Here is a 72089-nt window from a genome sequence, read left to right as displayed (position 1 = left end):
TAACGGTAGTTATATTTTGTTCACTTATGTACACATGTGATCGTGTGCATATGTTTGTTTGTTCCACGAAACCGAAAAAGAAGATCCCTGGGATGTTTTATAAGTCTTCTCTGAATCATTCATCCATTATATTTGAGGATGTGAGTCAATTTGCTTTGCCCTTGGTTGAAAAAAAAACCCGGCATTTCCAGCTTCTGTGCACCCACGATAACGATGCAACTGAAAATCTATCTTCTAGAGACTACATCTGTAAGTTCTGCATTAGGTCATCATAGATGTCTTTTGTTTTTTGTTTTTGTCCCCCAGTTTTAGACGAGACATTGACATCTGCTGGGCAGCTGACCTCTATAGCAGTGCATTACTTCAGGTTTCTGCACCATAGAACAACAGCGTGAATATTGTGTTTGTACCGGTGTGCTGTTTTTATTGGAATATTCCGCAAGTATTCCTAACTTTCAAAGGTGTGGATACTTCTGATTCTAGAGTGCTTTGGGTATGACAGTCATTGCAATCTTTCTTGCAAAGAGCATTGTAAATAGGTTTGGCAACAATCTCATATAACACATGAAGGCAGTACTTTGCGGTGATTTTGCTGATGCAAGTGATATCTACCACACAGTTATGGCGCAATAGACATATTCTATCGCAATCTGTCAGCTTGTATAAGTATTTAGCAGTTGTCTCCTGTTCCTGAATTTGCGAAGGCGTACTCTTCTGAGTGGAATGTGATATTTCTATCAGAGCGCCTACAGAGGCTACACTTCTTGTTAATGTTATTGGTATCCTCTAGTTTATGGGATAGGAACTGAAGCATAACTTTGTTTATATAATAAGAGTTTTACCTCTAATTTATGCTGAACTAGGCTGGTTTTGCTAACCTTGGATCACATCGAACAGCTATATATTCAACGTACCTATTCAAGAGTTCTTCACCTAGTCTCAGGAGTACTGTTTTTATTCTGAGGATATTATTTTTACTGTTTTTACTGTGATGTACTCATTTCTTTTTTTAATGTTCAATAGGTATTGTGTGAATAATATGATGGGACTGCCATTGCGTACCTTTTACAATGGGAGGTAGTAATCCCGTTACTCGTCCATGATAGACTGCTTTGATGTTACTATCATCTCTGACCGTTTAACGAAGACCCTGTCAATCTTACTGCTGATGCTGAAGATACCAGTGATGGTTAGTATCTTCCTGGTCTTGATGTTCAAGTTACAGTTTTTCAAGCGAGAAATATAGTATAGCCAATGTTGGTACTAAACTGAGAATGCAAAAGTGTTCCGGGATATGGTTTTATAGAATGTAGTTATCTCTGACTTCCATACCTTCCAAAGTCTACTGAAGACATTCTATCTTTATTCTCTGCACTAATGTATGCAATATTCTCGTCAATTCCGAAGTACTTATAGCATTTCTCATTGTAAATAGAGAAGATAGACAGGCCATTAATTTTCATATTCCTCGTCTGATCAACAATATCTCCTCGATTGATTTCCAAATATTATCTGTCATTTATTCTGAATAAATTCCCTCCCATGGGAATATGGGTCTTTTTCTCGTCAAGAAGGATAAGGAGTTCACCAGAATGTATGTATGTTTGTATATACGTATGTATGTATGTTTTCACCTCCTGACTTCAGAATTTATTTTGATCAGTCACCTGCTTTGGTGTTTGGTTGTAGAAGAAAGTTCTTTTTAAAGAGGGTTTGTTATTTTCGTTGTCATTCGTGCAACCACTCTGCATAAACCTCTGTAGGTTGATGCCTGTAGGAAAAATATGGTTTGAGAGAAAATTCCAGGGTGTTGAAGTTCCAAAGAAGTATGATTGGGAAAATATATATTGCAGAATTCTTGTGGATAAAATTCAGCAGGAGTGACGAGAGAACAAAAGACAGAAGACTCGGATAGGCTTCAATGGAGATAATATTCAATTTACTAGTTCAGAATAGAGGCGATAACAGCAATAAGGCATTAGAAATAATGCCGCAGCTAACATTTGTTGCGTTCTGCTAAAATAAATTTCTTGAATCAACTTACGAACTTGTAGGACAAGCGAATGTATAACTGCAGCACTGACCTAGATATGTGAATGTTACATCAATGTGGGCCGTACTCGAGTTATGTAGAAAGATAACAATAAATCAAAGCTGGGATATTTTCAAACACTGAAGAGTCTAGCCTTTGGCGTAATATTTTGGCAATGTTATATGCGAGAGGTTACTGTGAAAAATTATCATATTGTGAGGTGCGGCGCTAGTAATGGCTTTATTTAGTTGTGAGTTGTTCATGCATAGATGATATGGTGAGCATATGAAATGTATAGACAATAAATTTTGATAGTTGTCGTGTAGTGCTGTCTATTAACCTGCAATTGTGGTTACACGTAATACTTTCTTTCGCAGATTTATTATTCAGCTGAAGAGCCAAACTGTTCCAGCGAACTTGTAGTCACCTTAAATAGTTAAATGCTAGCAAGCAAAATACATATATTAGTATAAGAATGATATAACTTCCGGAAACAAATCGCTTTAAGTCCTTTCGTTATTCGAGATTGCATTTGACATAATTTGCAATATTTGTTGCTATGTCAGTGAATAAATTGCAGTATTAATGGTTTCTGGAATATCATTGAAAGTCAGAAGAACTGATTCAGCATTTTATTCGCTATCAATATTTTTGTCGTTTATTTGATCTGCATGAGCTAATATACCCTGTTTACACTTAAGAAACAGCTGAACCGTAAATCTAGCTCGATGTAGTTCGTTATTTCTTCTACATCAATACCAAACTGGAACTGCAGTCTGTTAATCAAAGTGCATGGACAAAGAAGTCTACCTGTATGAAGTATTGTCCGATAACTCAAAAGCCAGCGGCATAAGTATACAACGATCGGACTTTTAGTTGAGGAATGTACTTCCAAATCCATTCAGCACTTGCAGCCATTTTTTAAGCAATCCTATTCAATTTTGGATGATATGGAGGCATTTTCTTACGTTTGCATCCAATCTTATCAAGCCATGCACTCAAATCATTTTCACGAAATTCACAGACTTTCAAGCTTTGATATTCGGAAACACCATTTCTGGCAAATATAGTTCTTAAAACCTACTTCTGTACTTCTTAACTCTTATTATTTCTGGTCATTCAACAAGTATTAAGAATAGGTCTAAATTTTTGACATCAGTGTGTTCCACGTGTACACATTTGCAGCTTTAATTTCTTTAAGCTATGTATGCGTGTTTGACGTCTTACATATCACAATAGATTGGCCACATATTTCTGATTTCAACTGATTCCTTGTTGCTATTGATCCTCAATATACACGGCCAGGCACAATACTTATAATTGATACCCTCAGACAGATTGATGAAGTAATTGTTTCTCAGTCCATTTTGTCACTGTTACCATTATCAACAGTGAGTGATTTTTACATATCAATCCCGATCTATCGTTTGTGAATTCACTTTCACGAATGCAGTAAATGGAAGAAAGGCTCCCTCCACTCCCATTGATCTTCTCACTCGCACAATTTCCCCTAAGGTTAAAAAAAAAAAGGTTTCCACCCCACCCACCCCGTTTTTCGGACCCCAAAAAGGGTTTTGTAGCATATTAGGAGGTCGCAGGAATCCATTCTACGAAAAAAAAAAAATTTCCAATGATTCCGGGATGGAGGGGGGCTCCCCACACCTTTTTTTTTCCGAACCAAAATAAAGGATTTGCAGCATATTAGGAGGTCAGGGTACTTGATTCCACGCAAAAAATCCAAGTTTTTTTTTTTTTTTTCTTAGTGAAAATCGTGCAGTGTTAATATAGAAATTTACCATAATTTTGTTGCTATTTAGCCTCAAATCAACCCTGATACAGCAAACCTATCATCAAAGACATTCCAACCTTCAGCAAACCGTCTTTTTAGGGACAATCTAGGGCATTATGTAGAATGGGCGTGTGATTTAGGTAGGGGGATACTTTGGCTGCTAATTTTAGCGTGTCGAGGTAGAGGCTCTTTGATTAGTTCGATTGCATGATGAGATTTTTTTACACATATATGTATGTACATCATCGGCAGAAGTTAGAGAGTAAGTCAAAAGCTGAGAGTTTTGTGTATTGACACTTATCAAACACGAATTTGGTCATTGTCACTCTGTAACTTCTGTCTATTATTAATGTGTGTGTGTGTGTGTGTGTGTGTGTGTGTGTGTGTGTGTGTGTGTGTGTGTGTGTGTGTGTGTGTGTGTGTGTGTGTGTGTAGATAGATAGATAGATAGATAGATAGATAGATAGATAGATAGACAGACACATTCTCATATATGTTGCTATAAAAACATCTCTAGTTATTAAAGAAGGGTTTTGTTAGGGGAGATTTTCAGTTTAAATTTTTCTGTTGACGAAGATTCATCGTTTTGTCAATGAACCCGGAAGTTGTTGTTCGCAAACAGCAACAGTAATTTTCTTCAGCTGAATACACGTCATTGATTGGTTAAAATTACCCAAATACGACAACTTTACCGCGAAATAACTTCTAAAATACAAAATTTTGTCAAAAACGTTAAGAGTAAACCCTGTTCTATGTGACACATTCTACCAGTATCCGAAGTTTCAAAGTGTTTAGTTAAAAAAGAATAATTTTAAAAATCTGTCCGTCAAATTGAATAGATCCATTTTACGATGTTATTATATGGAGAGTTAGTGTACGATTGAATGATATGAGTTTAAGAGTAGTCCAAGGTAGATTTAAGAAGCAATACAATGTTATAATCCCTGATGCTGGTTCTTTGTCAAAGCGACAACATATTTATCAACCAAACTACTTCAACATTGTCGGCATTTACTTTCAACCACTTCTTTATCTTTCAACCATTATTCAAATGCATTCCGATCACTTGTACAGGAATTGCGTACTTAGTCGTAAGCTAAGAATGTTATTAATTACAATGTTTTCATAGAGTTGCATTCATACTTCCAGTTTTTCGTCTTAATCACCAAAATATCTGTAATGTGTCTGTAAATCAGTGAACTGAATGACTCGTAGGGATTTCAATACCAATCAAATTATATGAAGAAAACTATTTTGGCTCGTGTATTTAAACTTTTATTGATATTTCATGAGGTATTCTGAAGAACTGAATATCTAAAACGAAAATTATTGGATGAACTGTCGTTGTTGTTGTTGTTTAGTTTCAGGTCAGTGCTGACTGAGAGCAAAACTTTGATAAAAGGCATTTAAGCCGTCTGTCTTTTTTTTTTACTTGTGTGCAATGTCGCCTTGCCATTTTTTTTTTTTTTTCAAGACAGTAGTAGCTGTCATTTGAGGCTATTTCTAGCAGATCGAGCTACCGCGTAGAGAGAGACTTCGTCGGAACGTTAATGGGCATGTATATATATCATTTGTGTAAACCTACCTACAGCTCACATTCCACATTCCATATATTTAAAGTGGATTGTTGCATCTGTCCTAACCACTTCATATGCGTATGCACCGCATCCGTGCGCACACATAACTGATCTGGTTTTTGTCTTCTTTTTTCTTTTCTCTTTACATTGGTAATCTATCATGATTTTAACCTTGATACTCAAAACAAATCAAGGAAGTAAATAATATGAGAGACAAAACTTGTAAATGCTGGCTTCTTATTTGTTAAGTAGCTTGCTTACCAACCATATGGTTCCGGGTTCATTACCACTGCGTGGCATCTTGGGCAAGTGCCTTCTACTATAGCCTCGGGTCGACCAAAACCTTGTGAGTGGATTTGGCAGATGGAAACTGAAAGAAGCCTGTCATATATATGTATATATATGTGTATGTGTGTGTATATGTTTGTGTGTCTGTGTTTGTCCCCCCAACATCGCTTGACAACCGATGGTTCGGCAAAAGACCGATGGAATAAGTACTAGGCTTACAAAGAATAAGTCCTGGGGTCGATTTGCTCGACTAAAGGTGGTGCTCCAGCATGGTCACAGTCAAATGACTGAAACAAGTAAAAGAGTAAAAGATTAAAAGAGTAAGACAAAAATAAAGTGAAAAAAGTCAAATACATTCTTATATAAGCATCCTGTTTAATGCATTGAGAAGGAGAAACAGTATTTTAAACTACAATGGATCATTGTAGTTCCTGGTGTGGGATGTCCCATCACGGACGGAAATACCAGAATCGGAAAAGTAGCACATGGAATGGACAGATGTTTTGAAATGGTAGTTCACGGGTTAGCTCGGTGTGTGAGCGTATTATGTGGTATGACGTCAGTGTCTGGGGAGGCTGACCCGAAGGGCGAGTTGACCGGAAGGGCGAGTTGACCGGAAGGGCGAGTTGACCGGAAGGGCGAGTTGACTGGAAGGGCGAGTTGACCGGAAGGGCGAGTTGACCGGAAGAGGAAAAAAGGGCAGAGGGAGCCTCGATCGGGATTCGTGCCCTTTTCGAACGGGGTCGCGGACAGGACAAGACGTGTCTAGTGACGGTCTAGGTTTGAGAGAAGCAGCTGCTATTCCTGGTGTTCTTTGAGTCGGGGCAAGCTTCAAGGATTGGATACCGCAAGACAGACTCGCAGTCGACGAAAGGAAAACCGAGGTAAGGCGATTACATCTACTCGTACGCACACACCACAAGCTATTTCGGCCCCACGTGTAGAAATTCGCCGCGATGGCAGCCAAGATTAGGATCGCCAGCGATGTGATCAGGCCTTTTAATGGCGAAGGAGATGTCATGGCTTGGATGCAAAAAATTAGGCTCGTTGCCAAGCTGCAAGGAATAAGTGATGTGGCGAGTCTCATGGCTCTATACTTGGAAGGGAGCGCCCTGACCCTGTACTTAGAAATGGACGAGGAAGAGAGATTAAGTGCGGAGAACGTCGAACGGAGGTTGAGAGAAGCGTATACGGAGAGCGATTACGCTGCCTTCGTAAAACTAGGAACAATTAGATGGGGAGGAGAACAGGTGGATGAGTATGCGGCGGAAGTGCGTAGACTGGCCACGCTTGCTGGGTTTACGGGAGAAGGCCTGGACAGAGTGGCGCGGCTGGCGTTTGTAAATGGATTCCCCGACGACGTAGGGATCCGATTGCAGCAGTTGCCTGGCGGGAGAAAGATGGCGCTCAGCGAGCTAGTAGCACAAGCTCGCGTGTTGACACAGCACGTCGGACGGAAGCCGATAGCGATGGCGGCGACGGAGGCGCATTCCGACAGACGACAGCCTGAGAAAGGCGTGAGGAAGCCTACCGAGCAACGACAGCGGCCGTTTTCGGGCCGGTGTTTCAAATGTCAGGGGCCGCACATGGCGAGGGAATGCGCCGAATCGGGGCCCGTCTGCTATCGATGCAGGAAAACTGGGCACATCGCCCGTGATTGCGACCAGGGAAACGACCGTGGGGAAGTTGCTGCCTCTCAAACTTTCCCCGCAACCAAGTAGAGGCGCTTGTGGAGGCGCTGCCCGTGGTCGAAGTCGAGGCCGAGGGGAAGAAGTTCAAGGCCCTCGTGGACACGGGTTGCACGACTACCCTCGTGACGCCAAGGGTGGCGAAGAAATGGGATGGGACGAGTAGCGTCCGGGTGGTCGACAGTAGAGATCCGTTGCAGGGGCAGCTCCAGTCTGGAGATTGCGTTACCGAGCGCGGCGCTGAGGCTACGGGTGATCGTGATCGACTATGTGATAGACGGGATTGATGTCGTGTTGGGGATGGACGCCATCAACCGTCTTGGTGGCGTTAGGATTGCGGGAGATGAGGTCACGTTCGGAAGCGTGGGGGCATCGTGCGCCGTGAGTCGGGACCGCCAGGGAGAGCAGAGCCCCGTCGGGGACAGCGCCGCTTACACCATCGAAGACAAAGATTTTCAGGCGGCGTTTGATGGTCGGAGGTGGACGATAGAGTGGCGATGGAAGGACGAGCTCCCACTACTGAAGAACAGGGTGAGCTGCTACCAGCATACGTTGAAAGGTCACGCCGGTATCGAGTTCGACGAGGAGGTAGAGAGGTGGATCAAGGAAGGAGTCCTTGTCCCGTGGAAAGAGGAGGTGGTGAGTGGAGTGCTGCCTCTGATGGCGGTGGTGTAGCCGACGAAAGGAAAAGTCAGACCGGTGCTGGACTTTAGGGAGTTGAACGACCATATATCGTGCCACACGGGAGGCGAGGCAACGGACGTTTGCGGTGAGACGTTACGTGTGTGGAGACAGTCGACCGGGGCAGCGACGATCGTCGACTTGAAGTCGGCATATTTGCAGCTCCGTGTGAGTGACAAGCTGTGGCGATACCAGCTGGTGCGGTACAAGGGCCGGACGTACTGTTTAACCAGGCTAGGTTTCAGGCTGAATTCCGCTCCGAAAATTATGGCGATGGTGCTCAAGTCCATCCTAGGGAAAGAGAAGAGGATAAGGAAGGCCACCAGTTCCTACATCGACGACATTTTGGTTGACGAGACTGTAGTACCAGCCACCGAGTTAGTGAGACACCTGGAGAAGTTCGGGCTGATTGCGAAGCCGCCTGAGTCGATGGTGGGGGGAGCTGCGCTGGGGCTGAAACTACAAAAAGACAGATCGGGCGAGCTGGTGTTCCGGAGAGGAAACGAGATCCCAGAGCTGAGTTCCAGCGTCAGCAGGAGAGAGTTGTTCTCGGTTTGTGGGAAGTTGATCGGACACTATCCGATCGCTGGTTGGTTGCGCATTGCATGCAGTTACACCAAGAGACGAGCAGAGGGGGAGAGTTGGAGTGACAAGGTGGGAGAGGCGATGATGCGGGAAATCCTGGAGAGAACGAGAGCGGAAGACCCGGTCAGAGGAAATTGGTATGTGCCCAAGACGGAGTCCGGGACGGTTTGGTGTGATGCTAGCAGTATAGCGATAGGGGTTGTGTTGGAGATCGAAGGTGCTGAGGTGGAGGATGCGGCCTGGCTACGGAAAGCGGACGATTTCAACCACATCAATGTCGCCGAACTAGATGCGGTGCTGAAAGGGGTGAACTTGGCCCTGAGATGGGGGCTGCGCTCGATCGAGATCCGGACGGATTCGGCCACCGTGGTCGGCTGGATAGGAACAGTAATTACCAGCGAGAAGAGAGTCCGGACGAAAGGTGCCGCGGAGATGTTGGTGAAACGCCGCCTAGGAGTTCTGGGAGAGCTGATCACCGAGTTCGGACTGAAGCTGAACGTGGTTTTCGTGCCTTCGGAAAAAAACAGGGCGGACACACTGACCAGGGTGAAAAGGGCGTGGCTGGAGGAACCGGAGGAAGCAAGGAAAGGGATAGCGGCAGCGTGTCGGCTGGGTGACTCCGAACTGAAGGAGCTACATGCTATGCGCCACTTGGGGGTGGATAGGACCCTGTATCTGGCGAAAATGATTGATGCTGACGTCACTAGGAGAAACGTCAAGAAAGTGGTCGCGAAATGTGACAGATGCCAGTCCATTGACCCCGCCCCGGGTGGGCATGAGCAGGGGAACCTCTCAGTAGAGCGCAACTGGAGGAGACTGGTTGTGGATGTGACGCACTACCGTCAAGAAATGTATCTCAGTATGGACGACTGCGGGCCGGGCCGGCTGGCCATTTGGAGGGAGCTGAGGACAGGCATTGCCGATGAGATTGCCCGCATTCTGAACGGGATATTCTTGGAGAGGGGTCCCGTGGAAGAACTGCTAATGGACAACGGGGCGGCGTTTCGTTCGGAAGCGTTGGGAGAGATGCTTGACCGGTGGAAGGTGCGACGATTATTTAGAGCGGCGTATAGGCCGAGTGGCAACGGAATCGTTGAGAGGCACCATCGGACGATCAAGGCCATGGCTGAAAGGGGGCACATTTCGCCCCTGGAAGCGGTCTACTGGTACAACATGTCTCCCCGATCCGGACAAGCGGAAGAGTCTGTGCCGCACATAGCGGTGTTCAAATATGAATGGAGGCATCCCAGTAAGACGCCGGAGTTCTGCGAGGAAGAGAAAGGACCCGCCGGCGTGAAAGTAGGGGAGGAAGTTTGAGTCAAGCCGCCGAAGGCACGCTGCACATCACAATGGGGCAGGGGAACAGTGACAGCGGTCAATTCCAGAAACAATGTATCTGTGGATGGAATGCCGCGTCACGTGCTGGACCTGCGCAGGATAGCCACTTCGTCGGATGAAGAGCGCGATGGAAACGAGCCACCTGGCTTGAGAAGATCTCGACGTGTAAGGCGCCCGCCCGGTTGGATGGCGGACTTCGAATTGGAGTACGGGTGAACGTGATCATTAAGATCAGGGTGGCGTTTGGTATGACGTCAGTGTCTGGGGAGGCTGACCGGAAGGGCGAGTTGACCGGAAGAGGAAAAAGGGCAGAGGGAGCCTCGATCGGGATTCGTGCCCTTTTCGAACGGGGTCGCGGACAGGACAAGACGTGTCTAGTGATGGTCTAGGTTTGGGAGAAGCAGCTGCTATTTCTGGTGTTCTTTGGGTCAGGGCAAGCTTCAAGGATTGGATACCGCAAGACAGACTCGCAGTCGACGAAAGGAAAACCGAGCTAAGGCGATTACATCTACTCGTACGCACACACCACAATTGTTAGTAAGGATCACTCAGACGACAGCTTGTGTATAAAACATCGCTGTGTTTGCATCTGTATTTCAGTATTGGCCTCTCAGAAAACTTTTGAGAACATAAAAATAATATTTATAAATAAAGCGTAGGAGTGGCTGTGTGGTAAGTAGCTTGCTTACCAACCACATGGTTCCGGGTTCAGTCCCACTGCGTGGCACCTTGGGCAAGTGTCTTCTACTATAGCCTCGGGCCGACCAAAGCCTTGTGAGTGGATTTGGAAGACGGAAACTGAAAGAAGCCTGTCGTATATATGTATATATGTATATACGTATGTATGTGTGTATATGCTTGCGTGTCTGTGTTTGTCCCCCCAGCATCACCTCACAACCGATGGTGGTGTGTTTACGTCCCCGTAACATAGCGGTTCGGCAAAAGAGCCCGATAAAATAAGTACTAGGCTTACAAAGAATAAGTCCTGGGGTCGATTAGCTCGACTAAAAGGCGGTGCTCCAGCATGGCCACAGTCAAATGACTGAAACAAGTAAAGGAGTAATATTAAGTATATAACTGAGTTGGTTTGCTGTTCCAGTTTGCGTGCGTGCGTGCGTGCGTGCGTGCGTGCGTGCGTGCGTGCGTGCGTGCGTGCGTGCGTGCGTGCGTGCGTGCGTGCGTGCGTGTGTGTTCGCGTACGCACGTATGTATTATTTGTGGTATATTCCTTTGATGGCTTGTTTCGTGGTTTCTCAAATAACTTATATAACCGACTTCTTGTCTGACAGAATTCAAAAATTTAGCGCTCAAAGCTACTTCATACACACACACACACACACATACATGCACTCAAAGAGAGAGGGGAGGGGGAGGGAGAGAAGAGACGGTGAAAGAGGGTGGAGAGAGAGAGAGGATAAAGATATGTCTTTATCCACTGCTTAATTATATCTAACTTCATCAGAAATCACATCTGTCAGTGCTTCTTACAAGTAATTACTTGTAAGCTCGGATTTTAAAAATGTTTATTGGACGAGAACATTCATAAACAAACAGTGGTGGAAAAGACGAGAGAGATTGGTGGGAAACAGTGGCGGCTCGTAGATAAAAGTAGTGGGCGTGCTACTTCGGAAAATTTTTAGCCGTTATTTTAATGTTGTGTAAAAGGAAACAAAGATATAAAAAGAAAGTTTATACATATACTTGATCGGTTCGCGTTTTAGCCACTGCCGGGTGGTGTGTTTAATTTGTTCACTGAACACCGCCGCGAATTCCCCTTTGCTTTTCAACTCACTATAAACAAACAACAAAAAAAGTCACACGATATAGTCGGCGAAATACTGCACACGTGAAGTTCCTGGTTTAAGTGCGTAATGATTGAAAAGCGTGGAGGCGCAATGGCCCAGTCGTTAGAGCAGCGGACTCGCGGTCATAGGATCGCGGTTTCGATTCCCAGACCGGTTTCGATTCCCACACCTAAAGCTCCAGGGGATGGTGGCGAACCCTGCTGTACTCTTTCACCACAACTTTCTCTCACTCTTACTTCCTGTTTCTGTTGTGCTTGTAATTCAAAGGGTCAACTGTGTCACGCTGAATATCCCCGAGAACTACGTTAAGGGTACACGTGTCTGTGGAGTGCTCAGCCACTTGCACGTTAATTTCACGAGCAGGCTGTTCCGTTGATCGGATCAGCTGGAACCCTCGACGTCGTAAGCGACGGAGTGCCAACAACAACGATTGAAAAGAACGAACTGCTGGGTGCCATTTACTGAGCATTGTTATTGTCAATTTGGAAACTGTTAAATTAATTTTCCGATGATATTTCACTAGTGACATATGCACTAAACCCGGCAATATCAAAGATTCTGAAAAAAGTAAAGTCCTAGGCAAATTGAGAGGTCTGAGATTTGTATCGTGTTACTGGAAATTTAATTTTGCTATGGATTGGTCTGGAGAAAGAGTGTGTCCGTTGTCATCGCAAGCCTTCTGGCTTTAGTGAGACCGACGTAACCAGTTGAATTTGTGGTCAAATGTCCGAATCATTCTAGCTATAAATGAATATTAAAATCAGGAATAACCTATTACACTATTAAAATAACTCCTGGTTCGTTTTGTAGTACTGAGTTCGATTTCCACTGTTTTGTAGTACTGAGTTCGATTTCCACTGTTGTGATATGAAAGTCATTAACGGTGAACTGACAGAAGTAAGGTATTTTGTTGTGACTTTTTGTCTTGAGGACAATTTTGACTTTCATCTTTCATGTACTGAGATCGATGCAATCAATCATACACCTTCTCCCAAGTTTCTGACGTTGTGCATATGGTGGAAATGAATATTGAATACAATGTATTTCCTGTCATCACCAACAGATGTTTTACTCGCCTTGACCGAAGTAATAATTGTTATTATTTAGTCCTAAGTAGGATACGTTTAAGTAGAACAATGACCAAAGGCTTTCCAACCATAGCTATAATATTTTTTCTACGGGGAGAACGTTCCTCGTATACAATATCCATTGTATCTAGATAATAAGGCATGGTTTTAGGGAGATTTGGCTGCTATTTGCTGCAGGTCGAGCAACCACGCAATTGTTTCTTGCTGGCTAATAATGGTTTCTTACAAAGAAGACGTAACACGAAATCTTTAAATGGGAACAGAATATTGTGATATTCATGCCTTTCCGAAGAGGAAATCATGGAACAGGGAAAAAAAAGATAACACTTCTCATGCACACCAAACGAACTTAAATGTAAGGTGTTTATTCTCCCACTGAGGCACCACGTTGATAAGAACCGAAAATATGAAACCATTTGTGGTGTGAAAGGGATCAGGTAACGGCAAAACAAAATCGGCAGAGCACTACATCACTTAGTTCTATTTTAGAAAGATAAATAGAATTGAAAGCGACCGAAATTACATTCAGCGGGAGTTCAAAACCATACAAAAGGAATCAGTGTGTGTATTCTGTGCATATAACATATTGAGCGTGTGCGCACACACTTACACACACACACACACACACACGCATACACACACACACAAAACTCTTCAGCCCAATTGATGCATATCTATACACACACGTATAGATAAGTAGAAAGAACAGTGGCGAAAGAGAAGTGTTGTTGTTGAGAATGATGAAAATTATATAGCTGGGTGTCAGGTTGTCGAAAATTTTAGGCGTCGTCTCCTGCAGATAGGAAGGTAGAATAGGAGAAAAACAGCAATATCAATGTTACTCACAGTAATTAATATGACGGTGTAAGAAGACACGGGGGAGGAAGAAGAAGAAGAAGAAACAGAGTGAAAAGAAAAATGGGTGTGGAATAGTGAAAGTGAAACATATATACCTGTATTTTACATGGCTAAATATATACAGCGTCAAATATTACTGTTCCCACTCTTTCCCCACAGAATCGTTTTTAACCCTCCCAACCAACCACTTTTCTTTCAGCTTCTCATCTCATTTTCTGCTTTTTTTCCTTTTCTTCTCTTTCCTTTTAATTTATTTGTTTTTCTTTTCTTTTTTATCATTTTCTTACTCGTCATATCCCTTTCTCATTTCTTTCTTTCTCACTATTTCTCACACTCTCTAACTCCGTCTTTTATCTTGTTCTATTCTCCCAACTTCGCTCATTCTTTCCCACCTGCTTCTCCATTTGGTTGCAATTTTCGCATAACGTCAACTTCATCAGAAACGTTCGCATTATCGGAGAGTCGGTCAAAAAACAGGGTCAAGTTTTTCGGAAAGGTTCTTCAACCAAGGTAAATGCTTTTATTTATACGTTGATATACACACACATTGACTTTCATACTCAGTGATACATAGTTTCTAGTGACGGAATTCTTTTTATTAAAATTACTACATAATGGGCCAGTGAGTTGTAGAACTGATAGTCCATCGAGCAGTATATCGTGTAGTGTTTGATTACGTTCTGAGTTCTGAGTTCAAATCCCACCGAGACCGTTAAAAATTTTGTCCTTCTCATTTTTGCAAAAGTGAAATCATTATACCTTTATGGCTATGGAGATTCTTGTAGTAACGTTAAATTTAGAATAATCTTGAGCGTTTTATTTAATTAGACTTTCCATTTAAGTCAAACCGTTCAGTTGTCTTTACAGTATCCACTTTGTTTAATACAACAATGTGCAAACTCTAAACCGCATCGAAGTCCAACCGACTTCAATAAAATAGCCGTAAAATGTTAGGATGACAATTATTGGTGGCATCACTTCTTCTGTAAAAAAATAAATGAATAAATAAATAAATAAATAAATAATAAACCATGAAGGAGGCCTCTAAGTGGACGGTCGATTTGCTTTGCAGTCAAATGTCTGTAAAACGAAACCCTACAACATTAACCCATTTGGTACCATATTTCTATTAAAATACACTGCCTTTGTATCAGTTTTGAAATTAATGAAGAATTTAGTAAAATAACTTTGTCATTATTAAGCTGAGGTTTTGAATATAAATTAACACGTCATTTTGACGGAAGGTTGTAAACTTAGAGTGCTTTAAAACAGGAAATTTGATTTATGGAACCAAGGGCGGTTTGGATGCTTTGAGACAGGTTGGTAACAAAAGGGCAATTAAGAAAAGGACACATAAAATAATCTAGCCCCTCAACACTCTTGCAAAGACTGATAAACATGGCTGGAATGCCTTTAATTATATATCTGCACGAGAAGCGCTGGCCGAAGGTTAAACAAGTGGCTTAGTCAGTAGGCAGTTTCTTTTCCCGCCTCTCTCCACTTCTTTCCGCCGTCCCATTACTCTGTTGTTTTTGCGGTTGATACTGAAGTTGTTGTTTAGTCCTATTCAAGCAAGATCGATGTTTGCTTACCTTGATATTGTTGTATTACCCCTAGTCAGTCCAGATCGAACAGATCTATCGATTAAAGCCCTTCTAACCGTGTCTAACAATTTTCTTTTCTTTTATATCTAAATCTTCATCATCTGGTGTTTTAAGACAGGAAAGTGGATTTTGCATGAGATTTAGCTGCTGTTTCTAATTGATTGAGCGACCACCTGGAGTTTTTGCTTCTATGTTTATGCTAATATTGTTGTTTACCAAACCTCACCCACCCTAAACCCCACCACCACCACCACCACCAAATCGAGCAGACTTATGATTAAATGCGCTCTAGTTGTGACTTGTGATTTTTTTTTTTTTTCAGACCATAATATTCAATACGCTTATTGTTTTTGAAGACGGCAACGAAATTTGAAGAAAGTTTGGCTACTATTTCTAGCAAATCGAACAACCACATAAAACCCCCTTGTTGGCTCATATCATTGACTCTGCTGTTGTTAATCTCTGGCTAACCCTCATCAAGCAGACCTATGATTGGGGGGGGAGGGGTCCACGTAACAAACTAGTGAATTGGGGATTCACCATAGTATTTTAAGGGCACTGAAAAAAATGCTACATTAGATGCTATGTATGTATTGCAAGAAACAGGTTTCTTTCATTAACATTTTACATAGTTCAACCTACACAAGTTTTTGTGTGAAAATCAAAATAGGAATTTTGGAAGAAGTTTCCAGAAAACTAAATTCTAAATATCGAATGGCTATGGGGGTTCAGAATAAGACCCCCATAGACCCTCAGAATAAGATAGTAATCAAAGGGGTCCATAGATAAAAGAATGGTTGAGAACACCTGTTTTGGCGGATGAAATAAGTACCAGTTACGCACTGGGGGTCGATGTAATCGATTAGCCCTCTTCCCCAAACTTTCAGGTCTTGTGCTTATATTAGAAATGCGTATTCGTTTTTTTTTGTCTCTTTCGTTTGACTGCGGCCATTCTAGGGCATCGCCTTAAAGGGTTTTAGTCGAACAAATCGACTCCAGGACTTATTCTTTGTAAGCCTAGTACTTATTCTATCGGTCTTTTGCCGAACCGCTAAGTTACGGGGACATAAACGCACCAGCATCGATTGTCAAGCGATGGTAAGAGGACACACACATAAATACACACACACACACGTATATATATATATATATATATATATAATACAAAGAATATATATGCATGTATACACACATATATGTACATACTTACATCTACATGTGTATATAGATGCATATCAGGGTACAGGACGTTAGAACAATGAACTACAGACAACGGAACGAACACATAGGAAAACGGAAAGCCACTTGGAATATTCCTTCATCAGCTGCCTCTATTCTAATGTACATATATGTGTGTATACATGCATATATATTCTTTGTATTATTACATTATTGAACGCATACGTCCTTTTTGCATGTATATATATATATATATATATATATACACATATACGACGGGCTTCTTTCAGTTTCCGTCTACTACCAAATCCACTCACAAGATTTTGGTCGGCCCGAGGCTATAGTAGAAGACACTTGCCCAAGGTGCCATGCAGTGGGACTGAACCCGGAACCATGTGGATGGGAAGCAAACTTCTTACAACACAGCCACGCCTACGCCAAGGTTTTTTTTTTTTTTTTTAAGAGGTTATGGAATAATAGATTTGGTACAGCGTTAGATTCAGGAAATTTAGATATAATGCTGCCCTGGCCCGACTTTGTCTTTTATTCATGAGAGTTGGATTTATTGAGTACCAAAAGATTACTGGTCAGTCGATCCGTTCGGCTGTTCAATTCTCCCCAATTACTGACTTTAGGAAATCGATATTATATGTATAATCTCGTGTTCTACTGACGCATTGATCTTACCCATCCATCTATGACAGATAGGTAGATGAACAGAGAAGAAGAAGAAGAAGAAGAAGAAGAAGAAGAAGAAGAAGAAGAAGAAGAAGAAGAAGAAGAAGAAGAAGAAGAAGAAGAAGAAGAACAACAACAACAACAACAACAACAACAACAACAACAACAACAACAACAACAACAACAGCAACGAGACAAACATAAATAATTTAGGGTTCTCGTTTTTTCTAAGACATGCTATATACTTTATAGATTCAGCGCGTCTAATAACAGTATCTTAAAATAGTTGTTTTTTAATTGATAACTTCAGCAAGGCAATGGGTTGGTATATTGTCCGCCTCACTCACTATTCATCTGTCTTATTCTTACCACCAGCTGCTTCCTTTACTAACAGATGTCACGCCTGAGCACTCAACACTCTCATACATATATAGCTGACGGTGAGGAGGTTAAGAAATCTAAAACTACCTGAACTTCAGTCAGTTTAGTGTTGGCAGATGGATATCAGTTAACGACTAGATACATCTGCGACGTTGGAACATTTATTTATCTACTCATCTTACATGTTTTCAAGATTTGCTGCAAAGAATTTGGTGTGTTGAGAGTGTAAAAAGAGTAAAGTGGAAGGTAGCTAATGCAGACAAATGCAGGAGATAGATAGATAGATAGATAGATAGATAGATAGATAGATAGATAGATAGATAGATAGATAACTTTCTTTGTTAGCCACACAGGGTTGAACACAGATGGGACAAATACAATGTAGAGATCTTCTTTTTTTCGAGGGGGATGGGGGGCGAAAACAAAGTAAAAAAAAACAAAAGTAGGGACAACGATCAAAAGGAATCGAAATTGTTTGGGGTATATACAAAAGAATAAAATATATACAAAAAGTTCCCAAGAAATGGGGAGGTTTATCCGTGGAAAGAAAAATCTACGAAAAGACCACGGTAACCTCGGGCAATAATGTTACATGTTAATAGATTTATTTACAAAAGATAAGTAACTCTCTGCTTACCTTTTGTAAATAAATCTATTAACATGTAACATTATTGCCCGAAGTTAAAGATAGATTAACTGAGATTTATCGAAATACAGGCATAGACATGACAAAATTATTTACGTTTAACAGATCAGATGCAAACATGTAAATAGAAAGAAACAGGAAAGGAGACAGATATAATAATGGGAGGAGGCGGGGTAAAGTAGCGAAAGATGGAGGGAGAGTAGGCGATGGACCACATATTCCACAACAAATGGTGTACTCTGCAGCGTCCCCGGTAATGACTGTAATGGTGTTGTCGCGGATAATGGCCAGCGACACACGCTATGGTAGCCACTCCACCTCGCAGGGCTCATTTCTTCGACGGGCCGCCGTTATCCCTTTTTAGCGAAAGAAATCGGTAGTACGGAGAGAAAAAGAGATTGGAGTATGCTGGTGATCGACTTCATGACAATCAATCTTGTGGCCTTTCTCTGGATGTTTGTTAGAAATTGCTAAAACAGTTGAAGAAATATATCTTTATTTGAAATAATTAAGATTCTAAAATACTCAGACATTCGTATACACTCTCAGACACATATTCAGAAAGACTCGAGCGAGAGCGCATATACGCACATACATGCTGTAATAGAAATATTGCAACAAAAACCTAAGAAAATATAAAGTACTAAAAATATCGTTTTTTTCTTCAGTGAGAGGATCCATCAAGACTGTGGTCAGTGGAAATTTGTGCGGCGAAGAATAAAGTAAACCCGTAGATTAACTAGGATTAACCATGAGTTGGCATCATCTCAAATCACTCAACGAAGACAAAGAAATGTAAGTAACGCATTTTTTGGTAGATTCTTTACTTGATAATCTTTGTTCACTAGAGAAACGTCAGCAGCATAATGGAGTGTTTCAACAAGCGATTCACCAGGCAAATTGACGTATTTCCAGATAATGAGTATTGCAATAGCAAGAACCCAACTGCGTGGTACATTGAGTATGTAGGTGTCTAACACGGTCTAAGATTGAACGTGATCTTGTGAGTGAAATACATACAGTGCAGACAGGGCTGGATTAAGACCCACAGAGACCCAAAACGTTTAAAAGATTTTGGTGCCTCAATATTTCCTTTTGGCGGTAAAAATTCGTTTCGTTGCCCTTGACAATAAACTTTCTATTTTCTATTTTATGTCAGTTGCCATAACAACATTTCTCTTCCAGATGTAGCTCTGTCACCAATGGTAATGTATTGCTGTTGTTGTTGTTTAGATCAATACTAAATCTGTCTTCGATCTGTCTTCTATCATTCATAACAAGCCAACCTTTTAAAATTGGTTTGGTTTTCCAGGAGACGTTAGATATGTTATATATTCTGTGAGGGTGTATATATATGTATATATTCTGCTATGAATAGTATTTTGTGGACACGAAGAAACTGTATATATTGTGTCATGTATGTAGAAGCTAAAACACAAGATGGCCTTAATTAAAACAATATAGTTTTCAAAGTGATCCAACATAATATACACTCTATAAATGTGTAGATTCTAACAACAAGCAATTTTTCCAATTGTGTACCCCGTGTATTTCTGTGTTGACCCACTTTCCTCAATGCCCTACTCATGTACTTATTTTGCTTAATGGTTAGTGCAGGGCATAGGGTTGATGGTACTAGGGGACAATATAAATTTCGACTCCCTTATAATTTTTTTTTAATGTTGACATGGAGAGAAAACTTCAGAAATGAAAAAAAGAGAACAGCTCAAAAGCAGCATCAAATCTTCAAATCGTTTCATCAATATAACACTGGGTACACAACCGGCAAGAATCTCAGCGTATTTGCACACAAATACTAAATGGAAGGTGAATGGGTGTAGAGTGCTGTCGATCTGTAAATATAGTCCGTCATTGACGAAATCAAGAAAGGTCGAAATCATAAGATCTGGTGGTCTCGGCGCTAGAGGTGGCGGGGATTTATCTCCTTGCTGGCTATATAATCAAGAGGGCATTTTGCACCAAAAGCCAATATCAGAACTTCTCTCGTGGTATCTACCGCAGTATAGTTTGTTCTAAAAGAACATCTATGTTTAAGTGGGCATAAATATTATCTCTTGGCATTAATACTGCCTCTGTCGCTAATATATAGTATTTTTTAAATCAAATTTTCACCTAATAAATAAAATATGACTCAAAGAATACGTACGCTTGGAGGCATACATTATCCTTACCAAAACAGCTTTTTTAGACTTTAAATCAACAAACATTCCCTCAGAACTTCTGTATCCAATTTGTTTTTATGACATTTTTTATGACAGAATTGTCAAAGAATTTAATCTGTTTGTGTATTTCGAAGAACATAAAGACATGCTGTAGTGCTTCCTGGCATGTCACGCACCAGGTGACTTCTTGACTTACTGGTACTTTCAGCCAACACTGGATAAACATACGACGGACTTCCGCACAATTTCTAGCTTAGAAATTTAACAAACAAGGCATTGGTCAACCTACGGCAATGGTGGAAGACGTTAATCATGTAGATATATATCTGGAAATAGCCAATTTATTAGATGAGCTCTTTGTTAAACATATCTTCGAATCCCACCATATATATCTATATATATATATATATATATATATATATATATATATATAGAGAGAGAGAGAGAGAGAGAGAGAGAGAGAGAGAGAGAGAGTAGTATGTGCGCGCGCGTGTGTGTATGTATGCATGTGTGTGCGTGTGCATGTACGTGTATGCGCGCGTGTGCATATGTATGTATGTATTATGTTAGTACAACGAAAATGAGTCAAGAGAAATAACTCAGAATGGCCAGTGAAATGAATGTGAAACGATAAAGATGAAGTTGTACTAATTGCCATATAAGATAAATTATTGATTTATTGTGATACTGAAGTTATCTTCGTTTCGAGAGAAGATGAACAAACACCTAGCGATAACTGCAACCGACTCCGAATGAGAAGCGGTTATAATCTCAAGAAATCAACAATTCACCGGAATATGGAGATAACGTGTTTGCAGATAGATTCTGAATAAGTTTACATGTATACTTTCAATCAGCATACAATTGACCATGCTTCATAAAGAGAGCTGGTGGTAAACCAAATAAGCTTCTACAGGACGATCCAAAGCATCACTTAATTGGTTTCGCCTGGTTATTGCTGGTTCATCATGAGTGTCTACTTCGTTGTTCAACAGAAAACGACATTAACTTACAACTAATGAAGAATGCTAAGTGTAGCTGGCACTGATTTTCATAGAGGTACATTTATTAAGACGGCGAACTAGTAGAATCGTTAGCACATTGGACAAAATGCTTTTGGGAGGAGCTTCTCATTAAACTCCTGAATTCATTTCCTACATACTGGAGTATTCATTGGTTACGACATTGAGTGTTCCAGTTGATTCGATTAACGGAACAGCCTGCTCGTGAAATTAACGCGCAAGTGGTTCAGCACTTAACAGAGTTCTCAAGGGGACACACTGAATGTCAAGGCTGGCCCATTGAAATACAGATACAACTTATTTTTGCCAGTTGAGTGGGGTGGAGCAACGCGAAATAAAGTGTCTTGCCCAAAGACACAAACAACGCACCGCTAGGAGTCGAACTCACGACCTTTCAATCATGGGTCGAATACACTAAGCCACTCGTCTTCTTGCAACGCTTGATCCATACAAGAAATATGTTTTGAGTACGTCCTAAGGTTTTTATCCAGTTTAGCTGTAGCTCAGTTTTGAAACTGAAGTAGTGGGGGGAAAATCGAATATAACAATTAACATTGTCTCTGAAAATGCAAGCCGACACACCATCGGAATGAAAGACATTGTAGGTTGTGCCCCAACTCCATCTCTTTAAAAGATATTACCTCTTTTTTTTTTTTTTCATTTAGGATGCAGAGTTCACTGAACAAAAGCAGAATGAAGAATGCAAAATTATTTGATGAAATATCTGACTTAAGCAAAGAAATATATAGATACAAAAGACGTCTTGAAAGAGCATACAGACCAATTGATACTACTTATGAGGCAAAACCGAGGCGCCCAGTTTACGATAGTTATTCAACACTAAGATGCCCTGAAATATATTATCATGCACCTTCTTACGGTTTTTACGATGGAGACTGGGAAGTAAGTTAATTTTAAATAAGTTATTTTTTCATCACTTTATTCATCACAAATTGGTTTTAATGTCGTTTAATTTTTGCAAAAAAAGATACCTAAATGTTCCATCTTCTGTTGAAATTTGCCCTTTTATATGGTACTACTATTCATTTACCGTTGAAAGTACTCTGTATCGGAACATGATTTTTGCATTTTCTTATAATACACCTCGATACATCACGTCAATGCAGACTTTCACTATTATAATCGCATTTTAGTAATTATAGTAATTATTCTTTTAATAAGTAATTGATTATCTGCGAATAATATTTTGAAAGATAGTCCAGTTCTGTATGGTATTTCGAAGCTCAGTCATGAATTTCTAATGTTAGATCGGGCACTGCTACTGACACATAGTATTGGTAATTCCATTTACGAAACGTCCAAGAACTTGCTAAAGTTCTTCTCTTCCATTCCTTTAGTTTTCTTTAATGCAACAATACATGTGGCTTCTTAAACATGTTTGTAGCAATTACATGGAGGACATTTGCCGAGTATATCTGACAATTATAGTCTATAATATACATGGAGTGCATTTTGTTCTTGTTCGAAAATACGCGCGCGCGCGCGAACGTTAAGCTGGATTGAATGAATGAGAGAAGAGCACTCAATATGTTGTATAGAATATAAGGTTTTACTGAACTGAATGTTATCTCGCGATTTGAGTTTCAAATCACTGCGATCTTCAGGTAAGAACTGTTACAAATAGGTTTGATAGTATATTCGTATTCGTTGGTATCCCTGTGATCACATCTTGTATTTCTTCATGGGTTTGCGTAAGGATTTGCTTTTATTTTTCTGCCTTATCAGAGAGTAATTTTTTTTTTTTTCTGATGGATTGATTGTTTGTTGCTGATAAAGGGTCTGCTTTTCATTTGTTATCTGTATATTCTGCTATTTTAGTTAAAGCTGTATTTTGAACTATCAAGTTACTTAAATGTCTAGATGTCCACTTCGTGGAATATTTCAAAGAGATGAACCTTTGATTTGTCACACTGAGCTATTAATTGTACTCTAGCGAAATGAATGTATTATATCATCAAATCGAATTTATCAAACACATGAGCGCTGTCCTCGGTATCCAAGGACGAGATAAGCTTTTAATGCAGAAATTCTTCACTTAACAAAAATTCGTTGAGTGGAAACCCTTCTTAATCTGCGTTTTATGGTGAATTAAATACAAATACTGGTGGTAGTAATCATTACAGACAACGTTTAAAGAACTGTATCAAACGCCTTAAAAACATAAAGCTATCAATTCTGATACTGGGATAGAAATTTGACTGACTGTTTGGATAGAATAGCTTCCTCTAAGCTTACGTTCATTCTCTGGCACTTGAAGCTAGAGGAATTAGTTTACAATAAAGAGTTGTGTTAAAATACAAACATTCATGATAATGAATTTATATATGTATATATGTATGTACGCATGTATATATGCATACATATATGCATACATACATACATACATACATACATACATACATACATACATACATACATACATACATGCATACATGTGTGAGTGTTTGCCTATGCAAACATATGTATGATTAAATATGTATTAAAGTTTTTCATGAATGGGAATCTATTTACTTTGAATCTCACTTTTTTGTGTATTATATAAATGATTTCAAAGAAATCGCATTTACTCTCTATTTTTCCATAGATAAAAAGAGCTCCAGCCCCTGCAGACCCTATTGTCCAGAAGTCGTACCGAACTAAAGACGGAGTTTTACACCATATTTATACAGTAAAATCTGCACTTAAGTATTAAAATACTTAAAGAATATAAACTATTCTGTCCAGAACTTACATTAGTAAACACTTTGAAAATATGAAGTAACTTATAACAGTGATTATTTCAGTTGAATTTTTTTTCATTTGCCTGTCGACATTAACAACTAATATTGCTATTTATTTGGTTCAATTTCATATTTAACATATTAAAATGCTGGAGAATATCTTCGGCGAGAAGAAGCAATATTTTAAATCCAGTATTGAAAGACAATAACAACCGGAGAAAAGAAATGGATTTGAAAGTTGGCTTTCACCCTGTTTAACGACCACGCTTACTTTCTGCTTATTTTCTGACAGAATGTTCCGACTTGTATAAAAGCAGTTTCTAACATACAATATTGTTATAATGCATTCCTTGCAAGAAAATAAGAAATATATTTAAAAAATGTAAATGCGTCAAAAATATTGTTTGGTAATTATAATGCATTCGTAACTTTATGTAATAACATAAATTTCCATAAAATAAATTGATATACCATCTTACAAGCATTCTGTTTAAACATCATTAACGAATGTTGAAAAATAATGTATTCCTGATATAAAGCTTAAGAGAATAAAACATCATTTATGTATGGAATGAATAATCTTATTGATTATTTTTAGCGATATAAAGTGGAAGTAGTTAAACTTAAAACAGATGATATTTTCAAGAAATTCAGGACATTGAAAACATTGATCATAAAACAACGTAAAAGATTTAGTTCTAATTGAAAATTTTAATTTAATGAATTAATGCATGTGGTAAATACATATGAAAGTGAAATTCTAAACGAAGCCAGAGACATAATGGAGAAATTTTCGTTTCAATCCAAATAACGAATTAAATGGCAATTTTAAAAGAAGGAACATGGTTGTTTATTTATTGATTTTAATGAGAGACAATCCCCAGAGTTGGACAGCTTTTCAGCTGAGACAAAAATTGCGATAACTTTCGGTTTTGCATTTACTTTGAATTAAATCTGAAAGAAATGTTTTTGCTATAGCTCTAATTATAGTTTATAATTTTCAGTGGAGGCTCTGTATTTAGGTATTTTATTTCACTTTTCAATGTTTCGTGTTTCAACTTCTACTGAAATTACTCAAAAGCCAGTATACACGGAATGAATCATGCAAACCCCAACAGATAGGTTGTAATGATAAATGGAGATATCGTACTTTCTTTATACAGCATTACATAAAAAAATACTCAAGTCAAGTATTCATTGTCGATATTATTCCAACTATTCCCAAGGATTCAAACTTATCAAAAGGCGATTTCTTCGATATTATTTTCTGAAATAGTTCAAGTTTATAAAGATCCTGCTCTCTCTTCAAGAAATCGCCTGTCTCTTAATCCTTACCTCACGCACATACACGCCTAAAAGTTTACATATGTGTACACACACACACACACACACACACAGTGTCGACGCGTAGTCTAGTAATCACGAGCATAATACCGGGCTTCAATTCCTTCCTGGACCGAGCCGCGCCTTATGTCCTTGAGTAAAGTACTTCATTTCCCGTTGGTCTAGTATACTCAATTTAAATTAATACCAACTGGTGCAGTTCTCTCTCTCTCTCTCTCTCTCTCTCTCTCTCTCTCTCTCTGGCATGCGCTCCTGCTCTCCAGAAGGTGTCTCTGCCTGCTCGCATGGCACCTAAACCAAAGAGGAAAATGAAACAATTAGCATGACGCATATTTCTCAAAAGAGACACCAACTTAACAATGTAAAGAAATTCACATCGATAAACAATATTTTCTCTCGTGATTGTAAGATAGATAACGAGCTGTTGCCATCCGTTCATCCATCTTCTTCGCCCAGTGTTCCTGAAAGTGTCTCCCTTCTCTTTCTCCTTCTCTCTCTCTCATCCTTCGTATATTTGTTTCTTCCACTTGTTTTTGTCGGCAACCTGTAGTTCCCAGTTGTGAAGGTCGAAATCGAATTGCAACAGCGAGTCTTTGACGCAGTCCTTGAAACGCTTTTTAGGTTTTTGCTAAGGCTTCTTTCCTTCAGTCAGCTCTTTGTAAAAGCATCTGCTTGGAGATACGACTATCGTCCAACCGTATCAGATGTCCTGCCCAGCGAAGGCGGTGCTTATGTATATGAGTTTCTATGCTGAGTGTATCAACTTCTTCCAGTACCTCTGTGTCTGGAACATGTAAGGTCCAGTGAATGCTCAAGATCGATCTCAGGAAGCACAGGTGGAAGCGCTCCAGTAGATCTAAATGTTTCCTGTAAACCACTCGAGTTTTGCAAGAGTAAAGAAGGCTTGCGAGAACAAAGGCATTTCAGACATCTATCTTCGTTTTCTTTTCCAGGATTTTCTGATACGTGGTCTTGAAGAACAGAAAAGGCGCCAGTGGCTTCCTTAAGTCGGGGAGTTATTTCATCGTCGAGGGAACATTGATGGTTTATCGTGCTACCGAGATAGATGAAGTTGTCAACAACCTTCAGCTTCGCATAGGCTGTACCAAGTGCTGGTTGAAACATGACAATTATTTTATCCAAACTGATAGTCAGACCAAAGGTTGTGCATGACGGGGACAACTTGTCCATGAATCACTGTATAACTGTGGTAGTGTACGAGACCAGGTCGTAGTTATCGGCGTAGAAGAGATTGCAAGCAATAGTTAGGACATTTGATTTAGTAGCAAAGAAGCGTATGTTGAAAAGCTTGCCTGTGCTGCGATAGCGTACATACAGACCTCGGTTACAGCTTTTGAAGGCGTCAATAAGAACAATAGAAATGGAAAACAAAGTTGGTGCAACCGTGTCTCCCTGTTTAACACAATTCTCTACTTTTATTGGTTTGGATATAATGCCTCCAACATACACAGATGCCTCCATGTCATCTATATGATGACATGACGGACAAATTGAGAGAGAAAAAGAGAAGGGAGGATTGGGCACCAGCCCTGAAGTTATGTTATGGATAGACAGGCAGATTTCACGAGAATTATAATGATGTTTATAAAAGAGCCACAGATAACTGATTGTAAAATAAAAGTGTAATTTAAGAAAACTCATTGGGTAAAAGAATAGAAATGAATTATTTGAATAGAAATATCGAATAGAAAGTAGACAAAAGAATCATGGGGGTGGAAAAGGAAAACGAAAAGTAATCTCTTGGAACAATTTGTTCAATGTTTAACATACCAAATCAGAAAGAGGCCTCAAAATCCTGAAACTCCACCAGCTCTTAGAAAATATTCTCAACAGCATGATAGAATGTCAGAAAATATCAAAGTTCTTGTTTTTGTTTAGCCCCAGGTCAACCCTGATTGAGCAGATCCATGATCAAAAGCATTCCACACATGATTATCTCGTTTCTAATTTTTCAGGACTACATTATCAATTCTGTCGTCTTTGTTTTAAAGATAGTAGTGTGATCTAAGTTAGGTATAGTTGCTATTTATAGCAGGTTGGGTGACTACGTTGAGGTTCTCACGTTGATTTGATTAGAAACACCGCCACGAAAATGTTGTCCCGGTTGTACTCGGAATGCTAACAAAAGATCCAGATATAACCGTGAAATTGAAAAATAAGTACGTAAAAATCTTGTGGAAGTGATTTTAAAGTAATTTCGATTATCAGAATTCTGATATTCAGTCAAGTGAACTACATGTTTATCAAATTAACGTGTATCAGGTACAACCAACGCAACACATTGGGACAAGTTTGAACCTTTAAATCACAGGTGTGGTTTATCCGACGGACTTCTATGACGCTTACATCAATATAAATTCCCTCACAAGGTTTGAGTCAACTGTAGGCTATGGCAAAAGACGCTCGTCCAGATTTTCTCGAAGTAGGATCGAAGCTGGGACTTTATGAATTATGAAGCAGGCATTTTAGTTACAGTTAAGGAACTATGATTATAGATATAATTGTCTTAGATATACAGGGTGTTCGAGCGAAGGTTGTAGTTGAGAAAAACTTAGCTGATATGGAGGACTGGAAGTCTTCTGAGAATTGGAAAAGAGTTACCTGTATCACGATGATACGTACTGAGTATCAAAATACTAATATCAATGCTCTGAGAACACTTCGCTATAAAGGCTGTAAGACGTGACATGGATAGTTGCAACGGAGACCACGAAGCCGTGGCCAGCATGAAGGGACACAGTAGGCATTCTGACTGCATCCATACGTCAAAATTCACCCTCCATATCTTTGAAAAGGAACCTATGTATGCATATCATTATTATTAATAATATTATATCATATTAAATGCATGGTTTTGTCTTTTCCAAACTGAAAACATAAACGTTTCATGACAAAATAATATTTCTAAAAGAACACTCCAACTGTTCAATAACTGATTGGGGAAACCGTACAGAGCAAACTCAAACATAACAAAATCGTGTTTAAATTAATTCATTACCGCTACTACTATTACTCCAATTAGTGAAGAACCGTTCCTTTCCCACTATCCACCTCAATCTGAATGTATACCTCGCAGCTCCATGATAAATCTGCCAATCGTAAATAAAGTAAACGCAACCTAAAAGTACACCGCTATTCTCAACGCGAGACATTATGCATATACAGTGACTACAACTTCACCCATTTACCAGTAACAAGACGAATAGTTCATACAAGCAACCCCAGCCAACGCCAAATCACACATCTCACAATATCACCACCACCACCACCACCAAATACTAAATCAAACTTAATAGCTTCTACAAGTGTAATCCGGAACCCTAAAATGTTCCGCAAGAGATTATGTCTGAAGCGTGATTGTCCCTTCCAGTGACTCGACCATTAAAAGCCAGCACTAAATTCACAGTGCTGGTCCAGACTTTCCCAGAAACTCAGGGCCGCTATCTGACAGATTTTTTGCCGTGCTTCTGGCAGTGGAGACCTCCAGCTTCTTTGATGTATCCTACGAGCCTTCGTGACAAGAGAACTGATAGTTATGTTGACTCTATGGAAAACCTTTGTTCTGAGAAGATTAAATTACTGCTCACAGTTCTGGTCTCCAACTCATCTGGTTTCATACAAGAAATTGAAGGGTTACAAAGTACATTTGCCAGTAAAATAACTTCGGTTAAAGGCCTTAATAATGACCGGGAACGTCAGAGTGCTCTGCGTCTCTACCCTTTTAAAAGCTGGAAAAAGAGAGAGAGAGAGAGAGAGAGAGAGAGAGAGAGAGAGAGAGAGAGAGAGAGAGAGAGAAAGAGAAACGGACAGACAGACAGAGATAGACAGACAAACAGACAGATTGAGACAGAGACACTATCATATATGTATGGAAAATCCTGGACGGGCTTGTTCCAAAGTGCGGCATTAGATAGGGTTTCAAAACACGAGCTGATAGATAGTCAGCTTGCAAATATACCACCTTCGAAATCACAAACAAAAACACTCTATTTTTACTAATCTGTTATTAAGGGTCCTGAATTGTTCGACTGCCTACTTAAAGAAATCAGAAATATAAAAGGGACGTCTACTGAAAGATGAGAAAAACATTGGATAAACTCCTAACAACGATACCAGACCACCCAACCGTTCAAGGATACACTCAGGGAAGATCAACGGCTACAAAATCAATCGTAGACCAACTTCGCGCCATAAAGTGACAAACCTGGCAGTAGTTTACTTTGCTTGCAATATATAGGAAACACGGTGTGGTACAATCATAGATTTTGTAACTAGAAGACTAGTTAGAAAATCTATTCGAGATAGAAGCAATATACGAACAAAAAAGTGTTGCTTATGGCCACTTTAATGTGGCTGTCTTCTAAGAGACGATGATACTGCCATTTAACTCCAGGAAGACATCTCCTCCAGCTGGTTTTCCATGCCAGGTAACGAATACCCATCACCGAGGAGATGCAGTACATATCGAAACCACGTAGCCTGGTGGTTTTGAAGCTAGGGTGACATGAGTTATCTCCCGCTTGCAATAAATATTGAATATATATATTGAATTATAGAAGTTTTCTTTAGGAAACTTAACTAGTAACTGTTGGTGCTGCCACCTACAGTTGCTTTCGGAAAAAGAGAGGGGGTGAAGAAGAGTTTACTAAGAAATAAAAGATAGGATGAAGTTTCCCTTTAAGAGGAGAGAACCGCTCAGGTTTTATATATATGTATATTTATTATTATGAGAGGTCTTTTTCTTAAGAGAGAGAGAAAAAGAGAGCGTATGAAATGATATTTCCATATAATCCATTTTTGTTTCCATTTTAAGTGAAATTTTGTTTGTTTCGTGAGCAAGATATACACAAGCCTTGTGATAACTACAACCGACCTAGAATGAAATAAGAGATGATCTATTGTCCAAAATTGACATGTTATTAAAGAAGAGTTAGTGTTTTGTCTAGAGACAAGAGGACATCTGTGACACATGTTTCTGCCTTTATAGAAGTTATCTCCACAGCAGTAACTAGATGCATATACTTAGATGCATACACATAGACTTATGCATATACATAAACTTATGTGTAACTAGGTGCATACACATAGACTTAGGTGCATATACAAAAAGAGTAGAGGATATTTATGGCTTTGTGTAATTCAGCGAGGCACAAATCAAAATATATCAATGTAGATAACATCATTTATAAAGGAAAAGAAGGTGGAAGAGCAAAAAACATGGTGGTGCGATATATAATATTCATCCAGCGAACATGTTTCGCATGATAATCATAAGTGCCACTGAAAGTTTTACAAGGACAAAAAGATAAATGTGAAGGAGAAACATTAGCTGAAGCAGTAACATCAACACCTAATAAAATTTTGTAAATATTTGTAATATTAATCATCGTTAATTATAGTGTACCCATCCTGTTTGTGCTTTCTAAATCAGCGTCCTCTTCAATGGCGTCACGGTCCTTTCGATTCACTAGCTGATTGAAATAAATCTCTAGTAGAAACAAGAGGAACATCTTGAACTGAAGTACTTCCTCGTGATTTTTCTAAAAACACATCCTCTACTTGCATGCGATGTGAAATCTAGTAAATGAAAATAGGTCCGGGAGTAAAAATGAAACCTCTGTAACCAGTAGAATCCAATCCATTCTTGGACTGGACATGGCAAAAACTCATCTTGACCTTCCACGGCTAACCAGCAAGGTATAATCAATAGTGCTTAGTCTAGAACACTTTTTCAGATATCATTTAAAATTTAAAAGATTTTGGCGGCTAACTTGTCTATAGAATCTGAACAACCTTGAATGGTCATGAAAAAATCCTTCAAGGAAATCTTCAGTTTTTGCAACTTCATCGGAAAATTTAGAATTTGGTCTGTAAAATCAAACTAGCAGGCACAATAAGTAACTAGTTAAAAAAAATACATTAATTCATAGTTAGTGCAGGCATTTTTATGCACATCATACAGTTTCTTTATTAACTCGTTTCGTTTAACTCTATAAACATAATCAGGTTCTTCTGGGAACGTTAACGCCAATAGTCTAGTTTCTTATTTAATACTGTCGACATAAAAATATTAGAAAGGGTGAGGACCCCCAGCTCACATGAACGCATTATAGTTGGTAAATTTTTTTATTGCTGGAAATCGATCAATTTAAAACACTTGACGATATTCGATTATATTGATCGCACAGGTATCTGGTTTCTTGTTTTTATTGTAAACTAGCAGAAATACCCGGCGTTGCCCGGGTTAAAGAGAATAATGAAATCTAAAAACGCCGTCTAGACTACGCATCATCTTTATATATAGAGATGTATATACACACACGTATATATATGTATATCAATATAAATATATGAAAGTCAATGAAGTTTCGTAAAAGAAGGAGATCATGTACATACTTTCTTGCTGTTGTGATTATAACACCTCGTTGTAAACTATGTTCCTTGTTTTCCCCTGTGGAGCATATATAAATAGGTTTTTTTTGCTGCCCACTCTTGAGCAGCCAACATACAGTTGTCCATGTGAGAAGCAGGGCTCTTCCAAGAGAAGACCAGCTACAGAGAGTGTTTGACCCTGAGATTTGTTTATGGACATGGCAAAAGTCACATGAAGGGGGAATTGTAGTCTTCTAAATGTAAAAGGAATGTCTGCTCCTGATGGAGTAAGAGGAATTCTTGGAATAAAGACGTCATCCCCTTTTGCACATCCAGAAAGAATGGTAGCCTCGATAACGTGTGACATCATTTTCTAAATAATGCTCATCTGTTATGTTCGGGTTAAAATTTCATCAACATCAAAAATATATGAATTTTCATGGGAGTTATGGCCGTTATGCAAAGAATATAATTTCCAAATTACATAAAGATCCATTCAGTACTTTTGACGTAGTTTTGGATAAGAAAACAAATGACTAATGTGTGTGTTTGTGTGCATGTGTATGTGTGTGTGATGGGTGTATATATGTATAGACATCTGTATGCATGTATATATGTATATATGTGTACATATTACATGTACATCTATATATATATATATATATATATATATATATACATCTACACATATGTATACATATACATGTATGTATAGATCTATATATATATATATATATATATACATGGTGGTTGTCTACTCCTTAAACAGAGTTTGACCACCTCCTGCACCTACACCTTAGCCCTTTCATGGCGTCTGATGTGGCTTTTTAAACCAGACAGTGTTTTGAAAAAACACCCACACAGATTGCACCTCTGATTTGCACTACCAATACCTGCAAGTAAGTTCTGCTCATTGTGGATCCTAACATGTCTTTTAAGACCCCCATTGGATTTGCAAACCCTCTGGCACACACCACATTCAAACGTGTGCACAGTCATATAATCAGAATAGCTGAAACAGTCCTCAAGAAAAAGTAAAAATAAACATCGTTTGAATTTTGGCTGTTGGAATGTACGCACACTTCTTGATGATAATTTCACGAAGAGGCCAGAAAGGCGTACTGCACTTATTGCATGTGAGCTAAAGAAATATTCCCTTGATATAGTTGCTCTCTCTGAAACTCGTCTCTCTGGTGAGGGTCAAGTAATGGAATCTGCTTATGGATATACTATCTTCTGGAAAGGCCTACCTAAGGGTCAGCGTAGAGAATCTGGTGTTGGGTTTGCTCTCAAGAATACATTAGTGTCCTCCATTGCAGAGCTTCCAAGTGGTATATCTGACCGGATCATGTCATGCCGTATCAAACTGACAAAAGGTAGGTTTCTTACCGTTGTCAGTATTTATGCACCAACAATGTCCCATTCTGAGGAAACTGTGGGACAGTTTTATGACAATCTAGCAAGATTATTGAGGAAAGTACCAATTTCTGACAAGCTGGTCATTTTGGGAGATTTCAATGCAAGAGTTGGAAGGGACTATGTTTCATGGCCTGTTTTAGATCGACATGGGATTGGAAAATGCAATAGAAATGGAGTAGCTCTTTTGACGTTTTGTACTGAGAATGATCTGGTTGTCACCAACACTCTGTTTAAGCAGAAAAATAAATATAAAGCCACCTGGATGCACCCAAGATCTAAGCACTGGCATCTCATAGATTATATTTTGATTAGGAAATGTGATATGAAAGACGTTTCTAGCGTTCGGGTCATGAGAGGGGCAGAGAGCTGGACTGAACATCATCTACTGCGTGGCAAAATAGATTTTTCGATAAAACCTAAAAACCGACAGTCTGGTCCTAAGATACCCAAAAAGTTAAACGTTGCAAACTTTAAATTATCAAGCAACTTGCAAAGATTCCACGACGCTATAGAAAGTATTAATCTTGACCCAAACAATTTATGGGAAGATTTCAAAACAAAAGTATTTCAGGCTGCAAGTTCGTCAGTGGGATTTAAATCTCATAAATCCAGAGATTGGTTCTCAGATAGATCGGCAGAAATTCATGATCTACTTTTAGAAAAACAAAACTTAGGCAATACACTGCTCTCTCAGTCATTGAATCCCAACTCAAATGAAACTTACAGAAAGCTGAAAAGGAGGGTGCAAACTGCTCTAAGGAAAATTAAACAGGAATGGTGGAATGATAGGGCAAAAGGGGCACAAGAAGCAGCTGATAGAAATGATGCCGGTTGTTTGTATTCTTATGTTAGGGAGGTATATGGTCCAAAATCTTCTTCAGTAGCTCCAGTGAGAACAGAAGATGGATGTTTTCTTCTGACTGACACCGCTTCTATTCATAAGCGTTGGGTAGAACATTTCTCTGCACTTTTGAATAGACCATCATCCGTTAATATGAGGACGATAGAAAAAATTGAACAACTTCCAGTTATATAAGAGATGGCATCTGAACCAACTCTAAATGACATTTATTTAGCTATGAATAAGCTGAATAACAACAAGTCTCCAGGATCTGATGGAATCTGTGCAGAAGTCTTGAAATATGGGGATGACAAAATGATGGAACTCTTAAATATTTTAATTTGTCACTGTTGGAGAAGTGAGAAAGTGCCTCAAGACTGGATTGATGCCATTCTTGTCTCCTTATATAAATCGGGGCCAAAGGATCTGTGTGGTAATTTTCGTGGGATTTCCCTTTTGTCTGTGGTTGGAAAGGTGCTCGCCCGCATTTTGTTAGAACGTTTAAATACCTTTAGAGTTCCAAGTATGGTGTCTGAGTCTCAGTGTGGTTTTCGTTCCTCCAGGGGCACAGTTGATTGTATCTTTACTGTCAGACAATTACAGGAGAAGTGCATTGAACATAATCTTGCTCTGTACCATTGCTTTGTTGATTTGAGCAAAGCATTCGATACTGTTAATCGAAGTGCTCTGTGGCTAATTCTGGGGAAAATTGGTTGCCCAGAAAAGTTTATAAACATGGTCAAGGCTTTGCATCAGGATATGAGAGCTAGGGTTAATTTTGGTGGTAGGCTTTCTGAATCTTTTGCTGTGGAAAATGGAGTAAAGCAGGGAGACCTTGATGCACCCACCCTCTTTGCAATATACTTTGCCGTTGTGGTGTCACATTCCTTTCAAAACTCTGAGGAGGGTATCTACATAAAATATCGAACAACGGGGAATGTTTTTAATTTGACCCGACTGAAGTTTAAAACGAAGGTTTTTACTTCACTTATTAGGGAAATTTTGTATGCTGACGATTGCGATCTGGTTAGTCATTCTGAATCGGGTCTGCAATCCCTTGTATCTGCATTTGATGCAGCTTGTGATGATTTTGGCCTGACCATCAATCTGAAAAAAACAGTTGTGATGTATCAACCTGCGTATGGTGCTGTTTGTAACCTCCCTAAAATTTTTGTTAAGGGAAAGTTACTTGATGTTGTAAATTCATTTGTCTACCTGGGAAGCTCTGTTCAAGATGATGGAAATCTTGACACGGAAATATACCTGCGAATTCAAAGGGCAGCAAAAGCATTTGGTGGCTTGGAGTCACGCGTCTGGCGCCAGCGACATATAAATAACAATACAAAGCTGGCTCTTTACAAATCATTTGTCTTAACATCCCTATTGTATTCCTGTGAAACTTGGACCTGTTATGAAAGGCATTTTAAAATGTTAGAAAAATTCCACCAAAAATGCCTTCGTCATATTTTAAGAATTAAATGGAATTCTTTTACTCCAAACACAGATATCCTTGCATCTGCAGGCATCCCCTCAATTAAAGCCATGATTTTGAGGAACCAATTGAGATGGTGTGGCCATATTGTTCGAATGGCAGATGAACGCATGCCGAAACAGCTGTTTTATGGTGAGCTTGCAGAGGGGAAACGTTATCGGCATAAACCTAAAAAAAGGTTTAAGGATGGCATAAGGACTGCTATGAAGTCAATTGGAATGGCTCCAAAAGATATAGAAGTCCTCGCTTCAGATCGAGTTGGATGGCGAACAAGGGTGTGGAGTGGAGTGAAAGCATTTGAAGAGGCCAGGATGATGCAAGCAGGGCTCAAGAGACATTTAAGGAAAAAGGTGAAGACTGAGAAGGTGAATGACAAGGACCTTTTTGTGTGCACAGTCTGTGACAGACCATGTCTGTCCTTGGCTGGCCTCAAATCTCACCTGCGAACCCATGGAAAACAAACATACATATACGTGTACATCTATATGTATACATATACATCTCTCTCTCTCTCTCTCTCTCTCTCTCTCTCTCTTTCCCTATCTCTCTTTCTCTCTTTCTCTCTCTCTCTCTGAAAGTATCTGTCATTACAGTATCGAAATGGTGTACATATACATGTATATGTATACATATACATCTCTCTCTCTCTCTCTCTCTCTCTCTCTCTCTCTCTCTCTCTCTCTTTCTGTTTCTCTCTTTCTCTCTTTCTCTCTCTGTGAAAGTATCTGTCACTACAGTATCGAAATGTGATTGTTTCAGTTAGTGGAATAGTTTCATTTTTAAAGTGAAAGTATTTGACATGAGTGTTTTTGTTTCACTTTTGACACGTAATACTTAAATAGTGGAGGAGATATTATGTTGCCGTGTGCTCGAACTCTGCAAGAAGTTAATAATTTTTTTTGACTAAAACACAACTGGAACCCTAAGTAAGGCATGTGTAAAATTTGAATGAAATTGGTTGCGTAGTTCTCGAGTTTTAGGGATTCACACAGACAGACAGACAGACAGACAGACAGACAGACACACACACACACACACATTCTCATTTTTATATATATAGATACTGATACTGAGTCACGAAAATAAATGACCTCCACCAAATGCTGTTTAACGTTCATTTTTGTTGGTTAGGTATTATTGCTGTTGAAACTTAGCATTTTACTGAAAATATGCAAATTCATTCGGTAACTCGTAACAACTAACAGACATGTTGAAGTCGTCACGGCACTATCACAAGTTGCGACACAAAACTGTATATTTAGATTCGTCTCTGCTATTTTCTTGGTTTATTTTCAAAATTCTTTCATCTTTAAAGGTTTCGTAATGTTTCCATTGCACAAGTTTGCATTTTTAAATGAAGTAAATGATGAATGTCTACTTATAGGTTATTCTGAATTATTTTTTTAATGTTGATTTCAAATATGTCTTTAGTTTTTGCATATCACGTACAAATTTTGCAAAAATAGCTGCCAAAGATATAATGATTTTTCTTGTCAATCATTCCCTTTTGTGGCAGACTTTTAGATGAAGTATTATGGAATTAAGAACAAATGACTAGAACAATAATAAAAAAGGTATGAATAATGTATGTAGGCCTACATATCGACTAAATATATTTTCTTAATGCCCTTCCCATGACTTCAAAGTAATTTTACTCCATTTCAAACTTCCTTTTCTTTGATTTCCTTCCAGCTTTTGATAGTTGCTTGCAGTCTCTCTTTAGAGTCCAGCAGTAATCCGCCATCATATTTACATTCCACCTTCCTTGGTACCTCCACTCCATTTCTTTAATGTCCCGGTGAAACCTCTCATCATACTCTTCACTTAGATTGTCACGGTTCTACGGGAAATAGTCGAGGTATGAGTGAAGAAAGTGCATTTTAGCACTCATGTTGCATCCAAGCTTTTTGAACTTTTGCAACATAGTATCAAGTAATTTGAACAAGTTCTCGACAACACACTTGAAGCTCACCCATACCTCTTTTTGAGATTCATTCATGGATTTCTCATAATCTGGGATTTATATTAGCTTACGAATGTTAGGACCAACAAATATTTCTGATTTAATTTTCTCACTGGTTACATTTGGGAATTTTTTCGAGAGATACATTTTTAGTCTAGAACCAAGAAGTTCCGCTGCTTCCTTTGGTAGGTCCAAATCTTTCATCAAATCATTGAGCTCTTCCTATGTAAATAACTGCGGACTTTCTATTTCGTCAGGAGTGTGGTCATCACCTTCTTCTTCACATTTGGCTTCTTCATCACTATCTAATGTAACATTCTCCAAAACAAATGGATGGAGAGAGGATCTGGAATATCAGCAATAGGCCATATAGCTGAGGGAATGCTATGATACATTATCTCATGTTTATTTTTTGCACTGTACCCATCAACTTTAGTAATGCACTGTGGTTATTCGGTTCTCGCCATACTAGTGGTATTCCAAAAGTCATTTCTTTTTTCTTACCAACTTTCCAGAGTCTCAGCCCCTCCACACAAGTGTGACACACTTTGTGTGGAGCTCAAGGTTTGTTTTCATTACCGATTTTAACACCAAACTAAGCGAAGTATAGGTTCTTTACAAGATCAGTTATATTTTGTCTCTTCTGCTTGATGACAATATACAAGAATATGTTTGGATTGTTCACGCACTTATGTCTATATGCACTCATTTTGAATGGACTTTATACGTAAACATCATCAATAACTAACCTCTGGTACTACTAGAACAACACTAAAGCATGCATCAGTTACTAATCGTGTATACAGCTTTTCAAGGTCACGTTGTCTGTAAGAATTACCATCGACTGTTTAATACACTTTATATTGACTGCTATTCTACCTTTATTAATATTAGGTCAGCATCGGTTTATAGCAATTTATTTTGTTGAGAAAATTAAATCAGATAATCACTGTCATCCTATTCTCTGATACCATAATGCAGAAAAAAACAAGGCTTTATTACAGAAAAACTAGATGTGATGGAGAAAAACTAATCACAGATCTGAAATCAGCATTAAAAAATCGATTCAAATAGTCATGTAGACATTTAAATATAGAAAATCATGCAGACTTGTGTTATCTTTCATTAAATTCTTTTTATAAATAAATAAATGTACAAACAAACAAGCATGGCAATTGCAAATTCCGATATGTCGATAATAGAGGCTTCTGATTGGGTAAAAGTAACCATAAATCTCAATCTTTAAAGGTTCGTATACTTTTATATGGATCTGTTCCTTTTGGCTGGCACATAGAAAAAATAATTGTTTGTAACTTCAAATTTCGTATACTGGTAGAATGTGTCATTTAAAACATCATTTACTCTAGGTGTTTTTAAGAAAATTCTTTATTTTCGAAGTTATTTCGTGTTAAAGTTGTCGTGTTTCGGTAATTTCAACCAATCAATGACGTCTATTGAGGTGAAAACAATTACTGCTGTGGTTAGTCTTTGGCTTAGAAGTGCTACTGAAGGCCGCTACCGGTTCAAGATAAAATCTACAGGCACGGATGTGTTGTCAGATGGGCATGTCCAAAGTGCGCGCAGAGCGACAAAACCGTTTTGCATGCACTCGTTTAGTGTCCGGTAATTTCTGACTTGTGGTCGAACAGCTGCTGTCACGTGTTGGACGGATCCGTTTGTCAGCCAAGTCCATAGTGATGATTGCCCGGCCGCCCTCCTTTAATCGGGCAGGCGAGGCAGTTTTCTTTTGCCTGGTTGCGGTGGCGAAAGAGATTGTCTGGTGGACGAGGCTGAAAGGAATGAGGACAGAGACATTCCTCTTTGGTAAAGCTCTCATCGACTTTTTCAACTTTTACTTGAAAAGGAAAGTGAGGGTGGAGAGGGAGGTGCTGTCCTCGAGTGAATTTATGCAAGAGGTGGGTGAAAGTCGTGAAAATGGTACCACTCTCAGTGTTGACCTGTGAGTCAGAGGAAAGGAGTTGGAAAAGGCATTTGTCCGTATTATTCAGGATGATCTTGGATGGTGGGGTTTCTCAATCATCCCTAGAGGTCCGCCTGTATCAGGACCACCCCCACCATCACAATTTTTTTCTACTTATTGCTGTATATTATGTGTACTTCACTTCTTTTAATGTATACTATGCACACGTTTTTCCTTTTTTTTATCTTTCCATTATATGTAAACCGTTTATATCTGTCTTTGTATTGTCCCCCTCATTCTTCGCCCTAGTGGCAAATAAAAGAAACCATCCTCCTCCTCATCATCATCATCATCATCATCATTATTATTATTATTGTTCAGTAGTTTTATTTTTATAATGTGCTTTCACTTCACTACCGAGCGCAGCTCTGTGCGCCTTGGGTATGTGCTGTGGTTTGCTGTGGTGCTCTTATGGTTACTGTATTGAAAGTGTTTTGCGTAGGATGTGTGTAGTGCCCAGTAGTGCAATTTTCTGTATGTTATACATATTTGTAAGTCCTGGTGTTTTTGTTATGTATTTGTCTGAATATTTTTTTATTATACCTAAGGCTCCTACTATGATAGGAATTGTTTCTGTTTTTAGATTCCACATTCGAGTTACCTCTATTTCCAGGTCTTTGTATCATTATTATTATTATTATTATTATTGATTGATTGATTGAGAAAACAGTACATGCCATCAAAGTGACACTGGGATACAAATATACGAAGCCCAATATACCCATCATTACTACCCGTCTGATGAGGGTACACCAGGCACATGCATCACAACCATATGTGCACAATATGGCGATTTCATATCAAGACAAACAGATAATGACCTTGCAGGTGGGGCCCACTCAAAAAGTCCCGGAATAAGGATTGTTTTAAAGATGAACAAACACTCACACCTCCAGAGGTGAATTATTCAAACCACAAAGAACTCCTCTCCACTACTTCTACTCGTATCAGAGATGCACATATTGTCAGCCACAATAAAGTTCATAGTATAAAATTAAATTATAACACATATACACCATGCAGACGACAGCCAACAAAATAAAACTAAATTTTACAATTTATTCCTTGTATGTGACCCGGTACCAAATGATCTGCGGTCCGGTGGTTGTAAGTGCGTGTGATATGTTCAGTGTATACGGATGTGCAGATGTATAGGAATAAAGTTTAAAACGAAGGAGAGCAGGAGAATGTCCCTCAGAAAAGGTAAGACAGTGGGAAAGTGATTTCTAATAAGAGAGGACATATTATAGGTTTCAGAACAGAGTGAATAGTCTGGAAAAGATCAACTGAAATGGAGGACATTGCGATGTAAAGATTCAGGAGCAATTGAACGAATGATTCAAACAGACTAGGACAGTGATTCGGGGAAACGCAAAACTTTGGTGCTGTGATTTGCTGTTACCAAGATTTGTGTGATAGCAATACCCCTCTAACATTTTGGTGTGTGTGCGCGCAAATTTTGTCTTTCTTGGCAAAGTACGTGCGCATTCATACAAGTAGACGTTTGCAGTTCAAATATTTCGATTTCCTCAAGAAAACCTAATGTACGCACATTTTTCATTTGTTCACTTGTTGCAAAACATGTGCGCATGCAGCAAGCGCACAGCTTAGAGGGAGCAAGGGAACATTGTATGGTAGCTGCTTGCATATGAGGTAACAGCTATAATGGTCAAGCAGATGCTCGTAAAAAGTGGCTAGGACTGCCAAGGATGAGCATACCTACACTTGAATGCCCCCTCCATCGACTTCTTTCCGCATAACTTTCAAAAAATTGGATACCTTTTGATGAAATTTTCTACAAATACCTTTCAGGTGGTGCAAATCTCGGTTATACTGGAATTTGTGAACATTTTTACGGAGGAGCAGAAGTGATTCGGAGAATTCACAAAATTCGACTTTGTTTCTTCTTAACTTTCAGGAAAGTGGTAATCTTTTAATGAAATTTTATGCAAATACCTTTCAGATGGTGTAGACTACGACTAAATAGGAACTTAACGTGAAAAAAAAAAGAAAAAAAATGGTGGGCTCACACGCGTACATACATACTTAACATATTTTCGAAATTTCAAGTTTCATTTTGTGCATATATGTGATATATGTCAGTATGTATGTGTGAGCCAAACTTTTCTTTCTTTTTTTTTTTTTACATAATATTCCATTATAATTCTAGCGTATACCATCTGAAAATTGTCAAAAAAAAGTTATTAAAATATACCCATTTTTTTCTGACAGTTATCAGAAAACAGAGTTGTGGTAGTGGTGGTGGGGTACACTTGTGTAGGTATGTCCAAGTGTTGTCTGATGTCGCTTTGGGCGTTCAGAGAAAATTAAGCTCCCGTTCACATTGGTAATCAAAGAATTTAAAGCGAGCAAGGTGTGATAAACTCTGAGATGCAACAATTGCGAAGATAAAGTCTCCAATCTTTACTGAACACAAGATGGAGAAAACCGCAGACGAGGCTGTTGCACAAACGAAAAGGGAAAAAAACGGGTGCGGAGTGAACTGACCACTAAAGGAGTTGGCTTTCTTCCCTGCGAAGCAACGATTTCACTATGCAGGATCGGACTTAGTGAGAGAAGTTATCTAAAAGAAGGATGGGACCACCACCACACACACACACACACAGCAGAAAGGTAAGTGTGCATGAGTACAGTGAGACAAAGTGGATCAGCCACTCAACATGTGAAATATGCAATGACGTGGACACCGGAAGAAGATAAATGTAAAATAGCCAGTCCTAGGACACCTGGTGTCGGACGTTCCAATACGACATCAAATGCATGAGGATCAACTGGAGCGGAGAGGATTTAGGCAGATCGAACTCGCTGGAGGAAGCTTGTTACCTTATGTGTTTCACGTAACGGGATTATCTAAATTTAAGTAAAAGCTGCAACAAGTGTAGCTACATTGATTTATCGATGACTAGAGAAGGTAAATAAAACTATTGTGTCACGCTGCAATTTTGTTTATCTTCGACTGAATCCGCACTTCTTATGCAAGTTCTTAGTATGTGCACTTATAGTGGACTGCCCTAATCAAATAAATAAATAAATAAATAACGATTGTAACAATAACATATAGTTTTTAGGACCGGTAGAGATGGACTATATGTAATCTGAACCTCCCCCCCCCTTATTTATTAATTTTTTTACGGAATCCCACGTTTTAGGCTATGGAGATTCCGATTCTGAAAAAAAATTTTTGAAAAATTTCAATTCCCCCCCCCCCAACCAAGCAGGCTATTTACATGCTAGAAATAACAGCCAAATCTCACAAAACTAGTGTTAGGGTTAGGTTTAGGGTTAGGGTCAGGGTTAGGGTTAGGGTCAGGGTTAGGGTTAGGGTTTGAGTTAGGGTTAGGTTTACCCTGTGGATCTATATAAAAACCGGAGGGGGGGTCGAAATTTTGAAATTGAGATTTTTGAAAATTTTTTTCCAGAATCGGATTCTCCATGGTCTGAAACATAGGATTCCGTAAAAAAAAACAAAATTTAAAAGTGGGGGTATACCCAGATTACATATACTCCATCTCCACCCTTTCAATGTATAGAATTTAAAGTTAATTTCTTTCAGCATTTTCTCTCGCTTTATCGAACTTCACAAAACTTATTTAGTTGGCGATCTTACGGTACAATACCTAGAAATGTAGGTATTGTAACGAAAGATCGCCATTTAGTTTTATATCATATACCACTGCTAAGCAATATCGGCAGCACCATTTTTTTTAGTTTTAAAAGATTTTTCAGCAACTAATTACAATTACAAAATCCATTCCCGCAAACCATCGACAACGGAAGCAAACTGGAGGAAATGATACATTATTGATTTATCTTCCCATTGAACTTTTCCGTTTAAGAAAGTCGTCAGGTGGCAGCACGCACACACACACACATACATACACACAAATATAGACACACGTACACACACAAATAAACACGCATGTATACACACACGTGCGTGTAAACACAATCTCGTTGTTGGACGGCATGGCTCCTTCCATAGTCAATGTCCTTGCAGCGACTCAAGGTACAAGACTTTATTTTGCTATAATCAAATTATTTATGATATTCTTAACTGCTTAGCTGCCTAGAGTAATCTTTTAACTACCTGTAAAAAAAACAATCGAAGCGGTGTGTGTTTGCAAGAAGCATTACTACTTTATATAAACAATTAAGAATGGGAAAGCAGTCCACTTCATTCATTTCGTGTTTAAAACTGTGATGTGTATATTCACATAATATTCTATGTTTAAAGATAGAGACAGCAGTTCTGTCATACGATGAAATTGATCGGTATATATGTATGTAACTCAACATAGACCTAATTTAATTTTTTATATTGTTTTCCGGTGACGAGTAAACTAACCTAGAACAGTAGTGTACGTATATTTCCTTCCTTAATTAACGTTGTGCTAATTCAAAAGCACCAACGTAGAAGTAAATAAGCTGTGCTCTCTCTCCCTTCTTCACTTTCACTTCGCATTATGTCCTGGTAAGCCACTCTCGTAAAACATGTAAAGAAGCCGGGTCGCTCGGCCAGCTAGAAATAACGGCCAAATCTTCCTCAGATCAGGATCATTTCGTCTTAGAAAATGGCATATAAATGTGACTATGGGCTCGTTGTACTCTGCAAAAAAGACAGATGGCCACGGTCGGAATGTCTTTGATCATAGGTCTGAATACACCTACATTGTGGATGTATGTGTATATACCTGAATATTTATATGTATGTTTTGTATTTTACGAAGCGTGAATGATCGAATGGAGACTGATATTACACCCTATTCTCTTGTCAATGAGGGAGATCTCTTATATAGCTGCAAGACCGCTTACAAAAATAGCAGCCAATTCTTCCTTAAATAACACCCTACTGCCTTATGTATGTTTTTCTTTTTTCCTGTATGAACTAACGAGGGAGACCTTTACATGGTAGTTACGTATGTTAGAAATTGCAGCCAAATCTCTTTATAAGGACAGGTTTTCGATCGACTTGCTAGAAATTGCAGAGAATGTCTCTCGCTGACCTAAGGGCTAAAGAACAATAATAAAATCTACACCACTGTCATTACGACTATTTGATGGTGGTGGTGGTGATATTGCTTGTAATATTCCAAACGACAACCACTGCAACAACCTCCAAAGCGAACAGTATTAACACTACCACCGCCAATACTAACAGCCACCACACATCAATGGTTGTTAGCAGTTGTAGTGGTGCTATTAACGCAACACACGCAATATCACCATCACTACAGCCACTCTATAGTGTTATTGTTTATTGTTGTTTAACCCCAGATCAGGCCACATCATTGATTTGAAGGAAATTTGTCAGTCCCGCCTTCCAGCATATCAAAATTGGATGCATTATATTGGTTGAAATTCCAAACAATTTCAGTCTTTAAAGGATCGTAATTTTAGTATTTTTTGAAAGATGGTCATGATTTTTGCAATTAGCATGAAAAACTACAACTGGTGTAGAAATTTTCGAAAAATTGGATCTGATATGTGAAACCGAAAATATTTCAAATAAATGAATGTACTGAGTTCAATTCCTCCAATCATCACCTCATAAAATTGGCCGTTGTCCAGTTAGAAGTACATGTTTCTGAGTCATCCGAGTTATATTTATTTATTCGTGTGAACTCGGTTGACACGAGTTTTTCTCCTACTCACCATTAGCTTAACTCATAAATTTGTCTGAAAATAGCATTAGATTCTCTTAAAGTATTTACAAATTGAAACATTAATTGCCAACACCTTTTAAACCTCTTTGCAAAGATAATTAACAAGAGAAAAAATTGTACAAAACATAATTACAAATTACTATTACTGTTTTAGTAAATTTATCTTTTCATCTTGCATTAAAAAGTTCTTTTCTTTTTAATCGTAGTACATACGTGGCTGGTGTATACCCTACCTGTATTATAACGTTAGCTTCTATTACATTCTGCAAAACTGAAGTAAACAGTTGAATGACATCGTGATTTAATGAAGCAAAGCAATTTAAAACCAGAGGGAACCATAGTTGGAAAATATGCACACTTGGCTCGGCCGACAAAGTCTTCAAAGGCAGCGGTCCTCAATATTTTTTTTATCATAGACCATTTTCATGCAAGACACTTTTTCTGTGGACTGGGGAATCATACACGTAGCAAAATCCAATTAAGTGCATAATCTTTTATCTCTTACTCGTTTCAGTCATTAGACTGCGGCCAAACTGGGGCACCGCCTTGAGGAATTCTAGTCAAACTCATCGACCCCAGTACTTCTTTTCTTTTTTTAAAGGGTGGTACTTATTCTATCGGTATCTTTTGTCGAACTGCTAAGTTACGGGGACTTAAACATACCAGCACCAGTTGTCAAACAGTGGTGGGTGACAAAATACACACATGTTTATATGCGATGGGCTTCTTTCAGTTTCTGTTTACCAAATCCATTCACAAGGCTTTGGTAGGCCTGAGGCTATAGTAGAGGACACTTGCCCAAGGTGCCACATGGTAAGACTGGACCTGGAACCATGTGGCCGGGAAGAAAACTTCTTGCCACACAGCCACGAATTATTACACACACACATATACTTACACTACATATTTAATGCAAAAATATCCTGCAGACTACAATAGCCAATAAAATAGAAACAAAGTTTTTAAATTTACTCTTTCTATGTAGCCCAGCCCTGGTCTGCTGCCCTGTTGGGGATCCCTGTTCTGAGGAACTATATAGAAGTTGTTTGATTCTGTCCAGTCCATTACTATTATACTATCAACCTCAGAGGAGTGAATATCCTTATCAGTTGTGGTAGGATTTGTACTCAGAGTGGAAAACAATGAAACTAAATATTGTAATGTTTTTAGTCCAGCATTTACCACCATTTCTGCTTCATTTCTCTTAATTTTAATGATTAGCAAGGTAGATAATGTGGCTGAAGTGATATCTCTACCTCTTTACATTCTGTGTTCAGACCCTCCTAAGTTCATCCTATATGCAATACTTCCATGCAAAAAGATTTCTTGTGCCATTGTGACAAGCCAATATTTAATGAATGGTATCAACATTAATTATTTTATATTTAGGAAAGATAAGGCGGCGAGCTGGCAGGAACGTTAGCACGCCGGGCAAAATGCTTAGCGGTATTTCGTCTGTCTTTATGTTCTGAGTTCAGATTCTGCCAAGGTCAACTTTCATCCTTTCAGGGTCGATAAATTAAGTACAAGTTGCATACTGGGGGTGATCTAATCGGCTACCCCCCCCCTCCACATAAATTTCAGGCCTTGTGCCTAGAGTAGAAAAGAATATTTAGGAAAGAGGAAAAATCAGTCAATTCAACATAAAGTAGGATAGTTTCACTTACTTTATGTGGCCAAATTCCTAAATATGGCTTGAGTGTCAAATCATTTGCTAGATAGAGAGAAGAACCTTTTTTCCATGAAGTTCCCTTCTTGGTTGTGGTTGAGCTTTTTCCCTTTTACCAAGCCACTGGTTACAATGTTTAACATTTCGATAGAAGATCCATTTTTCATCACCAGTCACAAGTCTATCCAAAAAGGGTGAAATGAGTTCGCGAGAATGGAGAGAAGAGCAGATGTCAACTCGGGATTTGCGGTTGCTTTCGGACAATTCATGAGGCACCCATTTTCCAAGTTTAGGAACCTTTCCAAGTTGTTGAAGATGATGATAAACAGTTGTATGGTTTGAACTAAGCTTTATTGCCAATTCTTCAACTGATAATGCAGGATTTTCTTCAAGTAATGCCTCAAGGAGCTTATCATCAAACTCAACTGAACGTCCTGTTCGATTTTCATTTTCACAGTTGAAATCTCTACTTCTGAATTTTGCAAAATCCTTCTGCAAGTTCTTTCATTCAAGCATCCTTTCCCATAAACTGAGTGTATGTTTCGAGTCGCTTTGGCTGCAGAGTTTCTTTTTTTGTACTCATAATGCGTTATGTGCCTTAAATGCTCTTTGGATACTTCCATGTTAGAAAGGGTTTTAATCAAAGAAATTTTAATTCTATTATTCTGTAAAATAATATTTAATTAGTTTAAATGTACACATGCATAAAAATAATTTTTTATTCCATGCCGGTGGCACGTTAGAAAATCAGTCAAGTGAGGTCGTTGCCAGTGCTGCTAGACTGGCTCCCGTGCAGGTGGCACATAAAAAACACCTTTTTGAGCATGGCTGTTGCCAGTACTGTGTGACTGGCCATCATGCCGGTGGCACGTAAAAGCACCCACTACACTCTCGGAATGGTTGGCATTAGGAAGGGCATCCAGCTGTAGAAACTCTGCCAGATCAGATTGGAGCCTGGTGCAGCCTTCTGGCTTGCCAGTCCTCAGTCAAATCGTCCAACCTATGCTAGCATGGAAAGCAGACGTTAAACGATGATGATGATGATGATTAGACATTCTAAAATACTATTAAATTTCATTCAATTTTAAAAAAGGGAAAATTGGACAGAACTTATGGGATGACCTGATACATTGTTTCCAGTTCAGTCTCACTATGTGGCACCTTGGGCAAGTGTCTTCTACTATAGCCTCAGGCTAACCAAAGCCCTGTGAGTGGATTTGGTAGATGAAAACTGAAAGAAGCCTGCTGTGTACATGTATATGTGCATATATTTATGTCTGTGACAACCAATGTTGGTGCGTTTACATCTCCGTAACTTAGTGGTTTGGCATAAGGTACTGATAGAATAAGTACTAGGGTTACAAAGAATAAGTCCTGAGGTCAATTTCTTCAACTAAAAAAACGTTTTAGGTGGTGCTCCAACATGGCTGCAGTCAATGACTGAAACAAGTAAAAGAATAGAAGATATGTGTATATACATATGTATGTAGGTACAGGCATGGCTGTGTGGCTAGGAAACTTGCTTTGCAACCATGTAGTTTAGGGTTCAGTGGGTAAGTGTCTTCTACTTTAGCCCTGAGCTGATCAATGCCTTATGAATGAATTTGGTAGACAGAAACTGTGAAAGCTCATTGCTTGTGTGTATATATACACACACACATATGTCTATGTTTGTATGTCTGCTTGTATTGTTATTAGAGATTTATAACATTGGGAGTATAATTATTATAGCATTAACAAAGGTATTTTGTCTAACTTAATTATGAAATTTATCATTTTGTCAATTCTGCTTAAGTTTTATGCACATATATATGCATGCAACTTTTTGAGAGTATTTTTGAATCGTTAATATGTTAGCTGCACTTTCTTATAATGCAAATGAACAAATTTTATGTTCAGACTTAATTATATCATCTTGTATTATGCTGAAAATTACTTTCCATCCTTTGAAATCTTTTGTTTTTTTTATTTTTGTTTCATGTGTTCTCATATGTATCTTCTTCTTGTTCTTCCTTGCAGTGGAACTTTGTTGGGAAAGCAATCAGAAAAAATAAAAATAGTTATGAAGAGAATATTTTGGAGCAAATACCGAATTCTTTTGTTGCTGCTGGGGATGACAGCTACCTTATACATTCTATTTCTCTATTATTCCATGTCGAAACTGGATGCGGTAAACAGTAATTCCTTTCTATTAGAAAGAAGAAATATTATTAAAGTGGCACCGTTGGATGATAAAATGCAAGAAATTCCAGAAATTTCAGTTGCTTCAAGAGTACAGCACTCAAAAGTTAAAATAAGAGGTGTAATTCTTGATAAAATGCACCTTTATTTTCCAACGAAGAACAACACATTTCAATGTCTGCATTCCAAGGTAAGCAGTTTAACTCCTATAGTATCAAGAAACACTTCTCACTCATGTGGGTCACTTCTTCTAATCTCTGTGCATACCTATGGATGTTTACACACACACAAACACTTACACATGTAAAGACAGTATTCTTCTGGGACTATGTATTAAATATGGAAAAAAAATAAACAAGGATAAAGAGAAAATAAATAGAAATCTTGTGTAAAGTGGTTGGCATTAGGAAGGGCATCCAGCTATAGAAACCATGTTAAATCAGACTGTAGTCTGGTGCAGCTTGCCAGCCCTGATCAAACCATCCACCCATGCCAACATGGAACATTAGTAATGATGACAATGTTGTGTGTGTGTGTGTCTTCCTGTCTTGAAACTGCGCAACAGTTATAAAACAAGCACCACCATAATGCAATCCATGTCATTTGTTTCCTGCATTACTTGAAAATCATGTTTGGTCATGAGGAAATATTACCTTGCTTGGAAACAGATGAGGTTTGGCAACTGGATGGGTATCTGGCCAAAGAAAATTCGCCTGAACAAATTCCATCTGACCCAGGCAAGCATGGAAAAGTAGACATTAAAACGATGATGAAGATGATATAGATATTATATATGTGCACACACATACATCTTTATATGAATACACATAAAATACAGTGGTCAAGAGTTCAAACTTTGATAAGGCTATTGTGTTTCTGAGCAAAGCACAACTCTTCTTGCATGATTTTGTCTGATAAAAGGTTCCCTTCTTTTTCAATTTCTATCATATGGCTAGCAGTGGGAAGGGTTCCTGCTACCACAAGTAAAATTACATCTGTACTGTGGAAGAAAATTCATTATCAATGACTATTTTTGGTAAAGAAAACAGGCAATAGAGTCACAGAATTGTAAATAATTAAAGATAGAATTCATTGAGGAATGAGTTTGATCTTTGTTAGTTCAGTGGCAACACCAGACTTCTTTCAGTCTTATTAGGCCTCATCAGCAGTGCATAGTCTAACCATTAATGTCTGATCTTTAGAATTTATATGTATAAAATCTAATAAGAATAGCACCAATTTATAAATGTACTCGTTTACAATTTTGTTAATTATATCTTTTGATACCAACTCACCTGAAACTGTTTCCGATTCTATGAATCAAACTTCCTGTTTTAAATTGATCTGAATTAAAACCATCAATCCAAATTTTTTAAATTTATGTTTCAAAAACCAGCTTAATAATAACAATGTTGTTTTACTAAATTTTCCATAAACTTCAAAATTGATTGAAATAAATGATGTGTATTTAAAAAAGATATGGTAATAAAAAGCAGGAATATCTATTTTAAAACCTGTACCTACAAAACTTTGTATTCAAATTTATTGTATATCTTAATGATAGTGGGCCGAATTATTTTTCATTGAGTTTTAATCCAAATGTTTATTTGAATAGTTTACAAAATGACTAATGTTTTGGCCTTTCATTTCAGCAACAGATTCCATACCAGCATTTGAATGATGATTTCTGTGATTGCAATGATAACTCTGATGAACCTGGAACCTCAGCTTGTCAGTCATCAAAGTAAGACATCTAAAATATACTATTTCAGTTAATTAGGCTGCAGCCATGCTGGGGTACTACTTTGAAGAATTTTTAGTGGTTGGGGGGGGGGGGGTGACAGATATAGACACACATAAATATATACATATATATATCATCATCATCATCATCATCGTTTAACGTCCGCTTTCCAAGCTAGCATGGGTTGGACGATTTGACTGAGGACTGGTGAAACCGGATGGCAACACCAGGCTCCAATCTAAATTTGGCAGAGTTTCTACAGCTGGATGCCCTTCCTAACGCCAACCACTCACACACACACGATGGGCTTCTCTCAATTTCTGTCTGCCATATTCACTCACAAGGCTTTGGCCAGCCCGAGGCTATAGAAGACACTTGTGTTTTCAATGTAAACGATGTACACTCTGTCTACACAATAATTGTATATGCTCTCTGCATGACAACTATACACACTGTCTCTGTATAGTAACTGTATGCTCTATATATTCTTGTATACAAAAACATGGATTTTCTCTATTCAAGAACTCAATGAGATATCACCATGAATTTTTGAAAACATTTAAATGTAATTTCTACTGTACTTTTCCTTGGAGAGTATCGAAAAAGAAACATTTCGATACCTTGTTTATGAATTTTGGATGAATATTTTAGTAAATATGACAATTTGAATGGTCAGGAAACTGGTTGAAATCTTACCTAATTGGCCTCAATGAATTATTAGCCATATTTGTGATGTCATATCTTTGAAACTGAGGTGATAATCATCTTCAAATTACACAAATTAATAATGACCATGGTGGTTGTTGCCTGTGCCACCTGACTGGCCCCGTGTCAGTGTCATGTTTTTACCATTTGAGCGTGGGTCATTGCCAGTGCCGCCTGACTGGCTCCCATGTTGGTGGCACATAAAAAGCACCCACTACACTCTCAGAGTGGTTGACGTTAGGAAGGGCATCCAGCTGTAGAAACCTTGCCAGATCAGATTGGAGCCCGGTACAGCCTTCTGGCTTGCCAGTACTCAGTCAAACCGTCCAACCCATGCCAGCATGGAAAGCGGACGTTAAATGACAATGATGATGTATACCAGTTGCCTACTTTTTTCAGGTTCTTGGAAAGGAAACTTTTTTTTTGGCAATTTTTTAAATATTTATGTAAAGTCTGTTTTGTTGCATATAACAGTCACTTTCGCAGTGTTTTCAGACATAGCTAAATCCGAAAGTACACAGGGACTTGATTTTTGACACGTTTGTAGTGGGTATAGAACTAAATAAATCCTGAGATTTTGGGACATGACACCATTTCAATAAAATTTTAATGGACTATTCAAAATTACTATAGATAGCTGAGTTTCGGATCAGGGCACCCACATGAGTTGGATTTTCCCCATTTTGACAGGGATTTCCTCCTTTTTTTTTTTTTTTTTCATCACAGCCTTAGAAATGATGTAGGGAAGCTTTTCAGGAAGAAAAATTGGGGAAAATTTATGATTCCCCCACTCCAGATTGACATTGGCCTGTTCGTGTTTTTTTTTTTTGCATTACACTCTTAAAAACGATAGGAAAAGCCTTTTCAGTTAAAAAAAAAATTTTCAAAATATTTTCAGGCAGAAAGGTGTGTGATTTAAGGGAGATTTAACTGTTGTTTCTAACACATCCTACGACCATCTGGTACCTTTCTCAGAATTGCATGTATACTTCGATTAAAACCCAAACGAAATCTCAAAACTAGTTCCTGGCTTTAGCTTTAAAAGCATAAATTAACATCATTAAAAACATCTGTAACTTACAGTAAACTCGTTCTTATTAATTCGTTCATCCATTTCTTGAAATTCTGGCTCAAATTCAATATTTGAAGCCTTGGATCTGTGTTCCTACCATGTGGGAATATGGCAGTTTGACAAGTAGTGTCAGTATACCATCTTCTTTATTGACTTCATAATGCTTTTTGCTATATCGTGGCCAGATTCAGCAATGACCATACTGGATTTGCAAGAAATTTTTCTTTATGATATAAAAATCTTGAAGAAAATATATTCTTTTCTAAGTGGAAATTGACAATAAGATTTTCACTTTTATATTTCATAATGATTATTTAAAATATCCCTATCAATTTTTATATCAAAATAATCAAAATCAATCCTCTTCATGCCTATGATTTCCAGTGCAAATTGTGTTATAGCACTCCTGCACGTTGAATTAGAATGAGGGCCACCGTTCACCAGTCAAAAAAAGTGAGGTGGAGCAAATTTTATGAATGGGTGGAAATACTAGGGTGATTGAGGGACCCTGGTATGATATGTAAGTGTTAGATTTTGTATGAGAAGGAAGTTCACATCCAGAACTTCCAAATGATATATAATTTTCGTTGGAATAAATGTATTTTGACATGAAAATGATCAAGAAAAAGTGTGTTTTTACATGGTCAAACTGCACTTATCTCCCTTCTACAGTGCTCTTTAGTAAAAGTGTTACACATTCAAAGTTGTGCATTTTGATTTAAACTTTTGTTGAATCAGTTGTAAAGCACAATCTTAATTCCAGTTATTTACATTATCTACATTTGACGGATATTCGTCCTCATCTTGTTTGTTGTTAACACCAAACAAGATGAGGACGAATATCCGTCAAATGTAAATAATGTAAATAATTCCTCATCTCTTAAATATAGAACTGTATTAATTCCAGTTTATTAAATTTTCACGTTCAGTTTCACTTTCACTATTATAGTTAAGCCTGTTCTGAAATTGCTTCATTCACTATAGATAATTTTGCTGAATCAAATTTTGGGGACAACTTTTGACTTTTTTTTTATCCTGTTCTGTGAGTGTATAGTCTCCAGTTTTGAGTTTGGATCTCTATACTCTTCTACTGATAACCTTTTTCTTAATTGTTGGAATTGATGTTTACACCAGACAATGTACGATTTTTCTCATTACATAAATTATAATTACCTAACCATCTGTGAAGAGTGTCTAGCCAGTGTACAGAAAGAGTGCAATTAATGGATGTATAAAGAAAGTTCAAAATGTTTGTGCATTGAATTTATAGTTATTACATACAGATAGTGCAAAATTATTGTGTAGTGGGAGAATGTGAGATTAATATAATCAAGTTCAAATTCAAGTGTACACTTGAATTTTCCCTCATTCTAGTTTTGTGGAGTGGATAATAATATTGATGTTCAGACATCAATATCATTGGGAGACAATGAGAATACACATATTTGAATATTTGAATGTATCATATGATGGTCTGTCCAGCATTTAGCTTCATGCTTGGCACATGTAATTAAAATGTTCTGAAAGTAACCCTTGTTGGATAATAGTGTAATCAAAAAGAGGCCACTTCTTTGAGGAGACCTCCATAATATTTTGTAGATATTGTGTTACACAACTGTATAGAATTTCATACTGTTGTTGTGTACAGCAAGTACATAAAATTGTTGTAGAAAGAGTATGTGTGTTTATACATTGATTATATATAGAAAGGGAATATTCAAAGTAGAGAGTGTATAATCATTACATACAAAGAGTATATTCAAAGTAGAGAGTGTATAATCTTTACATACAAAGAGTATATTAGTCATTGTGTAGAGAATGTATAAAGAAAGTGCATTGACTAGAGAGAATGTATGGTTATTCTTATTTCTTTATTGTCCACAAGAGGCTAAACATAGAGGGGACAAACAAGGACAGACAAAGGGATTAAGTCGATTAGATCGACCCCAGTGCATAACTGGTACTTAGTTTATCGACCCTGAAAGGATGAAAGGCAAAGTCAACCTCGGCGGAATTTGAACTCAGAACGTAACAGCAGACGAAATACCGCTAAGCATTTCGCCCAGCGTGCTAACGTTTCTGCCAGCTTAGTTATTTTATTCAGAGTTTATATGTTCATTGCATAAAGTGAACATACATACATTTTGTATGGCCAAGTGCTGTCAAACCATCGAACCCCTGCCAGCATAGAAAGTGGATGTTAAATGACGATGACAGCAATGGCGGCGGCAGCGACAACATGAGAGAGAAAGTGATAGTGTAATCATTGCATAGAAAGAGTATATGTATTCATTGTATAGAGGGAGTATATATGGAGAGCATATTGATTCAATGTATATAGATAATGCATACTGTCATTGAGTTCTTGACATTTAGTGCTTTAATACAAAACCTAATGAAAAATTTCCTGCTGTAGATTATTTTGCTTTCTTCTACAGGTTTTATTGCACTTTTCAGCTGGAAGGATTGAAACCTCAGTTTACTTGGTCGAGTCGTGTACAAGATGGTATTTGTGATTGCTGTGATGGTAGTGATGAATGGTCAAATGAAGTTTTACCTGATAACATCCGAATTAAAGGTAATACTGTCCAAATCTTAGCAATTTGCCATTGTATCTCTATTATATTCTACACCAGTCCTGAGCCTCTCCTATATTTCACTCTATCATTTGCTACAGTCACCTCATCCTGCCCACTCACCCAGCCCATCTTACCACCTCCAATGTTCTCTGAGGGCATGTCCCAACATGTCTTCGCCATCATTTCCCTCACTATCATTCTTTTTATCTTAGTTTCTAACTTACTCTCCTTTGTTTTCCAACTGGGGCATCCATGTACCTACTCTACAGCAAGACACCTTAAATCACTCAACTGGCACAAAGCCACACCTCCTCCATATTACTCCCTCCCTCCCAGTTGAGAGGCTTTTTGTCTTGCAAGGTACTTGGTGACCCCTGTCAGTGCTGGCACCATGTAAAAAGCACTTTTGCTGGTGGGTATATCAGCCAAAACGTATTAACAACAAACAAGATGAGGACAAATAGCCGTCAATTGTAAATAATGTAAATAATGGACTTATAATATGTATAATTAACTTTGATCTGTTAATAATAATAACAATAAGATAAATAGCCTGAGGACGCACTGGTGGATTTATGTATTAGGCATAGCCTTAATAAACACCCCACCGGTGCAGAAACACGTAGTATTGATTAAAAATATCTTCTTTCCCCGCAGACTAATAAAAGATAAATTATATATATTTTTCAAATAATTTTATTATATTTTATAGTAGGTTTTTAAGTGCTTATATTATTTTATTGGATATAATAATAATAATAATAATAATAACATCGAAAAATACCTTAGGAATGAGAACCCAGGTTCAAAATTTCCCCAAGACACCTGATGAAGGCTAGAAGGTATATCAGCTGAAACGTGTTAACAACAAACAAGATGAGGACAAATATCCGTCAAATGTAAATAATGTAAAAAATGTACATAATTCTTCATCTCTTAAATATAGAACTGTATTATCTTTTTGTTTTATTGTGCCTGTCTCTATATATATATAGCTATGCATTCTTCACTATTTCCATGTACTGAACTCACAGTTCCCCACTTAGAGTAGAATCCTATTTTAAAGCGCACCACTTCAAATTACCATTCACTTCCTTCAAAGGCAAAAGCTTGAAACATAAGACTTCCACACAACATAGCAAGCGAATATATTAAACATTAAATCCTTTTTCTAATACCTGTACAGACTCTTACTAGTTTCCTTGCATTCTGGAAATATATTAAGTATTGTAATTATATAGAAGGCTTGTACCTAATTGTTGGAATTGTGTCCAAATATATTTACTCATGCAATGAGTGACATTATATCTCTTAAGGACCTTTTTTTGGAAGCCTATTATGAGGAAGAAACTAACTAGTTTCATTGTTATTTAACAATTACTCTGGAATTTTCACATCAAAATTTGCTCACCATTATGTTACCTTAGCATCTAGGAAGGCCACTGACACAAGGAGGGGAGACCAATGGTGGTCTCCGTTTCAATCGTGGTTTGAATGAGATCTCATGATATGACAATTCCACTATTTTGCTGAAGAAGAATTTAGTAAAACGTAATATAGGGATACAAGGATGTAGAGTTAGTATTGGAGATGAGAGTGTATGTATCTGTACACACACTACTTACATATAAAGGCATTATATATAAATTTTTGTGCTTGTTCTTACAGACCCTGCTTTAGGAGGTGCAGTGATGCATGCTCCCTGTGCTAATTGGTGCCTAACAATTCTTCAGAAAGTTCATAGGAAGAAAATGATGCTACTAGAAGGCCGTAAACATAAAGCTCCCTATTTAGCAGCAGCAGCTAATGTGAAAAACAAAATGGTAAGTACATAATTAGTTGCATCGAAATCAATAATAACAAAAGCACTCAGAGAGCACAAACTTCCGCTAACGCAACACCAACATCCTCTCAACGATTAACAAAAGATGATTTTTAAAATGAGAATATCTGAAATAAGATCCATCAATGAATATCATGAATCCTTTTGGTTTCCTTTTCTCTTAAATTCCGGTCTTCCATTAGTAATCCTGTTGTTTTACATCATTGTATAGAATTATATATGTAAGTAATCATCATCATCATCGTTTAACGTCCGCTTTCCATGCTAGCATGGGTTGGACGATTTGACTGAGGACTGGTGAAACCGGATGGCATCACCAGGCTCCAATCTAATTTGGCAGAGTTTCTACAGCTGGATGCCCTTCCTAACGCCAACCACTCAGAGAGTGTAGTGGGTGCTTTTACGTGTCACCTGCACGAAAACGGCCACGCTCGAAATGGTGTCTTTTATGTGCCACCCGCACAAGAGCCAGTCCATGGGCACTGGCAACGATCTCGCTCGAAAACCCTACAAAGGCCAGTCAGGCAGTACTGGCAACGGTAACGCTCAAGATGGTACATCTTATGTGCCACCAGCACAAGAGCCAGTCCAGGGGCACTGGCAACGATCTTACTTGGCTTGCCGGGTCTTCTCACGCACAGCACATTTCCAAAGGTCTCGGTCAGTAGTCATCGCCTCGGTGAGGCCCAATGTTCGAAGGTCTTGCCTCACCACCTCAGCCCAGGTCTTCCTGGGCCTACCTCTTCCACGGGTTCCCTCAACTGTTAGGGTGTGGCACTTTTTCACGCAGCTATCCTCATTCATTCTCACCACATGTCCAAACCAGCGCAATCGTCTCTCTTGCACACCACAACTGATGCTTCTTATGTTCAGCTTTTCTCTCAAGATACTTACACTCTGACGGGTATGCAGATTGACATTATACATCCAGCGGAGCATACTGGCTTCATTCCTTGCGAGCTTACGCATGTCCTCAGCAGTCACAGCCCAAGTTTCACTGCCATGTAGCATGGCTGTTCGTACACATGTGTCATATTGTCTGCCTGTATACTGTAAAATGTTAAAATGTATGTATAATCTCGTAATATGGAAAATACTTAAAAGAAAAATGTAACAAAAACTATTACAGGGTTCTCTAACTAAAATTTGTTTCTTCACCCCTAATCACATATTGTTACTTTAACTAATGTGCATCTAAATGTAGTTGGGTGGCAAACTCCATCACCTGGCACTTTGATGCATTTAATGAAGTCTGTTGAGCTACAGTCAATCAGGGCAGGTCTCTTGTATGTGGATTGCTTATGCCAGTCTGAGAAAGCCCTAGAAATGGTTATGGGTACACACTTCCACTTCTGACTAAGCCACAAAAATATTAATGTTATTTATAAATGTTTTATGTTTCACGCAATATTTGCAGTATTACTTTTGCTAGATATTAGAAAATATAAGCTAATAAATTTGATAATACAAACTTTAGTAGAATTTATCCCCACTTAAATGCAGATACTCTGTTAGAACAAACTATACTGCAATAGATACCATGAGAGAAACTCTCATATCGGTCCCTAGTACAAAATGCACTCTTGTTTATATTGCTAGCAGGGAAATAAACCCCCATGACCTCCAGTGCCAAGACTGCCAGATCACATGATTTCAACCTTCCTTGCTCTTATCAATGACGGACGCTCAATCACTAGAGATAACAGCAACTCACCCCCTCTCAGTGATATAAAGTAAGAAAAATGCCAGAAGAGGCACTGGTGTCATGATTAGCTTGTTAAAAATATTTAGAATTGTTTTTTGATTTTTGCTCTCATTCATAAATTTTTCCTCAATTATTCAATTCAATACCATACCTTTTTCTTCTTTTCTTAGAGCTATGGTCCTGAAGGTGTGTTTTACAAACTAAGTCTGAAATGTTTTCAAATTCAACTTCCTCCTTATGACTACAATATATGTCCTTTCAAGAAATGTACTCAGCAAAAGTTTCCACAACCAGTGATATCATTGGGACAGAACCCTGTGTGGGAGAAAATGAGACTTGGCTCTTATGTTTTAAAGATGACAGGAGGTAGTGCTCAGTATTGCCCAGAAAACAGAGAGCGTCTTTCAAGGGTAGGTAAATTATTTGATAAACATTTATTTTGTATTATGTATGCCAGCTGGAGTGACATGTCACTTGTGTATGTTTGTTTCATGTTTTGCACATACATTCACTTGCACGACATTAAATTAAGTCATTAACTTATGTTGTCCTTTCTTTATTGTTCAATTATTTGTGATTACTTTTTTAATGTTTATTGCATTAAACATGGCAACACTAAATTATTGGCATCTCTGAATAATTAATTGTATTTGGTGTTAGGAAGGGCATCCAGCCATAGAAACCATGCCAAATCAGACTGGAGTCTAGTGCAGCCTTCCATCTTGCCAGCCCAAGTCAAACCATCCACTCCAATGGACAATGGACATTAAATGATTATGATCTGTTGCTTTTGCATAAGCCCACTTTAATTAATTATTGATAAAACTTAATTAAATTTTTTTTTTTATTGGCAATTCTATTTAGAAAGAAAATAATTGAAGACAAACCTGGTTAAAATAAATAAAAATTACTTTTGCAGATTTAGTAAATGGTTGTCAATCAGAATTCCTCTGTAGAGTAACTTCTTCCAGGAATATGCTCTCTTACACATTTATAATTCAATTTGACACATCTATACAAATGTGTAAGAGTTACAAATATATTTGAAATTTAACTCACTCACGAAAAATAATTTATCTAACTATCTTATATTTCTTGAATTCTGCAGATAACTTTTGAATGTGGAGTTGTTGATAAAGTGAAATCAATACACGAAGATGCTTGTGAATATTTTATCAAATTCAGTACACCTGCTGCATGCTGATTTCAATTATCATCAAGCAAAAGTACCTGGGACCAGAACTTCAGTTTTTTTACCTCGTTATTCATATCTACATTCCATCAAGAATTTGATTAGACTTCATTTCCTTATCATTACATTTGGCCTAAGGACAATTTGTTCAGTCAATAGTCTTTTGTTTTTTTCCTGTGATTCTTATGTGCCTGTAATATGTATAAATATAAGCTCTACAGGTATAGTAGCTGTGAAGTAAAGAACTTTTGACTATAATACTGTCCAATCTTATCACAGGTATGGATGTCATGTCTGTAGAAAAGGGAAATTGTTCTAATCTAATGATCTGTAAATATTTGTTACTCTCTCTTTACTGATGAGAAGCTTCCAATGGGAAAAGCATCTAACTAGAAATTCTTATTTAAAAATATTTATGCAAGTATTCAACATTACAAAATTTCATTCATTCATGGTTATTATTGAAAAACAGAGGTGAATTTCTTCAAACCATATTGCTGAATATATTATGAAATAACAAAACCACATTTTTGGTTGGCATCTACAGTTTCTTATTCAAAATGGGTGTACCAAATTTTGGAATTTTGATGCTGTGGTTAGACCAATTTTTCATCCTCCTGAAATGTATAAAAACATTTTACACGTTACACAAAGTACACCTACTATGCATAATATTCTATACGAGATAAGTACAATAAGCTTGTACTTAACTGATCATATTTTGTTCTGAAAGCGAGTTAACTTGAAAGATATTTTCTAAAATGTATATCAAATGACAGTATATTACGATTATAAATGGCAAATGATTTGTAAAAAAAAACCAATAAAATTATATTGTGTAATATAACAGTGCATTTTACAACATTGAGAATTTATAATAAATTGTTATAAAGTATTACATGGTAATTTATTTTTGACAAAAAATTAACAATAATTTTATAGCCGTACTTCAAGAACAAAAATTGCATAAACCAATGGATGGAGTTCAAAATACATACAATACACAGCCCTGTTTTACATATACATATGAACAACATCGTACAGAGATATATACAGACACACATTCATACACTATCATAGCTCATGTGTACAGACATCTATACATATAAATGCACCCATATATATATATATATATATATATATATATATATATCTTATTTTTCTTTTTTGTCATGGAGTTGTTGGGGTTATATCATGTCTGGCATGTCTTGGGCATTTAAAACTTGACAGGGCTGCTGATTTCTTCAACAGAGAGGAGAGAGAGATTGAAAAGAATTATGTTGAGCACTGAACTGGTACTTTTATTTGCTGAAACTGAAAAAGATAAAAGGCAAAGTTGACCTCAATAACATTTAGATTCAGAGTGCAGAGAGCCAGAATAGATATCAACACAAGTTTGACACTCTGCCAATTTGTATTGCATGCACATGCACACACTCACAACCAAGCATCCATATACACACACTCTAGCTTGAAAATATCACCCTGTCCAATCAGCTTTAAATATTTGTTTGATGGCTTGCTTATTGATGATCACTGCACCATTAATAAGCATTTATAAACTGAAATATAATTATAAAAACTCATGACTGGTGATTGGTTACATGAAACTTTGAGTAACAGCTTATGAAGTCTTTTCAGCTTCAATAAAACTGTATTTTACGTGTATATATATACATATATATATATATATATATATATATATATATATATATATATATATCATTATCATTTAACATCTGTTTTTCAAGCTGGCATGGATTGGGCAGTTTGACAAGATGGCCAGCAGAAGAGCTGCCCAGGCTCCATGTCTGTTTTGGCCTGATTTCTACAGCTGGATGCCCTTTCTAACACCAGAGTGTACTGGGTGTTTTTAAGTGACGCCAGAATCAGTGCTTTTACACGGAAGAAGCACAGGTTCTTCTTACATGGAACTGGCATGGGTGCTTTATACATGGTACCAGCACCCATGAGCCTGCAAGGTTAGGATTACTCAGCTGAAGAGGGATGAAGAGGACATGCCTTTATGTGAGGATATCCACAATTTTACTTAGCTTGACATTTCTTCTCAACCACAGCAAACTAATAGAAGTCTCAGTCCCTTGTCATCTCCTCTGTGAAGCCCATCATCTGAGGATCCTTTTCATCCTACTTCATCCTACATCTTCCTGGGTCTACCCCTTCCACAGGTCCCTCCACAATTAGAGATTGGCACTTCTTGGTGCAGCTGTCCTTATCCATAAGCATCACTTGACCATACTAGTGCAGTCTTCTCTCTTGAACACTACATCTGATGTCTTGTATACCCAGTTTTCCTCTCGAATCACTTACACTGTCATATATGTACACTGACATTACCCATCCAGCAGAGCATGCTGGTTTCATTTCTTTCAAGCCTTGTCTTCAGTAGTAACAGCCCATATCCCACTGCCATGTAGCATAACTGTTCATACACAAGCATCATACAATCTGCCTTTCACTCTGTGGCAGAGACCTTTTGTTACGAACAGAAGTAGTAGCTCTCTGAACTTTGCCCAGCCTGTTATTCTAACAGCTATGCTTTTGGAATAACCTCCACCATTGCTAACTTGGTAACTTAAGTAACAGAAATTCTCTACGGCTTCTAAGGATCCTCCCAGACATTTTGAGGGTTCTATTTTCTGTACATCCCTGGTGTTTAACATATCTGCACATCTACCACATGTAAAGACTACTTTCTCTGTTAGTCTTCCAGTGATACCAGTGCATCTCCTATGTGTTCATGGCTTGCACTAGGTACACCTTACCTTATGGGGTTTCTTCCAACACCTTTTCTACATTTCAAGCAAGGCCATCTCCCTGAAGGGATCTCAGACTTGATTGTTTTCCTGCTTATTAGGACTTTGGTCTTTGTTAGGACTATGTGTGTGTATAATTACAAACACACACATATATATATACACACACACACAGTAAGTTTTATAAATTGACAAAAAAATAAAGTGTATAAAAATGCCTGCCTTTGAGGATCTCAAAAAAGAAAAATACCAATAAAGCAACAGTAAATGAATTAAATGATGCCAGTCAGAAAGCAATACAGCAAATATGAGTCAACCAGTTTGTACTAAAGGGGTCTAATCAGGTCCACATTGTCAAGAAATATCTTCAGCACACGATGAATCTCCTTGTTGCCATGGTGTTGTGTAAGTAAGTTTGAGATGTTTCAAATGATCTTAATTTTTTTTTTAAATATGGGGGTTTGACCACCATCTTTTCACTTCTCACGACATCCTGGGATCTCCTTTCCTCTTTATGAGACATGTGGTGCGAATGGATGAGGACAGCTGAGTGAAAAAGTGTCACACCCTAGCAGTTGAGGGAATCTGTGCAAGAGGTAGGCCCAGTAAAGACCTGGGATGAGGCGGTGAAGCATGACCTTCAAACACTGGGCCTCACCGAGGCAATGACTAGTGACTGAGACCTTTGGAAATATGCTGTGCTTGAGAACACCCAGCAAGCCAAATGAGACCATAATCCGTGGCCTATGCCAGTGGTGTAACCAGCCTACTTATGCGTTGCTTGCAAAGACCTGTTGAAGCAAGTGAAATCACAATTCAAAATCAAATTCACTGACTACACCCAAATAAAGTATGGTCTGTGTTTGATGGGATACGAAGAATGACATCTATCATGAAGTATTAAACCAAAATGAAACAGTTAATGCCAGAGAGTATTGTCGTCAATTGGAAGCATTTCACAAAATATTCACAAAAAAACATGTCCATGATTACTCAATCAAAAGAGGGTGTTCTTACACGTTAATGCAAGGCCAAAAATTTCCCAAGTCACACAGGAAAAGATTATGGCTCTAAATACGGAAGTTTTGCTTCCTCCTCCGTAACTCTCATGACCTTGCTCCACCTGATTGTCATCTTTTCAGATTATTACATTTGATGATGAAAGACATGTGCGCACAGAGTGACCTATTCCTGAATGTAATGAAGACAAAGATCTTGGTGATGGATAAGTACAGAACAGACCAAGGTGACTTCACCGTAGACGGAGAGAGGATTCAGGAAGTGGATGATTTTGTGTACTTGAGACCCACAATCAGCACCAATGGATCAAGCACACTAGAGATATGGAGAAGGCTCGCGATAGGGAGAAGGCTCGCGATAGCGAGGCAAGCGGTACAAGGTATGGAGAACATCTGGAAGAGTCGTGGCATGTCAATGCTGCTGAAGATAAGGCTATTTGGGGCTGCCGCTTTCTCTATTGTGACGTACGGCTGCGAGTCGTGGACAATGTTGAAGGCAGAAGAAAAAAAGAGTGAAAATTTTTGGAAAATAAGTATCTTTTAATGAAATTTTATACAAATACCTTTCAAATGGTGTAGATTACGCTTGCAAGGAAATTTGCAGGCAAAATTTTTAGAAGGGGGCGTGAGGAGGAGTTTCGGATCAGACGGCCCACATAAGTTGGAATTTCTCCGTTTTGATGGGGATTTTTTCACCAATGTCTTCAGAATGATGGGAGGCATCTTTTTACGAAAAAAAATTTGAAAATTTGTGTTTTTTCACTCCCGCTTCCTCCTCCTCACCACCCAGTCCGAAATGATTTTGGCCTTTTTCTTTTTCTTTTTTTTTTTTTAGCACTACGCACTTAAACCCATAAGAGAAACACTTTCGGTTTAATAAAAATTGTTAATAATTTCAGAGGAAAATGTTTGATTTAAGGAAGATCCGGCTGTTGTTTCTAGCACATCCCAAAACCTCCTGCCTCGTTTCTTTCTCATTCACACATCTATTGATATTTTTTTATATTTTTCTCCCCATACCGACTGTATCATCGCCAGCGATAACAAGCAGTACAGCATGTCGTTTCCAAATTTCTGGCAGAGTGAATTGCGTCATGGTGTTGTTGTTTTCACAGACGGTACCCAATTGACCCTACTATACTGTGTAGTCGACAAAATCAAAATCATGCGCGAAATTAAAAATATAAAATATCGACAATTTACCCATTGCACCCTACACTAACACACTCACACACACATATATATCCCAGTTTGTATAGAACAATATATTAATGAAATTCCAACTTAGTCTGATTTCCACGTTTTATTTGTAATTTTTATAATTTTACAATATTGAAATAAACTAGTACTTTCATGCGTTACACAATCATCAGGTTTTTGTAGTGACAGTTGTGTTCCACAATTAACAACTCTGAGAGTTAACAATTAGAGCTTTGTTCTAAGCATCCAGAAGATTCCCGTATCCTCACGGAATACAAACTTATTCAAATTTACAATCTTTATTTAGAAATAAATTGGATTATGTTTTAAAGCAATCTGTAGGAATACCAGGTGTGATATTATCTAGACATTTATAAAACTGTATGGACGACTTAATCGAGTATATTCTTTTAAAAAATTTACTTCATTCAAAAAGAGAAATTATTATGATATTTGCTTCTTCAATAACAATTTTGTTAATTTTTTTCAATGTGAATACATCGGAAATAACCGTTTCACCAAGCTATTATCATGTTATTACAAAGCATTTTGTAAATGCAAACATGCTGTGCAGTGAAATATATAATTCACTTTTGTCGTTTCTTTTTATCGAAGTAATACCACATTGTAACGGATGCATTGAATCTGAAGATGATTCTATAAAGAAAAGTAAATTGCGATCATGTAAAAGTTGGTCCTGCAATCTCTTTAACTTAGATTTTAATCCCAAAAAGATTGGGGGGGGGGCATAATAAGTATATTATCATACAAAAGAAAAGAAAAACTGATTATAACATATGCTCTGCAATGTAAATAATGTAGTTACAATACCTTCGTTAACATTAAACACCAACACCTGAGGAGCTTTTGATCGACTGTTATCTAGATTCAGAGAAACAAGTGCAATTATTGCAAATAGAAATGACACTAACAAATACAGAAAAGCAATAACTACTGCCTACATAACAGTGGTAACCAATGTAAAGTTGAAAGTGATGTAGTCAACTGTTATATTGCGTGATTATCTAATTGCAAAAAGAAAAATTTTTCAACTTTACACGAATGAACGATGAGGTACGACCTCATTATGACGGCTAAGCTAACTACGATTGTAAGGTCGTTAGTGCAATCTCTGATATACCAGGCGGTACTAATTCACAAATGTAAGCCATAATGAAAAAAATGTGCTTTGAAGATTGAATCGGTTTTCATGGTTTCAAAATCGTGGATCATCTCTGTCACTAAATAGAAAGAGTCATAAATAATACGAAAGCAAATTTCTGATGCTTCAAGTAAGGTCAGTTATAGAATAATCTTTGTAACTAAAGGCGGTGTCTCGAAAGTAACAGTGACGTCAAGAATGAAACGTCATCAAAAGCTTTCAATAATTTGTTCAGGGAAAATATATTAAAAGTTTCTGATAGTGTAAAGATTAAAAAAGAAAAAGAAAAAACTGAGCAAATTCGTACACCAGTTAGCATATGGATGAAGCTATGGATTTCGACAATTACGCTGGAAGTGTTAAACATTCACTCGAGAAAGTCTTTGAAATATTTACTTTGCTAGCAATCGTTTTTCTTTTCAATCAACTGGTAATCTGTGAACGCAAAGTCAACGAGATCAAACAAGAGGTTGTGTTTGCCAGTTTCCTCCTCGCCACATTTGCTGTCCTAAATATGTGTGTTTTGACGTTATTAATTATTCAAACAACCCAGAACGAAGGTATTTATTTCCAAAATAATGAATTACGATCACAGATGCATAGGGGTTAACTACACGAGAAAGCAAAAAAAAAAAAAAAAAAAAACAATATCTTGTTAAGATTAAGACAAGTTTTGGTATATTCCTACTTGAAAAGCAATAACTACAGTAAAAGAAAGTGTGTGCTATTGCAATGCTTCGAATTAGTTGGGTAGATCAACATAACTGTCAATGTTTAATGTTTATAATGGTATTAAAGTAATTTTGAACTCTTCCTTTGGATTACTTATTCTATGTACAGAAGTTCTAAAAATAAATGAAATCTAATTGCATATAGAATTTTGCTTTGACGCCGCTTTTTCTGTCTCTTCTTGACCATTTATGGCACGGTGGTGTAGTAATTATTTGGAAGAAGCAATTTAAACTAAGGAAAATGTTAAAGAAAATAGTTCTGTACAAAATTATCTCTGATTGCAACACTGATTAGAATATATTATATTGGCAAGCGTATTAGAAACCTAACGAAGCTTACATATTCATCAAATGTGATATGTAAGACCTATTTTGGATTAATTTGTGTGTATATCTGAATAGTTGTGAAGGCGCGTGACTTAGTGGTTAGGGGCATTCGGCTTACTATCGTAAGGTCGTGAGTTCAATTCCTGGCGACGCGTTGTGTCCTTCAGCAAGACACTGTTTCACGTTGCTCCAATCCACTTAGCTTGCAAAAATGAGTAGTACCAGTATTTCATAGGGCCAGCCTTGTCACACTCTGTGTCAAGCTGAATCTCCTTGAGAACTACGTTAAGGGTACACGTGTTTTGTGGAGTGCTCAGCCACTTACACGTTAATTTCACCAGCAGGTTGTTCCGTTGATCATATCAGCTGGAACCCTTGTCTTCGTAACCGACGGTGCCAGTTACAACTGAAGAGTGGAACATCAGATCAAATTCCTTGCAATATATTATTAACGTCTTTTTATGTCCTGGATTCAAATCTTGCTCAGTTCGATTTTGTCTTTCACCTTTCAAAGGATCGATAAAATAAATACCAGTCAATCATTTGGGAAGATATACTCGATTTCTCACCAAATGTGTGGCCATGTGTTATGTTAGATATTAAAATATTATATCTTAATGTTAGCACGTTTGGTTGTATTATTTTTCTCTAACAATTCTTTTTTACTGCATTGTTTTTCCATATCGGCTGATTTAATTCAGTCTTGCTAGGCATGTGCGGAAAACCTAAATATTTTTAGAACTTACATTTGAAAGCAAACATTGTATTTCCATATATTGTGATGATAATTTGTAGCAAACATTGTGGTGGTTTTGTGTAGCAAATAAACGACAGGAGGGATTTGTATGCACCAAATAAATGAGAGAAAATATTATTAATTGAATTGGCCCTTTATTTTCATCATTACAATGTAAGGCACAACTTCAAGTTGTAGTTATGCAATGATTATTCGAAGCTCTGTTATCCATTCTGTAAGTAGTTACGTTCATCTTTTGTTGAGTGTTAGAAGACGGATGGGAAAAAGAGAGATAGAAAGAGTAAGGGTGTCTACCTATCTGGGCTGACAAGTAGAGAGGGTGAAAGTTGTACTGCCGCGCGATAACAAGTCATATTTGGAGAAACAGATAGATGTGCTCTTCTAACGTTCGGTCAAGTGGAATAGGTAGAACCGATGTTGGGTTCCGTATTTATATTTTTTCTAACTAAATTAGATCAGACTAGACAAAGGATTTTCTGCCTCTTATTTGCCTGAACCCTATTTAACCTAAGAATGTTGACTTAAACAATAGAATTTAACTTTGCGTAGCCGTTGACTCTCATAAATTTCTAAGGGCAAAAACCGAGAACGATAGAAAAGAACCAACAGAAAAATCTAGACTCGGTTTTGAACGTTGGCTAAGAATCTAGGAAGCTATTCTTTACAATTAGAATATGCAATAATATTACTGGCAATCTATGAATTGTTTCCTTCGTTTTATGTATTTATACATGATATATATATTTAACAGGCGCAGGTGTGGCTGTATGGTAAAAAGCTTACTTCCCAACCACATAGTCCCGGCTTCAGTCCCACTGCGTGGCACCTTGGCAAGTGTCTTCTACTATAGCCTCGGGCCAACCAAAGCCATTTGAATGGAGTTTGGTAGACGGAGACTGAAAGAAGTTCGTCGTATATAAATCTATATCTGTGTGTGTGTGTGTGTGTGTGTGTGTGTGTGTATGTGTGACTTTGTATGACCTTTGAAATACAGGTCCAACTCATTTTTGCCAGCTGAGTGGACTGGAGCAACGTGAAGTAAAGTGTCTTGCTCAAGGACACAACGCGTCGACGGGAAATTGAACTCACGACCTTACGATCGTGAGCCGAATGTCCGTAACCACTAAGCCACGTGCCTCAGCACACACACATACCACATATGTGGGAAATTCTGTCTGTGTGTGTGTGTGTGTTTGTGGAGTTGTTAGCTAACTCCTCCTACATCGTTTTATCGATTTTGATGAAACTTGACACGTGAGTAGAACTTATGTCTGGAAACCTCGTGACATACTTAGATTGTTGAAAAACATCGATTATAGGACCCCTGGAAGGGATCCTTATATCTACTACATATAACTAATATTTTTATTTAAACACCCAAGGGAAATAACCCATAGCACCTGCATTTACAATTGTTAGCTTTTAGCGAAGCGATTAATATTTGATTCTCAAGATCAGCAGACCTAATTCTGCATTTTACTACTCACTGTTTTGAACTACTAAACCTTATTATTGCACTTTCTTGATTTGAATCTTAAACCTTAACTACTTCATTCATACATTTATATACATACATATATACATACATACATACATTTTTGCGCTAACCTTTCTATTGCACTTTCTTGATTTGAATAACATTAAAGACTTCATTCATACATTTATATACATACATACTTTTTTTACGCTTATATATACTACATTTATATATTAGCTTTAATAAAATAGCCTTGATAAAGTTAACCTTTAAAATGCCACGATGACTACGAGTACGAGCGGGTACTTCTACTTTACAAGCTGCTCTAATGCAACAACAGCGATCTCAAGTAAGTCTCCGATTCATTATATTTGATATGTATTAAATCAAACAATTATTCTTTGTCTATTCTACTTCAATATCTAAACAGTAATATACATATTGCTGTAATTAATTTAGACATTGCATTAATAGACATTTTTCAACATCTCCAAATAACTAAATGCTGGCAATGCATGCAGGGTTTTCAATTACATTTGATTACACTTTGAATGCCCATAACTCCGATAGTTCTACATTTTTCCAGTTAAACTTTTTCGACGACAATAGATCAATTTTTGATTCCAGAACGTATTTAATAAGTGTGTCCCAATCCTGCTTTTTCTCACGGACAGCTCTATGTCGGATGTTCGGAAAATTTATTCATCTATGCACCAAAGGGAAAAACCAAAAACATTGTGTATCACGAAGCCTCGCAAGACTGAAATTTTGGAACAAAGATGTCTGTCCCGCTGACAAACTCTCTTGCTAACATCCGACAACCTCTCTTGCCAACCTCTGACAACCTCTCTCACCAACCTCCAAAAACTTCTCTCGACAACCTCCAGCAATCTCTCTTGACAACCTCTGACAATCTCTCGTGCAAACCTCCGACAGTCTCTCTTGCTAACCACCGACAATCTTTCTCGCCAATCTCCGAAAACCTCTCTCACCAACCTCCGACAATCTCTTCTTTCTCCGGCTGACAGTTTTTTGTACTTTTTCGTGATGGAAAATACACCTTTTGTGGCAGTGATAACGAAATTGCTTTCTTATATCAGAGTAATAAGGTGTCGAAATAAGGCGTTTAAATATAACATCTTTACCCCTGGGAATTACCGGGTACACCAGCTAGTACATTATATATATATATATATATATATATATATATATATATATATATATATATATATATATATATATATATATATATATATCCAAGAAAGGGGTTGTGAATCCAACCCAATGTATATGGTATGAGTATGTACGTGTGTGTGTGTGTGTGTATATATATATATATATATATATATATATATATATATGTGTGTGTATGTGTGTATGTGTACAGGCGCATAATGGGAGAATACTATGAATTAAGTTGCCCTTGAAATGTTAATACGAACGAAATAAAACAAGTTTCGCGTAAATTGGCCAAATGGCTTTTAAGATATTTAGGGTTTTCGGAGTATAGATACCCAAAACGGCGCATAATGGGAAAATATTTTGAAAAATAACTTAATCTTGATAGGGAAGAAACTCATGCCTTTCGATTAAACACAGTAACTTGACAACAGAAAATTACGATTTGTTTTTTACAGTAAACGTTTCTATTTTCGCTTTTGTTAAATACAATACTTTAATCCTTTAGAGATATTTTTAAGTTAATGTGATTTCAAAAATGTAAGTTGTTTGTACATAAGTATTTACATTTTAGCTTTCTTTAAACAGACAATATTTTAATATTTTAAAAATTATTTTCAAGTGCATTACAAAGTTTCTTTGGCATATTTTAAAAAATATTTTAAAGTGAAAATAACTTTTAAAATACGGTAAATATTTCGTAAAAGACCCATTTGTAACCTCGGTGGGAAATAGGTTTCTTTCGAGTGCATTCAACGTATCTCACTTCCAAAGATTTGGCTACTAATTCTAGCACTCCCTGTTACCACGTAACAGCTATTTGCGATAAAGAACCCGAAATACCTGCTACATGGTAGCAAGGCATGCAAGAAATAGCAGCCAAATCTTTCCTTTTGTGGGGAAACGAGGCCGTTTCGATGTCACATTCGTTGAAAGCATGCGAAATAACCTGGAAAAGAAAAAAAAACCATGAATCAAAACTCCGCTGTTGGATAACGCAGACTTTCCCGGTAACCCAACGGGTCAGTAGTAGTCTAGTATATATGTATTTCTTTACATGTATGTATGTATGTTATTATTCAGTTTTATTTCAAGATTTCATGCCAATAGAGAAAGAGTCGATTTCTAACCTAGATCCAAGGCTCCTTCATTAGAATTTCAAGATCAACAACAGGGTATTTTTGTATGTATGTATGTATAGTTCACTTATTAATAGAATCAGCGAAAAAGTAGTCACTCTAGCGACAGACGAATAGCATTTAATGAATATGGGCTATTTCAAGTTTATTACTCGGGTAGGGCGATAAGTGGACGGGCTTGTATTACGTACGGTCCACTATCCGGTTATGATTCAAGCTACACTGTGAGAAAACTCGAGAAAAAATACTTCAAATATACACAATGTCGATAGTTCAGTTACTGCAGTATTTATCATGAGAGAACATTCCTTATGGACGTACCGCGTTAAAAGAAACAATAAATATAATGAG

General features: G+C 37.8%; 2 protein-coding genes across 5 annotated transcripts; both read left to right on the top strand.

Annotated features, from left to right (window-relative positions):
* The first annotated feature begins 14109 nt into the window (after positions 1-14109).
* On the top strand, positions 14110-24997 carry LOC106881054 (uncharacterized). 3 transcript variants are annotated; one of them, XM_014931261.3, is made up of 4 exons: positions 14110-14239; positions 18886-19012; positions 22088-22325; positions 24028-24997. In XM_014931261.3, exons 2-4 carry the CDS (start codon positions 18969-18971, stop codon positions 24133-24135), a joined length of 390 nt encoding a protein of 129 aa, XP_014786747.1. In that variant the 5' UTR covers positions 14110-14239; positions 18886-18968; the 3' UTR covers positions 24136-24997. The 3 variants fall into 3 exon arrangements, with proteins under 3 accessions (XP_014786747.1, XP_089214660.1, XP_089214659.1); XM_089358534.1 differs by lacking the exon at positions 14110-14239 and adding an exon at positions 17644-17783; XM_089358533.1 differs by lacking the exon at positions 14110-14239 and adding an exon at positions 17651-17817.
* Positions 24998-42309: 17312 nt separating this feature from the next.
* LOC106881055 (uncharacterized) lies at positions 42310-60865 on the top strand. Of its 2 annotated transcripts, none has more exons than XM_052971112.2 (7): positions 42310-42528; positions 48969-49320; positions 50783-50874; positions 55090-55229; positions 56899-57053; positions 58949-59188; positions 59887-60865. In XM_052971112.2, exons 2-7 carry the CDS (start codon positions 49012-49014, stop codon positions 59980-59982), a joined length of 1032 nt encoding a protein of 343 aa, XP_052827072.1. In that variant the 5' UTR covers positions 42310-42528; positions 48969-49011; the 3' UTR covers positions 59983-60865. The 2 variants fall into 2 exon arrangements, with proteins under 2 accessions (XP_052827072.1, XP_014786748.1); XM_014931262.3 differs by lacking the exon at positions 42310-42528 and adding an exon at positions 43541-43623.
* Positions 60866-72089: the final 11224 nt, after the last annotated feature.

This window comes from Octopus bimaculoides, chromosome 10 (genome assembly GCF_046866305.1).
Source record: "Octopus bimaculoides isolate indiv1 chromosome 10, ASM4686630v1, whole genome shotgun sequence".
Taxonomy (NCBI): Eukaryota; Metazoa; Mollusca; class Cephalopoda; order Octopoda; family Octopodidae; genus Octopus; species Octopus bimaculoides.
The sequence above is the reverse complement of the archived record's forward strand: the minus strand, read 5'-3'. Positions and strand labels throughout refer to the sequence as shown.

Excerpts from the sequence above, each read along its gene's own strand:
- LOC106881054 (XM_014931261.3), top strand. The coding sequence starts at position 18,969 with ATGAGTTGGCATCATCTCAAATCACTCAACGAAGACAAAGAAAT. Across the intron at positions 19,013-22,087 it reads CTCAACGAAGACAAAGAAAT|GATGCAGAGTTCACTGAACA; the intron begins GTAAGTAACGCA and ends TTTTTCATTTAG. Across the intron at positions 22,326-24,027 it reads TTTACGATGGAGACTGGGAA|ATAAAAAGAGCTCCAGCCCC; the intron begins GTAAGTTAATTT and ends ATTTTTCCATAG.
- LOC106881055 (XM_052971112.2), top strand. The coding sequence starts at position 49,012 with ATGAAGAGAATATTTTGGAGCAAATACCGAATTCTTTTGTTGCTGCTG. Across the intron at positions 49,321-50,782 it reads TTCAATGTCTGCATTCCAAG|CAACAGATTCCATACCAGCA; the intron begins GTAAGCAGTTTA and ends CTTTCATTTCAG. Across the intron at positions 59,189-59,886 it reads ACAGAGAGCGTCTTTCAAGG|ATAACTTTTGAATGTGGAGT; the intron begins GTAGGTAAATTA and ends TGAATTCTGCAG.